The sequence below is a fragment of the Papaver somniferum genome, chromosome 5 (genome assembly GCF_003573695.1).
Source record: "Papaver somniferum cultivar HN1 chromosome 5, ASM357369v1, whole genome shotgun sequence".
In the NCBI taxonomy this organism is placed as follows: Eukaryota; Viridiplantae; Streptophyta; class Magnoliopsida; order Ranunculales; family Papaveraceae; genus Papaver; species Papaver somniferum.
In genome coordinates this window covers 164234672-164306760 of record NC_039362.1, presented here as the reverse complement: position 1 = coordinate 164306760, position 72089 = coordinate 164234672, and the positions used below count along the sequence as shown (strand labels likewise).

Below are 72089 nucleotides of genomic sequence, written 5' to 3'. Positions count from 1 at the left end.
CCTAATTATTCTACCACAAGAACAACTAGAATAAATCTAGAGATATCTTGTTTAAAACTTCTTAAGGATTTTTACGAGATGCCTTAATCGAAGTTTTTCTTTCTAGCTTCCGATTTCGACTAACATGTGTTGGTATACGATCGGAAACTAAAATCTATCAAAACCTAGGGTTTATGATCAACAACTCTTGAATGGTCTTATATTAACAGAGAAGACTTTAGAATAGACAAGAGGTGAAAAACCTAGATTACAAGTTGTATGATCAATCACGAAGATTAAATCCAACTCGGCTTTGTGATCCCCAATAAAAATACTTTTATCTCACTCTTGTTAACGAAGAACATAATACATGGAAAACAACCTTATGAGCTTACACCAATTTTCCAAAGGGGATAAAAAACATGTAGCACTCACGAACATTTTATTTAGTGAATGTAGCTTTAAAGATAAGCAAAGCTATTTTACTTTTTCAAGACTCTCTTAATTTTGGGAGTCTTTCCTAAGTTACAATTCTTGTCAAAATAATTAAATAAATAATTAATTTAGCAAATATTGTATTTATATGAATAAATCACAAATTAAATTAGGAAGGAATCACAAACACTTTAATATAGTAATCAAAGATGTTTGGAGTAATAGCTAACTTGCCTAGATAAGGAAACACCACCAACTTGACTAAAAAAGACTTCTAATCAAGTAATTGAACTCAAGTCCGTGAACCGTTACAAACGATTCATAGATAGTTTCCTACTAACGAACTGTAACAGTTTCAACAACACTTAAAACTGTTATTTTAATAAATCACTCATAACTTCATCGTTATAACTCGGAATTGAGTGATTCTTGGCTCATTGAATTCGTAAGCTCATTCACTATAACATGAGAACCTTTCCAGGGACAAATATTATTGACACAAGAGTCGTGGCTCAAATAACCTCGAGTATATATATATATACATAAATGTAAATTAACCGTCATAGGAATTGTTCCATAGAGTGAGCATTTATTTCGGTATAATTGAACAAGAATCCAAATGAAATCAATCACAACATACTTTTGTTGATGAAGTCCTTGTTGATGTCTTCTTGTAATCTTCAGTCTTCATCCTTCAAGAATAGCTCTTCTTAGACCTAATTTAGCCCGAAACTATCTTAAGTATACTAAATCAAGAATGCATTTTGGAAACTAAAATTGACAACTAACTTGACATACCAACGCTAGTGGGTTCAACCGAGCAGTACTCTAACAATCTCCCCCTTTGTCAATTTTAGTGACAAAACCGTTTTACATATGGATTGTACTTGTTAAAAGCATTACAACTCAATCCGACATGCTTGATTTCCTTGGTTCTTCAACTAAACGTATGCTCATCATGTACTTGTTGAAGACCCATCATAGTATTATTACACAACATCAAAGTTTAATTATATCACAACTTTGATAATAATACTACAGTGATATGTATCACTCCCCCTTAGTCAATACTTCATCTCACAATGAAAACCACTCCCTCTTACATAATGATCCGTAAATCATATGTATATGTAGTGTGAACTACAAAAAGAATCTCCCCCTTTTTGTCAATATAAATTGGCAAAGGTACGAAAACTAGTGGGATCCTAATGAAATTTTTATAGAGATACTTCTTGACCAAAAGAAAACATATCAACTTTACTTTAGATGATATCACAGAGTCAAAACTTAGTGACTTCATCAAGAGGTTTATTAAGATACAAGTTAACCCCTACATGTTCCACAACCGCTTCTCCCCTCAAAGATAAGGCAATTAAGCACAAGTTCAATTAGAACTCTCCCACATAAAATGTCATTCCCTAAAGAACAACAAGAGTGACCTTACTCCAGAGAGAAGGATTTATATATTGGATTTTAGACATCCCACAAGGAGATATGAGCTAAGGACCAATCATTGAAAGTTTCTCATGAGATCGTGTTACTAAAAAGATAATTGGAACAATCTCATGGTAAACAATACATAATATGTAATCATGAAGATCAAGTATTGTGATCATATTTTCCAAGATAAAAACTTGTAAAAACAAGAATTGATATTCTTAGAAGGAAGAATAACCTTTTCCTTAAGGATTTACACCAAGAATGGTTATCATAAGTGTATGAAAAAAGTTTCTTTGACAATAAAAACCAACATCCAATGGCTTTGATTATTGCTTCTAACCTGTTATATTTAAGAATTTCAATCACAAATCAAGTTAGTTAATTAAGAATCATACACGTGGTATTTAGCCATATTCATCTTAACCGTAACTAGTTCAAATGGCTCAAGTGAAACTAGTTAAAGAGTCGTTCAATTGCTATATTCTCATAGAAGTATACAAGAACACAATCGAAAAAGAAATCGGTTTGATTCACTCTAATCAATTCATGAACATTATATCCACGGTTTGCAAAGATTGCATTCCTTATAATATAAATGTTTAAGTTCATGTACACAACCGATTTTAGAAAGTAACCCACTCAAGTACGCAAACAGTTACACATACTTAAGTAGCCGGACTGAGTTTGGTTACGCTAGTATGCATACGGGTGCGCATACTGCTACGCTCTTCCAAAATCCAGAAGAATTTCACGTGCGTGAACTTTCCGCCAGTATGCGTACGGGTATGCATACTTGCCCAGACATCAGCAACCGCCAGTACGCGTAAGGGTACACATACTTCAGGCTCCCGGTTTTGGGCTTGCACACTAATGTGATTAACACACTATGTTTATATCCAAACATGGTTACTTGATTCTAAACTCTTTATTTCAATCATTGAAACTTTCTTAGAGGATGTTATATAGTTGTTATTCACAAACTATTTTTCATCAAAGCAATTTTCAAGTTATTGAAATAATCAACATGACTTTCGTCAAGAATATAAGATGAATCTAGATAAAGAAAAAATGCTCCCACATATAAAAAATACCCAACATAATATGTGTGCCCCGATTCTTTTACAATCCTCACCGCATTTACAAGGGATTCTCTGTGAGGATGCACTTCCAACACAATCAGGTTGTGTTGAGGTGAACAAAATCTTGCTCACCATAGGTATTCAAAACAAAATCATGCATGGAATCTAGGAATTTAACAACTTTCAATAACTGTTCCACCTTTTTAAGATGTTATCCCTTGTCGAACTCTTGTCTGGGAGATCATTCTTAATAGTACTCATTGCTTTATTGATCTTCTTTGGTACCCATTTATGAGTAGCTTTCGGAGCAACATATTTCTTTTTCTCCCCAATATAATTAGTAAATTTCTTGGAGGGAATACTAGAAGAACTGAAATTATGAGACTCAGTTTTTCTCCAGTTTGGAACATCAGATCTTGTCACCTTAACAAAATCAGATCTGGCTTTATCTCGTTTAAGATATCTGCAATTCCTTTGCAAGTGACCTGGTTTTCCACAATAAAAGCAATGTTTAGTAGAATGGAAAAAGTTATGTTTAGTGTTACTTGAATGTGTATGTGCTTGCTTTGGAACTTGACAGAATTTCCTCTTTTTGACATCGGCAGTTGGTAGAGATACTTCACTTTTATCAACCATGGATGGTTTTGGTTCAGAAGAATCTTTAGCTCTGACAAATTTACCTCTTTGCAAATACCAGCAGCGTCTATTCCTTCATAGCCCAATCCTCGTGTATCACGATGAATTCTACATGCTCCAAATATCGAGGTTAATTTTTCTGAGCTGCTATTTCTAGACAAGCTCTCTTTTAAGCTCGAGTTTTCTTCTTCCAACATTTTGACCTTTTCGAGTGCAATAACTAGATCATTCTTGGATGATTCGCATTGAACTTTAAGATTTTCTCGTTCCAAATCAAATGACAAGTTCATCTCAATGTTCTCCAAGTTATCTAGCTTTGCTTGAAGAATATTTTCCCGATCCCGACCTCCGAAAATTTCTTCTTTAAGCTTTCGTATTTCGTTGGGATAATCTCTTGCACCAGTAGAATCAAGTTGGTCTTTCAAGTCTTATTCCGTCTACGAAGTCTGTCATATTTAATTTTCTCACTGAAAATGGTGTTTTCAGCTTCCGAGAGTTTTTGATGACATTCCTTAAGAAGATTATTAGCAACTGGATCTTTATGGAACACTTCTTCATCAAAATCAGTATCCGAAAGAATATTTTCAGAATCTAATACAACCTCGCCTGCGTACTCTTGGTGATCATAATATTCGGGTCCATCATCAAGAGTAGGCAAAGAGCTGTTGCATATGCCGTTTGTCTATGGCTCCAGCTAGGACATACTGAAGAAAGGTGCCTGAATCCATGGCAGTTAAAGCATTGTTCATCATCACTAGGAGATGTTGCACCTTTAGAAAAACTCTTTTTCTTGTCTCTCAAGAATTTTCTAAATTGTCGTGGAGTAACATCCTTAGCATCTGGCGAACCAGATTTATCCTTAGAGGATTCAGAATTGTTTGCAGCTTTAAAAGAAATCACTTCTTTTCCAGACTGGTATTCATTATCAAAGATCTTTAACTTTCAATGGCATGTTTCTTAGACTCGTATCTTGATGGTAGAGACCTGAGAATTTTGCATACAATAACTTTCTCCGGAATAGTTCTTCCTAATGAATATGAGGAGTTAAATATTTGATAAAGTCTTTGGTTAAAGTCATCAAAGTTTTCATCATCAAACATGGGAAGGTTTTCATATCCAGAAGCTAGAATTTGAAGCCTTGCTTCTTTCTCTGCGGCATTCCCTTCGAATACAGTTTCTAAGATATCCCGAGCATCTTTATACTTCGTGCAAGTAGTCACATGATGTTGGAGATCTGGAGTAATGGCATGAATGATAGCATTTAATCCTTCAAAATTTTGCTTTGCAGCAAGAATCTCAAGATCATCATAATCACCAATATCCTTTGAAACAATTATACCGTCTACTGTAACTAATGAAGGATAATAGCCATTAACAATACGAACCCATGATTGAAAATATCGCGCTTGTATAAAAGCACGCATAGCAATTTTCCATCATAAATAGTTCGTGCCTTCGAAGGCTGGTGATACGTTTATAGAGATAACACTTCTGTCTATAGAATCAGATTGCTACAAACACAGACTTATGAGGTCTTAGCGTGTTTGCCTACTCTGATGCCAATTGAAAAAGCGGGGGTCTAACAACCACACAAAATATTTTGTTTGGAATTCTAATAGGACTTACAACAATATACTTTCAAGAGAATTAACTAGACAGTCAGACTCAATCTTATAGGAAAGTATATCAATGAACAATATCTTTATTTCAACACAATCATAGTTAAACAGAAACAAGTCTGTAAACCCGATTTCAGTGTGAAGCTCTTAAACCAAAATCTTTTGTGTTAATCACAACCTATTCAATATCCACTGTGTATAAACCTCTTTAAGATACAATCTTTACAGACACCAGAAATTTTGCTAACAAGGAAACTGCAAATGCATAAAAACCCCGGGACCTAGTCCAGAATAAACACACTGATTATAAGATGTTACACCAATTTTCTACTACCTATTCGGACTAGATGTTATACGTGCTTCAGCACTAATAAAACTCCTAGCAGAACACTGATTCTCTTTAGGAATTCTTCTCGTATAACATCTAGCAGAACATAAATTCTCTTTAGAAGTTATTCCCGAAAATCTTCTGGCAGAACAAATTTCTCTTCAAAAGATACAACAACACAGTTGATATTTTCGATATTTTGTTTTCACAAAACACCGAAACGATTTCCCTTTAGATGTAAATCAAGGTTTTGGAAATCTTGTGTTTGTTTTGAAAAAAACAATTACTAAGTAAAAGTAATATGTTGTTTAGCATACAAAAAATCCAAAATTTGCTGACATAAAAAGAGGGAAGAAAGTGGTGTTAATGGAGATATAAGAAATTGTTCAGACTTTTATATTTTTGATGCAATTTAAGGAATAAAATAATACAGAAAACCGAGACCACTTATGCCAAGCTGGACAAATAACAAAAGTCGGAATGTGCATCCCGATCTTGAAGGGGTGCACAAATTCGGACTCTTATCATAATTAAGTTTATAAATAAATGCAATAAAAATACATTTGCATAATATGTATTTCTTGGTAAATGTTGATACTTTTTGAAAATAATAACGTTGATTAATATGTACTAGATTGTTTATTATTAACAAAAAAATCAAGGAAGAATGCAATATATACACATCCTAGAAAAATTATCTATATTTTACCTGTCAACATGATATGAAAAAGACCAATAATTTCAACATGAACCAGACAAAATGTTGAAGTTATGAAAAGAACTCTGCAATCAATACGCATACGAATTTTTAAGCTTATAGTTAGAATTTTTATGAATATTATTTTTTAAGGTCTTACGAGGTAAAATAACAAATGGTATTTTATTTCTTTTGAATCTTGTTATTGATAATAGCATTACAAGAATGTACCATTTGGAAATTTAATGTGTTTTATCAGTCATGTCAAGATGATATTTTTCTTGGAATTTTTTTCTTTTCTTGAAAGCATTATTAAATTTTGGTAGATATTTGATATAGATTAGTGTCACAATGAACGTTGTTGAGAAGATATATAATGGAGGACTTAAAAAACACAGTGGAGATTAAGAAAAAAAAAAGAATTATAAAATATATCTTGATGATTACTGTTGCACAATGAATTCAAATATCTTAGGTATCTTATTAAGTATTTGGTTTAACTAAGATTCTACAACGATTAAAAAAAAAATCAAATTTTGTTAGTATGATTAAATATTGCAATATTTCTAAGAAATATAACACTATGCATATATATTTTTTCCCTCAATACTATTATTTCTTAAAACAAAACCAAATTCATATCTGAAAGCCCTCATAATTTTTTCTTTGAAACAAGATAGTGACACTGACATACCGTGTCATTGATATCTTGGAAGCAGTAAAAGGAGAAAGAAAAAATCTTGGAAGCAGTAAAATGGTAATTTTTTTTGCAGTCAATTATAATTAAGAAACTTTATTTACCAAAATGGATCATACTTTACTCAGTGTCACATTTATCACTTCCCTGCCATGTTTTCTTTGGGGATTTGGGAAATTGCGATGGATGGTTATCTTTTTCCTTCTGATTTTGGAACTCTTGTTGTGATGTTCATATTAACAACAACATAATAAATTCACCAACTTTTGCCGTGAGTTAAAAAATCATCATAATAAGAAACTTTAATTTACCTTATCTCTTTAATTTATCTCGTCTCCTTAATTTATTTTTCATTGTGTCCTTTTTTCTTTCTCTTACCTCATTCTTCGAGTCAAAACATTGTTGGCTACTAATTTGAATGGATGTAGAAAGATGAAACTGTTTGTTTACCCCAATTTCTATGAACTACGATGTGATTCACACTTCAGATCCAAGCATCTTGAAAGACTGGATTATTAAATATGGCGGCTTCAAATCTGTTGTTGGTATTAGTATCACCCAAGTCGTTGATGATGATATTGTTGTTGTAAAGATTTTGGTTGGCGAAGACTTCATCGCTTTTGATAACGAAAGATAGGTTTTTCCTGAAACCACGATCCATTGTTTCTTTGATGATGATAATCTTTTCTTTATTATTGATAGAAATAATGATATTAGGTATTTCTTATGATGTTGGTTTTCTACTAAACTTAAGGTTCAATTCAAGAAATCGAATACATAATATACTAGTTCAAACGCTATAAAAAACATGCGACGTGTCAAATAAACAACTTATATAAAAGCATAAATACTAGTTCAAGAAGCAGAAGTTGTTTTTAGAAGTCAAACGCAAAAGGGAAAATTACTTCACAAAAGTATACTTTTTTGCTTATAGAAATCATTTGGAAACATTTTCAACCAAACTTCTGATTATTCAATTCGAAAAGTTACTTTCTGAGGTTATCTAAATGCCACTTAAGGAACTCATTTTTCCCGTTATATCGAAATAAATTACATACAACTTTTTTTAACCTAATTTTCAAGTAAAAGTAATTTGGTGAGATAAAAAATGAAAAATAAATACTTATAAAATATATTGGTGGTTTAATAAAAAATAGATTTAAACTTTTGAAAGCATTAACAATTTAGCGGAAAAGACAAAGGTATAAACCTAACGCTCCTTACTCTTTTCAAAATGCCACCATGTGGTGACAACCCAAGAAGCTCATCCTCTGTACCTACTCTACTAACTAATATGTAAACTCCCCACCCCCGATTGTTTTTTTATGAATCATTGAAAATCTTAAGAAGTTGGACTACAACAAGTTACTGAAAATGAACCCAACTTTAAGGCAAAAGAAACTCAACGGTGTCTTTTCAGATTGGTACCGATAAATGGAGAAATTTGTGGTGTTTTGCTTCCAAAGATTGGAGTTTGGTATCCAAAGAATAATAATTAATTTGAAGATTTATAATAGCATGCTTTTAGTATTCCATCCGAGAAGCTAAAAACTTAAGCGGAGTATATTCTGTCTCTATTTGTATATGTTGGTCCTAATTGGGATTTTCAAGTAACCTAATCTAATAAGTTAGCGCATGCCGCTATATACTTTTTTTTGGCGGCACGTCTATTAGACCGTATAAACCAGTTGTCTATGGAGAATGATTAAGAAGGGGGTCTGTTGTACTAAATCATCTTTGTGATGAATTCAAACATGCATGGAGAATGATTAAGAAGGGGGTCTGTTGTCCCCTATCTGTTTATATTATGTACGGAGGTGTTTTCTAAACTCCCTGGAAAGTTAGAAATAGGTCCTAGGAATCAAACTAATAAAAAATTCAAAACAAATCTCACATCTTTTTATTTTTTACAGGTGATTGCGTACTTTTTACGAGAATCAATTAAGTCAGCTTCAAAACAAGTCATAAAGTTTCAAAATCTAGTATTTTTCGGTAGAAAAGCAAATAACAAGTATAAAAGAACTGTTTCTAGGATTTTGAAAATTAAAAAATAGACAATAAAAACATACATCTAGGGGACCTATTCTTCATTGATAGGTAAATATCTAAAACTTTTAACGCCATCATTAAGAAGATGGAACCAAAGGGGTGCACTGGAAAAAATACTTTCTAACCAAGCAAATTGGTGCTGAGTAAAACGAACTTGTCTAGTATGTGCATCTTCAATATGGGTTGCTTTATGCTTCGCAAAAATATTGCAAGAAAAAAATTAAGACAATACTGAAAAGACGAGGGTACCCAAATATACCTCAATCTAAAACTTTTCCTACCTATAAATCCTTTCTCCGAAAGTGATTGTAATGGACTGAGTCGAGACAATGCAACTAATCGGTTCACACTTCCTGTGATCGTCTATGGATACGAGATCGAGAAAATAAAACAACGAAGTATGTTTACTTGATAAAAGGATCGGACTTAACCAAACACAATAGGATTACTTATCAAGTAAACAGGAATTAACGTTTTGTGTAATTTACTTTAATTATAATAAAATAATTATAATGCAGAAATATAAAGTAAATGACATAGCAATATTTTGTTAACGAATAAACCGTAAATGGAGAAAAACCAGGGACCTTGTCCATAAATGAATACTCTCAGGATTAAGCCGCTATACAAAATAACCTAACTTCGTATAGTTGAGACCAAGCAACTAAACCTATAGTTCACCTAGTTCCGTTAGTATTCCCATGCCTCCAACTTATGAATAAGTCACGTACTTGGAACAATTTCTTTGGTTCGTATTCCAAACAGTACAGGAACAACAAATCTGTTTGGTATTAACTCTCTTCAACCAAGTGATATGAGTCGGACAAAGGCTCTTCTGTTTATCTTAACATAAACTCCTTCGTCAGGTCCTTAGATCTATCTTATGTTCAATTGCCGAAGTAATCGTTAATATTTTGCGATCAACAGTCTTAATCCAAAGAATTCTGTTGATGCCGATCTACTCAACTAATCAATCCAATTCTATCACAAGGATAAAACCGATTACTAGTTGGATCCTCTTTTTACCGAAACAAGTATTATGCACACCAAAGATTATGAACCCCAAATCTGAAATCTTCAATATCTTATTTGTCTTCAAATGTTCTTAGATCTTCAATAAATACCTGCGCACAACAACTTGAATCTCTTGTGATCAATCACGCACAGAACAGAGTCTATTAATAATGGATTATCACAAGATCGTCTTTAGAACTACAAACACTCTTAAGATCCCTGTCGAAACTCTGAACTAGTTTGAGTGAATCTTATATCAGAAGAGAAGATACTCAAGCATAAACAAACTAGGTTCAATCAAATTTCAACCACCGTTAGTCAATAAAATCAATCGAAAACAAAAGATAGACCGCAATTATCTAGTTTTCCATCAAAGGTACTAATAGAGATTCTCAATCCCAAAGAAGACTTTAAAACGAGCGGCCGTAAGAGATTTCACCTAATTAGGTTACTCTCCTCTCCGAATAGACAGCTTCACCAATAGCAGCACAACAAGAGGTAGTTGCTGTTACGAAGGATTAGTTTGCTAGAAATGCAAACTTCAAGTATTTATAAACTAGGAAGTTTGGACACTAAGGAATTTCCAAAACCGAAAATATTCTCAAGATATTCACTAAAGCACAAATTCAGTTTCCATAATTCCTGGAAATGCTTTGTCCAAAAATAATGATCGAAATCTCTCAGAAAATCTCTAACTAGTAAATGCACATTACTAATTATTATTTTTCTAAAAATGAAATTAAGAACGTTAATTAAAATATTATTAACTTATTTATGTTTCGATCCTGGGATTATCTTCCCTTAGCTATTAAGGAATAACTTTGAACGATTAAATATAAACATTCACAGCGCGTGTTCAAAGTATGTCGACATCCTTACTTTGTAAGTCCTCTTTCATACTTACAACCTTGAAACCGATTTGCCACACTTCCAAACAAATTTAGAATTGGTTCATCTGACTTTCAATAACTATGTGATTGATCAAATAATGTTCAATCATAAAACATGGGTGTAACGGTTCTACCAAAACAGGTTTCGGTTCTACCTCCATGTGAGTATTGTGCATAGTCACACTAGCTTTCCAAAATTCGGTTGACTAGGTACTATGATCGGTTCCCCACATATATATGGTATCTAATTTATATGTTTTGCACATGTCCAAGGATCGGTTCCCCTTTTCCTAAAAACGTGTTGCACATGTCCATAGGATTGGTTCCCCTTTCTGCTATAAACTTACTGCACCTCATACAAGGATCGATTCCCCTTTGGGATGTACTGCACCTCTTACTAGGATCGGTTCCCCTTTACCCAGATTTAGTCAGACATAAAATAACAAACTCGATCATACCATCTCAGGTGATTACTTAAGATCGGTTTCACTAATAAAAGTCATACAAATACATAAGTCAGGCCCTTCTGAATAGTTTTACCAAGAACACAAACAAGTCATAAACAGTTATACTAGACACACATATTGGTTGTTCACAAGATATGCAATGAATAACAATACCAATAACACCTGGCGATTTCCTTTTCGATTCACAAACCAAGTTCATGAATTTACTTCCTTAGAACACATGTAAAACATTGTTCCCCAGGATGAAATCCTCACCTCATACCCATACATAATCACAATAGCATTTAAACGATTATGTCAATGTTTTATCTACAAAGTTTAATGGTTAAGCAATAAAACTCGTATTGTATTCCTTAATACTATGTGTATCTAGAGTTCAATCATGCTTCGCAGTTTTGTTTTCAATATGCACGACTTGAAAGATACGTTAGGGAACGAAACATTTCAAGTCAAATATCACTAACCTCAAGTGGAAGGATGATGTTGTCGTTGTAGCTCCTTGATTCTTCACATCTTCAAGTCTTCGCAATTCTTGTAATGTCTCATATCCTAATACTTTCAAGCTAACCTATACGAAGTTGACTCTAGTACATAATCAAGCGACTCTTAATATGAGTTTTGATTCACTAAAATATGACAACCAAACTTTACATACCAACGCTTGGTGGGTTCAACCAAGCTATGCTCTAACAATCTCCCACTTTGTCAATTATAGTGAGAAAACTCTTACATCATGTGGATAAAAAAATTACAAGAATTCATTACACATACGCTTGATTTCCGAATTCAACAACACAATAATCTGCATACATTCAGTCCTTAAAAATGCCGTTGTTGACATTATAATAACAAAGATAATACTCCCCTTAAGGAAGATATGTATATTTTCAATCGGCACGTCTTTGTTATACCAATTAATATGATATGTTACTCCCCCTTAGTCTTTGCTTTCACTCTTTCGTTTAGATAAACGTTTAAGCACCAATGTGCTTTTCCTTAGTGATACCAATCAATATAAAATCAATGCCAGTATCACTTGTTTACTCCATATATTTCTCCCCCTTTTTGTCACAAAATGACAAAGAAACAAACAAATAAAGGACAAACCGAAAAGAATCTTACAAATCTCAAAATAGACTTGCAACCTGTAGAGTTAAGCACGAGGGTTCCGCACACCATGTTCTGATAACCAATATCAAAACCGAAACTGCAAGTAGTTTTATTTTGATATGTTACCAAGGAAAAAATTGTCCGAAACAATTTTCCCACTTTAGGTTAGCAAACCGAAATCAACTAAGCACCTTAGTTCTTTGCTAAACCGATTGTACAAAAACAATCGCTTATTCGATAAGACCAAAATAAAGATAACTCTATTTTTCTCACCAGGTTTTAATTATCCATAATCTTAGACCTTTCAATTTTAAACAAGACAAGTACTGGGTTAGTTAAGTAGCATTTCTTGTTAAGGCATTCGACTTGAATAACCGAAACCTCACTTCGATAAGTCTAACTAAGATCAGAATTAACTTAGTTCCTCTTATCTGGATTCGAATTGGACTAAAAAACTCAACCCGTAAAACTTTTCTTTCGTTAAGCCATAAATAATTCATACAAACCAATATAAATCAACTTGCATAATTATTCACCTCAACCAGAAGCAATTGAAACAACATAGATATTAAAGCACCGCAATTGCACCAAAATTTTGTAAGCCTAAACAATTGATACCATACAATAAAGCAAGATAACAACAGTTTTCTTAACCGAAAAAAATTGAATCACACATACATCCATACACACATAATGGAATAAACATCAATTGTACCGAAATTTTGTTAAGCAAAAGCAATAAATATATATGAAATAAACTCAGGCTTTTCATAAACAGGAAAACGATTAACTAACAAACTCGTTACCTCAAATTTCGCATCCACTTCTCCAATATGTTTGCATCTTCGTCCAGGGAGAATTGATATCGAAATATCATCATGTTGTCATCCTTATGCAAAACAAAAGAATAAAAACAACCAACCTTTATCAGAGAAAGGTTGAAAATCGGTTTTAACAATTGCAAGCAAAAGTTGAAAACCGTCGAAACACATATGCTTTTATGCTAAACCCAAACCGATTCAACATATTGTGACTTTTCACATATTGTTTCTAACAGAACCCCTCATGATTCTTTGATAAAGCCTACCAACATGTGCTAGAACTTAATCCTGCTAAATCAAAAAGTCACCCAAACCACAAGGGTTCACAATAATATAAAAGCATTCAAGCACATGCTATGTAAACCGAAAACTATCACAAGAAAAATATAAATCAAATAATTTTATTCATAATAGTTTTGTTCATAATAGACTAATACAATCATTGAAAGAAATCAAAATTTTATGTCCATTTCTCTCTTTCTCAGTTCTTGTGAAGATTTCTTTCAAAAACTAGATTCAAATTCTTCTGAGCACTTCCCTTTTCAGTAGTAGATTTGTTCATCTCCAACAGTTGAGAATGAAGATTAGCTAGTACTTATTTTGAATCCTTTATCATCAGCTCATGATATCTTATGCAACCTGTAACAGTGAGAATCTGTTTTCTTAGAGAACCTTGAGAGTTATCATGAAGAGAAACATTATGAGTTTCAATCATAACTGATGCACAAAGTGCTAAATCATCAAGAGATTACTATTCTTTTTCCGATTTCTCCATTGAAATAAGGTACTTCTTTCGGACAGGAAGAAGGTATATAAGATGGGAGAAAATCAAGGACAAATTTGGTTCATTGAAACCGAAACCATTTTTCCCCAAAATAAAAGATATCTAATATTTTTCACTTAAGAAATAGTCATGAACAACCTGCCCAGATTTATGCTTCCTCACAATCAGAATTTTGGGAAACAAGTGAGGATGCATTCTTTAACACAATCGGTTTTTGTTGAGGTGAGAATTACTCTCACTATAGGTAACAAAGACATCCTTTGGATGACTTATGAGCACAATAGTCTGTTCTTCCTTGCGTTCTTTCTTTCTCTTGTGATTGCAAGAGTTTGCAATTTCCTTTTGAGATCTAATAAACTTATCAGCCTTCAAAAACTGTATCCCCTTAAGAAGAGTCTTGATAAATTTATTTTGATGGAGGGTTTCACGAGAGATTGCGGCGTGATTATTTCTTCCATATAACGAATGTGGTGTCCTATTATCAGAAGAACTAGTTTCTGATTCTTTTGGTTTTTCATTAAATTTTTCTTTTTCAGATTCTACCATATTGGTTTTATCTGATAGGAGATTCAAAAGGTTTTCAAGTACCATGCTTAACTTTTCATTTTATTTAATTCCCAACTCAAGTTTTTATAGGAGTTCATTAGACTCACTGGAATCAGCACAGTTAGATTTGGCAAGAAGTACATTGCAATTAGATATTTCTTCATTGGATTCTTCCTCCGAAATATTAACAAGAGTGGAGACATACACCTTATTACACTTCTTAGTTCTTCTGCTGGGACAATGTTTTGCCATATATCCGAATCTACGGCACTTGAAGCATTGAACTTTATCATCACCCCTTTTATGGCAAACCAACAATGTACCAGGAACACATTTATCAATAGATAAAATGTTATTAATTTATTGCGCTAAAAGCATAATGGTTGAGTCGAGCTCTTTTTAAACGGATTCTTTATCCTTTTGGCAACGTTTCTCAGTTTGATTCTTCAGCAGGATTTCTCTATCAAAGATCTTTAGCATTCCTACAAGAGAGATTCGAGAAAGTGCATAAAGATCATTTCCTTCTATTAAGGCATGTTTCTTAGACTCGTATCTGGATGGTAACGATCTGAGAATTTTGCAAACTATTTCCTTTTCAGGTATGGTCTTTCCAAGAAAAAAAGATGCGTTAACAAACTCAGAAAGTTTAGAGTTAAACTCCTTAAAAGTATCGTTATCATCCATATTGAGATGTTCCCATTCAGATGAAAGGGAAAAAAGTCTAGCTTCTTTTTCAGATTCATCTCCCTCGAACACAGTCTCAAGAATATCCCATGCTTCTTTAGAAGTTCTACAAGCCATTACATGATGTAGAAGATCATGACTAACTGCGTGTATGATGGCATTCAAACCATCAGAATTTTGCTTTGCAAGAACTCTTTCTTCAAGAGTATAACACGCTAAGCGTTTAAACTTTGACTCCGAATAATCCATCAGACGTTGGTATCCGTCTTTGATTAATAACCACGTATTAAAATCTCGGGATTGAAGAAAGGATTTCATAGCCGATTTCCATAATGGGTAAATTTGTCCCATTAAATCTTGGTGGTACATTAATTGAGTCACTCATTAGATTCATTCTTATAGGTTGGATCGAACCGAACAAAGATTGTTAGATCTTTTCGTGTTTGCTGGCTCTGATACCAATTGAAAAGACGAAGGGTAGCCAAATATACCTCAATCTAAAACTTTTCCTACATATAAGTCCTTTCTCCGAAAGTGATCTATGGACTGAGTCGAGACAATGCAACTAATCGGTTCACACTTCGTGTGATCGTCAAATATAAAGTAAATGACACAACAAGATTTTGTTAACGATGAAACCGCAAATGCAGAAAAACCCCGCGACCTTGTCCAGAATTGAATACTCTCAGGATTAAGCCGCTATACAAAATAACCTAACATCGTATAGTTGAGACCAAGCAACTAAACCTATACTTCACCTAGTTCCGTTAGTAATCCCACGCCTCCAACTTCTGAATAAGTCACGTACTTGAAACAATTCCTTTGGTTCGTATTCCAAACAGTACAGGAACAACAAATCTGTTTGGTATCAACTCTCTTCAACCAAGTGATATGAGTCGGACAAAGGCTCTTCTGTTTATCTTAACATAAACTCCTTCGTCAGGTCCTTAGATCTATCTTATGTTCAATTGCCGAAGTAATCGTTAAGATTTTGAGATCAACACTCTTAATCCAAAGAATTGTGTTCATGCCGATCTACTCAACTAATCAATCCAATTCTATCACAAGGATAAAACCGATTACTAGTTGGATCCTATTTTTTCCGAAACAAGTATTATGCACACCAAAGATTATGAAACCCAAATCAGAAATCTTCAATATCTTATTTGTTTTCAAATCTTCTTAGATCTTCAATAAATACCTGCACACAACAACTTGAATCTCTTGTGATCAATCACGCACATAACAGAGTCTATTAACAATGGATTATCACAAGATCGTCTTTAGAACTACAAACAGTCTAAAGATCCATGTCGAAAATCTGAACTAGTTTGAGTGAATCTTATATCAGAAGAGAAGATCCTCAAGCATAAACAAACTAGGTGCAATCAACTTTCAACCACCTTTAGTCAATCAATCAATCGAAAACAAAAGATAAACCACAATTATCTAGTTTCCCACCAACGGTATTAATAGAGCTTCTCAATCCCAAAGAAAACTTTAAAACGAGCGGCTGATGTGATTTTCAATTGAGTTGTAGTAGTAATAGAGTTCTTTAAGACTTGTGAAGATTAAATTTAAAGGTTTAATGAAAATAATAAAGAAAAGAGAGATTTACTGGGACTTGGATTCCACCGAATTCATAACATGAGGTTCAATTATTTATTCTCAACAATTATCGCTCAATAAATAAAGTAACACAGACTCTTATTTTTGCCAAGGTAGATTCTCAAAATATTAGTTATAAATCGTAAGCATGGGACATCAAACATCTAGGCAAGCATGACCCATCAAATAAAATGGTAACTAATTAATCAAAATCATAATTCTAATTTTAATTAGTGCAAAAGTCAAATAAAGAATAAAATAAATTCACCCATTTATGATATTCGACTTCCTCCGTCGACCCAGTGTAGGGGTCTAGCTTCTCATGATAAAAACACACTCAAAAATATAATTCATAGCTCAAAAGGTGTTTTTATTAAAGAAAACTAATTTTACAACGAGTTTGCAATGTTTATTGGGTGTTACAGAGTCCACCGTTACAATGGAATTCAAATGTTGTTGCTGGCGCTGCTGTTACAGAAAACTATAAATGGAAACTGTCCTAGAAAAATTGTCGCTAAGTTGTGAACATGCGACAGTTCACAAACGACAGACCAGAAGTGTAGTCTGTTGTTCTTCGTCTTCTTCTTCTCTGCAGTAGGCAGAAAAGTTGCTCTGCAACTCTCTATTCTTCTCCCCAAACTCTCGATGCCTTCTTTGCTACAACATCAACATATTTATACTCAACAGGGCCACGAATAACACATCAGTACTCCAGAAAATCTCTCCATAACTCGGCAGTAAAAGAAAATAATCTTTGGATATTTTTCTTCCCTATTTTATCTTCTCACACGTATGCATCATTCAACCACCCTCCAACACGTTGACAACCTATTTCTGATAGAGTCAAACACACTAACTACTCAGCCAGCCACAAAAAATCCCATGAATGTCTCTAACCAACTATACGCTCCCTGTTTTCTTCTCTCCGACGATGCAGCCGAACTTCACCGGTTCTGAAGGACTTACAGTCCTGTTTAGACGAAACATGCCCAATCCAATCAACTGTATTGTTTTAATCTCCCAAAAAGTCGTCCAAAGCCAAAACAACAATATCGGGTTCTTTAAAATACGTACACTCCCTGAGTTATTCAAACTGAATTTCCAACCAATTCTAATCCAAACCATTGAGCATACGACGCCTGTTTGGTCCTACGGATTAATCCCAGACAAAATCATCCCTTTAATCTCGTTCAATCTCCTCCAAATTGTTAACCCTGATTTCTGCCCAATATTCCCGCCAAAAACTAGATTCAAATGGGGAAGATGATGGTCGCCCCTTAACAGAGATAGGGTGCAAATAGCCATGGGGTGTAAATAGCGAACAAGGTGCCTCTTAGTAACTGGACGCCCCTTAGTAATTGAGGTGTCCCTTATCCAAAACTGAGAGTCTGAATAACACGTGTCCTTCTGGTGCAAATAACATTTTTCGAGCCAATTCTCCACAAGAGCTTATTCTTCCAAAAACAATTAAAACAAGTTTATTAGTGATAAATGAGTCCCAGCTAATGCATTTATGGGTGAAAATGCGTTACACTTTTGTGCTTATCTAATTCCCCCACACTTACATTTTGCCAGTCCTCGAGCAAAACAGAAAACTGACCCGCTACACAACTAGTCATATAATATGAGAGAGAGATACCCGCTACACAGCTGGTCATATCAAATTTTTTTTCAGACCCGCTACACAGCTGGTCATAACATGCAAGAAAAATAAAAAGTCCCGCTACACAGCTGGTCATAATTTTTTTTTTAAGACCCGCTCAACAGCTGGTCATAAACTACCTACAAACCTTCAATAGACCCGCTCGACAGCTGATCATGATTTGCAATAAAACTCCTGAAACACTAAAGTAAAAAGTTAACCACTCCCCCACACTTAAACATTACATTGTCCTCAACGTAATTGAATCATCCAACGCAAAACTTAAGATGGAAAATTCATAATGCAAAAAGTAAACGAAAATATAAAAATAAATAAAATAAAAGTACACCTACTGGAATATACAAAAAGGATCCCCATAAACTAACAACCTGAAAATTTGGGGATCAATCCAAAATACAACATTTACAAATGACAGCTTCACACTTATGTCATGAAAACGTGGAGACGCTGAAACTATCAAAAACCAAAATTTACCCCTAAATCAAGTTTTTACTGCACAAGGAAGTGCGTAAAGAACAAAATATGGGATTCTATTGAGACTGGGGAATTATCAATCGGCTCATGCACTGTATCAGGAATAGGCAAGTCCTTTGGTTATTTAGATGCAAAGTACTCCAATAAAATTTTATAAGCACACAATTCTAACCCTAAATTAGGTAACTTTTGGAAGTCTAGGGGTCTAGAAACAACCTCTAAGTTCGGTGAATTATCTTGTGAGATAGATTTATCTATGGAATTAGGCAAATCATCTACACAATCATCCACATGATCATCTACAAATTTTGTCTGGAACGGGGAGTTACTACAAGACTGATCATCATCATCATTAAATAATTTTTGGCATTCCAGAATTCTCAATCTTAGTTCCAAGATAAGTGGCGTGTGCTTATAATACTTCTCATATATCTCTAGAGGAGATTCTTCACTTACCACATGTGGATCAAAAACTCCATACCGTTGCCTACGCTTATATTCAGCAAGCGTCATCTCAGATGAGGTTTCCTGATAATTTGACTTTCTACGCTTATATTCCGCCAGCGTCATCTTAGGTGACGTCTCCCCATAAGAAGTCATCATCCTCAAAAATTCTCTGGAAACTAATACAAAAAGAAACGCATAAAAAGGAAAAGAAAAAAATCTAGAATAAATTGAAAATACTGTACAAAATAAAAAAAAATAAACCTAAAAATTAATCTAAAAACAAATCCCCGGCAGCGACGCCAAAATGATGTGATTTTCAATTGAGTTGTAGTAGTAATAGAGTTCGTTAAGACTTCTAAAAATTAAATTTAAAGGTATAACGAAATAATAGAGAAAAGAGAGATTTACTGGGACTAGGATTCCACCGAATTCATATCATGAGGTTCAATTATTTATTCTCAACAATTATCGATCAATAAATAATGTAACACATACTCTTATTTTTGCCAAGGTAGATTCTCAAAATATTATTTATAAATCGTAAGCATGGGACATCAAACATCTAGGCAAGCATGACCCGTCAAATAAAATGATAACTAATTAATCAAAAACATAATTCTAATTTTAATTAGTGCAAAAGTCAAATAAAGAATAAAATAAATTCACCCATTTATGATATTCGGCTTCCTCCGTCGACCCAGAGTAGGGGTCTAGCTTCTCAGGATAAAAACACACTCAAAAATATAATTCATAGCTCAAATGGTTTTTTTATTAAAGAAAACTAATTTACAACGAGTTTGCAATGCTTATTGGGTGTTACAGAGTCCACCGTTACAATGGAATTCAAATGCTGTTGCTGGCGCTGCTGTTACAGAAAACTATAAATGGAAACTGTTCTAGAAAAACTGTCGCTAAGCTGTGAACATGCGACAGTTCATAAACGACAGACCAGAAGTTTAGTCTGTTGTTCTTCGTCTTCTTCTTCTCTGCAGCAGCATAGAAGTTGCTCTTCAACTCTCTGTTCTTATCCCCAAACTCTCGATGCCTTCTCTGCTACAAGAGCAACATATTTATACTCAACAGGGCCACGAATAACACATCATTACTCCAGAAAATCTCTCCATAACTAGGCAGTAAAAGAAAATAATCTTTGGATATTTTTCTTCCCTATTTTATCTTCTCACGCGTCTGCATCATTCAACCACCCTCCAACACGTTGATAACCTATTTCTGATAGAGTCAAACACACTAACTACTCATCCAGCCACAAAAAATCCCATGAATGTCTCTAACCAACTATACGCTCCTAGTTTTTTTCTCTCCGACGATGCAGCCCAACTTCACCGGTTCTGAAGGACTTACCAGTCTTGTTTAGACGAAACATCCCCAATCCAATCAATTGTATTGTTTTAATCTCCCACAAAATCGTCCAAAACCAAAACAACAATATCGGGTTCTTTAAAATACGTAAACTCCCCGAGTTATTCAAACTGAATTTCCAAACAATTCTAATCCAAACCATTGAGCATACCACGCCTGTTTGGTCCTACGGATTAATCCCAGACAAAATCATCCCTTTAATCTCGTTCAATCTCCTCCAAATTGTTAACCCTAATTTCTGCCCAATATTCCCGCCAAAAACAAGATTCAAATGGGGAAGATGATGGTCGCCCCTTAACAGAGATGGGGTGCAAATGGCCATCGGGTGTAAATAGCGAACAAGGTGCCTCTTAGTAACTGGACGCCCCTTAGTAATTGAGGTATCCCTTATCCAAAACTGAGAGTCCGAATAACACGTGTCCTTCGGGTGCAAATAACATTTTTCGAGCCAATTCTCCACAAGAGCTTATTCTTCCAAAAACAATTAAAACAAGTTTATTAGTGATAAAATGAGCCCCAACTAATGTATTTATGGTTGAAAATGCGTCACACTTTTGTGCTTATCAGCGGCCGTAAGAGATTTCGTCTAATTAGGTTACTCACCTCTCTGAATAGGCGGCTTCACCAGTAGCAGCACAACAAGTGGTAGGTTGCTGTTACGAAGGATTAGTTTGCTAGAAATGCAAACTTCAACTATTTATAGACTAGGAAGTTTGGACACCAAGGAATTTCCAAAACCGAAAATATTCTCAAGATATTCATTAAAGCACAAATTCGGTTTCCATAATTCCTGGAAATGCTCTGTCCAAAAATAATGATTAAAATCTCTCAGAAAATCTCTAATTAGTAAATGCACATTACTAATTATTATTTTCCAAAAAATGAAATTAATAACCTTAATTAAAAGATTCTTAACTTATTTATGTTTTGATCCTGGGATTCTCTTCCCTTAGCTCTTAAGGAATCACTTTGAACAATTAAATATAAACATTCACAGCACGTGTTCAAAGTATGTCGACATCCTTACTTTGTAAGTCCTCTTTCATACTTACAACCTTGAATCTGATTTGCCACACTTCCAAACAAGTTTAGAATTGGTTCATATGACTTTCAAGAACTATGTGATTGATCAATTAATATTCAATCACAAAACATGGGTGTAACGGTTCTACCAAAACAGGTTTCGGTTCTACCTCCATGTGAGTATTGTGCATAGAAACACTAGCTTTCCAAAATTCGGTTGACTAGGTACTAGGATCGGTTCCCCACATATATATGGTATCTAACTTATATGTGTTGCACATGTCCATAGAATCGGTTCCCTTTTGCCTAAAAACGTGTTGCACATGTCCATAGGATTGGTTCCCCTTTCTGCTATAAACTTACTGCACCTCGTACAAGGATCGATTACCCTTCAGGATGTACTGCACCTCTTACTAGGATCGGTTCCCCTTTGCCAGATTTAGTCAGGCATAAAATCACAAACTCGATCATACCATCTCAGGTGATTACTTAAGATCGATTTCACTATAAAGTCATACCAATACATAAATCGGGCCTTTGTGAATAGTTTTACCGAGAACACAAACAAGTCATGAACGGTTATACTAAACACACATATTGGTTGTTCACAAGATATGCAATGAATAACAATACCAATAACACCTGGCGATTTCCTTTTCGATTCACAAACCAAGTTCATGAATTTACTTCCTTATAACACATGTAAAACATTGTTCCCTAGAATGAAATCCTCACCTCATACCCATACATAATCACAATAGCATTTAAACGATTATGTCGGTGTCTTATCTACAAAGTTTAATGGTTAAGCAATAAACCTCGTATTGTATTCCTTAATACTATGTCTATCTAGAGTTTAATCATGCTTCGCAGTTTTGTTTGCAATATGCACGACTTGAAAGATACGTCAGGGAATGAAACAGTTCAAGTCAAATATCACTAACATTAAGTGGAAGGATGATGTTGTCGTTGTATCTCCTTGCTTCTTCACATCTTCAAGTCTTCGCAACACTTGTAATGTCTCATGTCATAATACTTTCAAGCTAACGTATACGAAGTTGACTCTAGTACATAATCAAGCGACTCTTAACATGATTTTTGATTCACTAAAATATGACAACCATACTTGACATACCAACGCTTGGTGGGTTCAACCGAGCTATGCTCTAACAAATACAAAGATATGTATGGTGGGGTGAGGACTCAAACACCAAAAGGGTATACATGAAATCTTGGAAATTCCAGTGTGAACCAATTGATATGGGAGGTTTTGATTTTAAAGAGGGATGGATGAGGGTGGCATGAAGATCAATCAACAACCCAAATGATTTATTCGGAAACAATTCTGAAAGAGGAGTATTTCAAGAAGTTATGTGATTTATTAGCTAAGTAAAATGATGAATCATCATGGACACAGAAGTGCATCAAAGAAATCACATATGGAATGACAAGTACATCCAGGTCATGAGGAAGTTTCTCCATCAAAGAAACAATAACATAACACTTGTGTTTAATTTAATATACAACTTAAAACAAAAAAGTGGAATAAGGTCACTTTAGATAGTCTATTCAGTGCAGAAGTTGTAACAAACATTTTCAAACATCAAGCTTTATATCACCGACAATGGGAATCTGAAAAAAGAATAAGGTGCAATAGAAATTAACAAGAAACTGAGAGTTTACAGTAAAGCCAATATATGCAAAGCTCAACAATCTCGCAATCATGCATCTCCTCATCCTCCAAAGTTCTGAAAAAATACTCTTGAACATGGATACCTCGTAGAGAATAAAATTGTTTGTTTGGAAATGCCTACATAATGCCTATTATACACAAATTAGAAACAATCTGAACTTGGAAACTCAATATGTCTTTTGTGAAAATAATGTGCACTATACTCATCATCTGTTCTTAAAATGTGATTTTAGAAATGAGGTTTGGCAGCTACCACCAATGGTTTGTAGGGAGTGAGCTCCAGTTCTTTTAGCTCCACTACTTTCTTTGATAATTACAATGCAAGAATGCAGGGAAGGAAAATGTTATTTATGAGACACTTGATGCACCTAAATGTTGGTTCATTTGGAACGAGAAGTGTCTGAGAATTTTTGGAAACAAAACAAATACTCATGATCAGGTTTCAATGAATATTTCCATACATTACAATTACTGGCGTCCAAACAAAGCACAAATCCATCATGATGAAAACCATACATACTTACTTTCTAACCTTAATTAGAAAGCACCCATTTTAAGTACTTGTAAAATTAATTGCAATGCTTCTTGGATATCGGAAAACACTAATGTAGGCTACGGAATCATTTGCCTAAATTGTACACGTACTTTACTGAAGCAAAATGTGGGAAATTCAAACAACTCTTGCTGAAGAAGCATAAGCAATAACTCTGCTACAAGCAGTGAGATGATCCAAAAGAAGAAGAAGATATCAAACTTGGTCACAAAAGGAGATTGTCTATCAAGAATTAACTACATCCAAGGAAAGAATACTATCAAATGGTTAATTTCAACCAATTTCGAATGAAGCAACGTAACTATCTGATCAAGTAGTTTTTTTGTTCTGGGATTTTAATATGATTATATGAAAGCAAATGGAACAACAGACTTGCTATCCAAGAAAGAAAGAAAACATGTTACCACAATGTTTTAGGATGAATCATCACCTTTTTTTATTCATGGATTTGTTAATGCTTTTTAAAAAAAGCAGAGGTCTAACAACCACACCCAATATTTCGTTCGACAATCTGTATGGACTAACTCCAATATAATTCCAAGAGAATCAACTAGACAGTCAAACTCAATCAAGGAAAATATATCCAAGAGTTATATATTTGTTTCTCAATGTAATAAGCAAATCAAATAAATAGGAATCTGTGAGCCTGATTATTATGAGAAACTACTTGAACGGTACCAAAGACGAACTTTCAAGTGTCAATCAATTTTAATCAACAACCAAAGGTTGGATTTACCAATTGATTGAACTACGCACAGCTTGTGATATTTCAATTATATAAACAAATATAATGCGAAAAAGAAATAACACAAACACTAGAAGTTTTGTTAACGAGGAAACCACAAATGCATAAAAACCCCGGGACCTAGTCCAGATTTTAACACCATACTGTATTAAGCCACTACAAACACTAGCCTACTACAAGTTAACTTCGGACTAGGATGTAGTTGAGCCCTAACAAGTCTCACACCGATTAAGGTACAGTCACGTTCCTTGCGTCTCTGAATCCCAGCAGGACTCTACGCACTTGATTCCTTTAGATGATCTCACCCACAACTAAGATTTTTTACAACCCAAAGTCGAACACTTCATAAACAAATATGTCTCCCATAGAAAAGTCTATTCTGATAGATAAATCTGTCTCTCATAGAAATACCTACGACATTTTTGTTCTGTCTTTTGATAAATCAAGGTAAACAGGAACCAATTGATAATCCGGTCTTATATTCCCGAAGAACAGCCTAGAAATATCAATAACCTCTCAATAACTTAACTATATGATAATAGAACAAGTTACTATGGAATCACAAAGAATGAGACGAAGAGCCTTATGATTACTTTTTATATCTTACCTATCGGAGATAAATCTGGATCAAATCTTAGAGAAGATATTACTCAATACGATAGAACAAGTTAGATAAGAACACGCAACTGCAGAGAAAATAGTTGGGTCTGGCTTCAGAATCCCAATGAAGTCTTCAAGTCGTTAACCTATAATGGTTTTAGGAAAACCTAGGTTAAAGGAGAATCGACTCTAGTCGCAACTAGTATCACACAGGAGGTGTGGGGATCAGGTTTTCCAGTTGTTATAGTTCTCCCTTATATAGTCTTTCAAATCAGGGTTTGCATTCTAAGTTAGATTACTAACAAAGTAATCAAGATTCATCGTTAGATGAAAACCTGATTTAAGATTCAAGCTAAGTTTGCTTAAAATCAAAGAAATATCTCTCCACCGTTAGATAGTCTTAGATTGTTACACACAAATGAAATATACCCTCATTTAGATATGGGTGACCATACCTAAACGCGTATATTGAGTTGGCTCAACAATAGTTAACCGAAGTTAGTCATATGAACACTTTTGTACTAACAACATTCATCTAAAACTTCTAGATCAATTGATAATCAAATGAATACTCATAAAGTTGTTCAACTGTTTATATTCTCATAGAAGTATACAAGACACATTTGAAGCAAAATCGGATTTGATTCAAAATGAACATTTAGCCACGGTTTGCAAAGATTGCATTCCTTTTTATATAAATGTATTTTTTTTCAGAGTATGAAATCATACTAAACCGATTTTAGAACTTTAACCAACTTAGTTTGGAAATGGGTATGCAAATTTAAGTTCCAGACTTTGGTCTTTTCTGACAGTTCGCAAACGGGAACGCATACTGTCGTTCCGGACCGAATTCAGGTGAAACCGTTCGCAAATGGTTATACAAACTTGGTTCCCGGACTTTGACAGTTAAAACTGTTTGCGTACGGGTACGCAAACTTGGTTCTCGGGCCTGAATCATACTACAACAGTTTGCATACTGGTATGCATACTATGCTATATCCAGACAATGGTTAATTGTTCTAAACTCCCATTTCAAACATCCTTAGAAGATGACAGTAGCTGTCTCACACAAACTATTAGCCTATAAGTAACTTTCAAGTGATCGAATGATCAATACGAAACATTCCGGTATGACATCAAATGACTGTATCACACAAATCATGTAAGATGTTTCAAGGCAATTTTCACATGATCATCTTTTGAGTTTCGTCAAGAATAATGATGAACGTAGCTAAAGCAAAAAAGATTTCCAACACATATTTCGAGAAATAGACGAGCGAGATAAACTCGTCCTGAAATACCAAATGTGTATAATGTAAAGTTCTATATAGCTATACGACTTAGTCTCAATAGGAGATAGAATATAATAGACTTTTGAGTGATAGATAGGTTTTAGTATCCACATACCTTTTGTTGATGAAGTTCCTCCAAGCTCTCCTCAGTAGATCTTCGTCTTCAATCGATGAACGTCGTGAAGTCTAAAGCTCAACTACGGATTCTATCCTAATCCGAGACATAGTTATAAGTAGACTAGAAATCAAGACTTGTAGTTTTGATCACCTAAAATTTTCAAATAAGCTTGAGATAGAAACGCTTGAGAGTTCGACTGAGAAGTGCTCTAACACTTTTCATGTAAATACCTTGAGTAAGTATGCTATTTCGACTTTAAACAATATTAGTCTTACCGATTCAGTAATCTCAAAGATAGTCACTATAGGCTCTGCCTCTAATGAGATTGTATCATATGATTAACTTGGTTTCTTCGTTATACCTCGGCTGAATAATATACACATTAGATATGATTCGTAATTTTATAGGTTCAAATTAATCTATTGTTACACTAAATTAGATTAGAATAAATAAATAAGTTAAAAATAAAAATGTATAAAACAACATGGGATTTTGAACTTTAGACGGACGGATAATATTTTGAGAGACAAGCGTTATGTCAGACCTTCCCAATCTCATCCAGGCCGAAGACATCCGGCGGATGTAAGAGTTGCAACCTATTTTCATTATGATTATATATATATGAAAAAGTGGGGGTACAACAACCACACCCAATAATTCGTTCGACAATCTGTATGGATTAAACTCCAATATAATTCCGAGAACACCTACTTCTCAATCAAGAAAGATATCAAAGAGATTTATCTCTATTTCTCAATACAATCAACACGTCAAACAGACATAAATATATTAGCCTGATTGATATGAGAAATTACTTGGACGGTACTAAAGACCAATGTCCAAGTACCAATCAAGTTATATCCAACAATCAAGGTCGGATTTATCGAGTGATTGAATTATGCACAACCTGTGTTATTTCAATTATATAAACAAATATAATGCGGAAAACAAATAACACAGACATCAGATATTTTGTTAACAAGGAAACCACAAATTTAGAAAAACCCCTGGACCTAGTCCATCTTCGAAAACCGCACTGTATTAAGCCGCTACAGACACTAGCCTACTACAAGTTAACTTCAGACCGGGATGTAGTTGATCCTAACCAAGTCTCATACCGATTAAGGTACGGTCACGTTCCTTACACCTCTTGAACCACACCGGATTCTGCGCACTTGATTCCCTTAGCTGATCTCACCCACAACTAAGAGTTGCCACGACCCAAAGTCGAATACTTATAAACAAATATGTCTCCCACAAATATGTCTATTATTTTATTCTTTTTATTTCATCTTTTGATAAAATCAAGGTGAACAAGAACCAATTGATAATCCGGTCTTATACTTCCAAAGAGCAGCCTAGAAATATCAATCACCTCACAATAACTTAACTATATGGTGGTAAAAGAAGTTACCGTGGAATCACATAGTCTGAGACGAAAAACCTTTGTGATTACTTTTATTATCTTACCTATAAGAGATAAATATCGAGCAAATCTTAGATAACATATTACTCAACACGATAGAACAAGTAAAATCGGAATATGCAACTACAAAGAAAATAGTTGAATATGGCTTCATGAATCCCAAATGAATTCTTCTAGTCGTTAGCCTAATAGGGTTTTGGAAAAACCTAGGTTAAAATAAAATCGACTCTAGTTTGCAACTAGGGAACATGCGAGATTAGATTTTCCAGTTGCTAGAGTTCTCCCTTATATAGTCTTTCAAATCAGGGTTTGCTTATAATCAAATCTAAGATAGATTAATAACAAAACATTCAATATTCACCGTTAGATGAAATCCTAATTCAAGATTCAAGCTAAGTTTTGCCAAAGTGGATTCTCAAAATATTAGTTATAAATCGTAAGCATGGGACATCAAACATTTACGCAAGCATGACCCATCAAATAAAATAATAACTAATTAATTCAAATCATAGTTCTATTTTAATTAGTGCAAAAGTCATATAGAAAATAAAATAAATTTACCCATGTATGAAGTTCGGCTTCCTCCGTCGTCCCAGTGTTAGGATTTAGCTCATTAGGTTGGAAACACGCTCAAAAATATAATTCACAGCTCAAAAGGTGTTTTTATTGAAGAAGAGTAATAATATAGTGAATCTACAATGCTGTATTGGCGTTACTGACGTCACCGTTACAAGAAATTGTTGCAAATTCAAGACAAGCGTGCCAAACTGACTGTCACGAGTACTGTTAATAAACAACAGTTCTCTGCGACAGTCTGTAGGCGTCAAATGTCCTTCTTCTTCTCTGCAACCCTCTGTTTTTCTCCTCAACTCTCGATATCTCCCGTCTATCACACCAGGTCCTCTTATATATTCCAACAAGTTATCCGACGACTCATTCAATTCTTTTCACAAATCGTTGAGAGAATCAAATTAAAATAAGAAACTTCCTCATCATGTCGACACTGTCTCGGACTCGTGAGATATCCATATATCCTTCTTACCATACTGTCCATCTTGGTCATAATGTAGTAATTATTTCCCATATAATCTTAACAACAATTAATGGTCGTAATATAATCATGAACGTCATGTATGAATCAAGGAAATGAAAGTTTCCTTTCCCACCAAAATACTCATGCATGTGACACCTATCCAGGAAGTTATATGCTAAGTCTACTCCTTAATGCGGGTCCAAGAACAAAATGAGTTAACTCCTTCATATCTCCTCTCAAAACCACAAAGTTAGTTACGCTCCAAATAAGATCCCGTCATATAAGGAAATAGTGATGGTGTTCCGGTGTTACATGTCTTAGCTTAAAAAAGTGCCTTTTGGAAATGATTCCTTTGACCCATCAAAATAGCCCACGAAAATCATTCATCTACGATCCAAGATAATTTCCCATAAGCCAAATGCTCTGACAGTTTTCCCACCGAAAATAATTTTTAAATCATGTGGAAGAAGGTTGCCCCTTAACCACTGACGGGATGTGAATAGCAGTTGGCGCCCTGTGGTGCCCCTTATCTAGAGTAGGATTCCGTTTAGTAATTGTCCTCCGAGGTGCCTTTAACAACTTTCCGAGCTGATTTTTCCGAAAATATTTATTTCTCAAAAATACCTATAAACAAGTTTATTAGTGATAAAATGAGTCGCAACTAATGTATTTATGGGTGAAAATGTGTTGCACTTTCGTGCATATCACTAAGTCTGCTTAGAAATTAAGCAATTAATCTCCACAGTTAGATGGTCTTAGCTTGTTACACACAAGTGAAATGTACTTATATTTAGATATGGGTAACCGTACCTAAACGTGTAAATTGAGTTGGCTCAATAACAGTTAACCGAAGTTAGCCACATGAACACTTTTGTCTTAGCCGCATTCATCTAACACTTCTAGATCAAATATGATGATCAATCAATCATGATAGATAATCAAATGAATCTAATTGTGTTTCAGATAGAGTAGTTCAATTGTTCATTATCTCATAAAAATATATATGAACAAATTGAAGCATAATCGGTTTGATTCGTAATCGTACAAAGTACCTATACAAGAATCAATTCATGAATATTAGGTCATGGTTTGAAAAGATAATTTGCATTCCTTTAATCATAAACATTTTAGTTCATGAGTATGAGAATCGTACAAAACCGATTCTAGAACTTAACCACTGTGTTCGCAAACCAGGTGCGCGAATAGCAGCTCCGGACCTTGGTCTAAACAAGACGTTTGCAAACCAGGTGCGCTGAAAAAGTTCCCGGACCTTTTCAAGTGAAACCGTTCGCATACTAGGTAAGCAAACAAGGTTCCCGGACCTGAATTACCACAATATTGTTCACATACTAGGTATGCATACCGTGTTGTATCCAGACATAGGTAATTGTTCTAAACTCTCATTTATATCATTGAAACATCCTTATAAGACGACAATGGTTGTCTCACACATACCGTTAGCTTATATGTAATTTTCAATTGATCGAATGATCAATACGAAACTTCTCAAGCTAACATCAAATGACTGTCTCACACAAATCATGTAAGATGTTCAAGATAATTTTCACATGACCATCTTTTGACTTAGTATTTAGTTTCCGACAAATAAATTGTCTCCAACTAAATTCGTCAAGAATATGATGAACGTAGCTAAAGCAAAAAGTTTCCAACGCATATTTCGAGAAATAGATAAACGAGATAAACTCGGATCGAAATATCAAATGTGTATAACGTAAAAGTCTATATAGCTATATGACTTAGCCTCATTAGAATATATAATATAATAGACTCCTGAGTGATAGATAAGTTTTAGTCTCCACATACCTTTTATTGATGAAGTTCCTCCAAGCTCCTCAGTAGATCTTCTTCTTCATTTGGTGAACGTCGTGAAGTATAAAGATCGACTACACTTCTATCATAATCCGAGACATAGCTATAAGTAGACTAGAAATCAAGTATATAGTTTTGATCAACTAAACTTGACAAACAAGCTTGAGATATCAACGCTTGCGAGTTCGAGCGAGCAGTGCTCTAACAATCTCCCCTTTTGTCAATTTTAGTGATAAAACTATAAATACATATGGATTGCAAATTAAATAAATTTTGTAGCTTCTCATCGATCATGCTTGATTTCCTTGGATCTTCAACATTCCTTGAATTCTTCGCTACTCCAAGTACTCCAGCGATTCTGAATGTGTTCAACTCATATCATTGTTGTTTAAGATCCGTAGCCATAACAATAAGAAAACATATGTTCTTAATCATTGTTATACATCATCATAGTATTATTATATAGAATCAAAGTCCAATTGCATTACAATTTTGAAATAATACTATGGTGATATGTTGTACCACTCCCCCTTAGTCAATACTTCCATCTCACAATGAAAACCACTCCCCCTTACATAATGATCCATAAACCATATGTATGTAGTGTGAACTACCAAATAAATCTCCCATTTTTTGTCAATATAAATTGGCAAAGGTATGAAAACTACGGGAACATAATGAAATTCTCAATGAAAAAATTCATGACTAAAAGAGAACATAACAACTTTGTTTCGATGACTTCACATAGTCGAAACTTATTGTATTCATCAAGGAGTTTATAAAGATACAAGATAACTCCTACAATATTCCGCAGCCGCACTCGCCACAAAGATATGGCAATTAATCACAAGTTCATTTAAGAACTCTCGCCCGTTTGATGTCATTCCCAAGAGAACAACATGAGCAACCTTACTTTTACGAGAAAAGAAGGATTTCTTTGGACATTAACAAATCACACAAATTTGTATCCAGTTAAACTCGAATAAATTAATCACAAGAAGACCTTATAGATTAATTTAATCGGAAACGCTCAACATAAGAAAACATACGGAGCCATACAGTCCTTTCACATAGAAGTGGATCAAGGAAAGATCATTAATGCAGAATTTTCAAAAGTTCATTCTATCTTCTATCAATATTTGCATATAAACCTAATATACTTAACTTTTGAGCATATATGAGATAAGCACAGTTCACGGACGTAAACACATATATGTCTTATAAAACTTTTGCAATATATAAAACCAATAAAGATTAAGTACTGCAAAGTCATCTTTCAAATAACTTAGAATTTAAATAAATAAATCCAAAAACATTGCAAGATGAAAATTGTTGGCAATAGCTATGTGTAATCACAATAATTGCTTTTTCAAACCTTAGTTATCCTTCTTAAACATAAAAATAAGTTCTTATATGAAGTTTTCTAGACATTAAGATTCTTGAAAAAATCTTTATCCTCCCCTAAATCCTTATCGTCAACAAACATTGGAACATAAGGTTCATGAAGAAAGGGGTCAATTTCAACAAACCTTCTTGATTGTTGTCGAACCAGGGGCTTCTGAATCTCAAGAGATCTTAGAACAATAGCCTTTATTTGTTGAATCTCTATCCTTGTTTCTTTTAACTCTTCAAGAACACCAAAATGTTTTTGAAGATTTGAGGGGTTAGCCCTTGGTTTCTTCATATTTTTATTGTTTCTCTTCAGAGTTGTAGAAGAATGGGATTTGTCTTTTTCCGTCATGATTGATGGCTTAACAATCATATTAACATCTTATCCATCAGAAGATATAATGCTTGGAGTCTTCATTAAAATATGGGTTTGCGAAAACACACATAACACGTCTCCACAAGCAGTCTTTTGATGAAGAGAGTTTCCGAGAAGGAACAATAACGAAGGGTTACGGAACCTATATACATAGTAAATAGGATTCACGTACGATCAACACAAGCAGCCCTAAGAAGGGTAGAAATATCGATTTTAACCCTCTTTTATTAATCAAATAAGGTAAAGTCTTTTCAGTGTCGTTTTAGGATATGAAATGAACAAACATAAACTCAGTATTCAAAATTCAAAAGATCACAAACAACATTTTAATTGCTATAAATCAACCCATTGAATTGATAAACGTAATCAAAAAATCACAATTACATGACGGGTTTTGCATGTTTTCTCTTCAACCAAGCATCACGAATCTAATATATGAAATTGCTGTCGCGATTTCCAAAAAAAAATTCAGTAGACATGATATGGAAATCAAAGAACGGATTTATTTCCTTCAGTTGATCAACGATTTCACTAAGTTATTTGGAGCGAATATCAAAGACATAGTGGGGATAAATGAAAATTTGTGGGAAGTTGTTATTTTCGAGAGAGTCAGTAATTTTAGGAAAATATAAATTGAGGCTCGGTAAATTTTGGGCTGAAATATCCTAGAAATGTTTATTTGTATTAATATTTTCTGCGTGAGACAAATACCGATCTTTTTGCCACTCTAAATTTTCACATATTAATTTTGGAACGATAAGAAAACAGATGTATGGTAATGCCATACACATGCACATGTACGTACCGTATAAATAATCCTAAGCAAATCATTAAGAACTAATACAAAATATGTAGGATTCAGGTTAGCCAGATTTTAACGATACATTAGAGGTCAACTATATTGATACTAAAGGCAATAATTAAATTAGATAAATATGTTAAATTATCTTTTTTCTCTTTTTATTAAACATTACTAGAACATCATATTATAGGTGATTTTAGTTAGGTTCACGTTTTACCATATTATCGGGTAAATATGACAACGGAGTGTCGTTACGACACGGATCGTTCCTAATAACAATACATAAAGGGATAATAGGAAATTATAAACTTTATCAAAGTATGATTCTTAGCAAAGATGTTGAAAAAATAAGGTTTTTAATTGATATACACTTTAAGTGGTCTGAAATCAAATTTTGCATGATTGTTGAATTGAAATTAAATAGGCTGAAAATAAACCTTCCTAGTTTGGGGCCTAAGACATTTATTTGAGGCATGTTATTAAAAGACAAAAAGGGTCATTAGAAATTAATTCCACACAACCCCTTAGCCAACTATTCTCCTAATACCCATTTTACCCTTGATTAATTAGTGTTAATTAATTGTTTATGTGCTAATTTACCGCGTTAAATGTGAGATCAACTAATGTAAATCGAACTCTAAAACATCAAACAAGTGAATTTTTTTGATTTTTTCTTTTCCCGAAACACAAACCAAAATCGGTTTTATGTTCATGCACTCGTAAACCGATTATGGTTTGATGTTTTGAAATTCACGAAGGATATCCACAATTGGTTCACATATGCATAACTAAAACCCGATTATAGCAATCGGGTTTTTCCTAGTCACATATAAACCAACCGTATTTCACATAATCTAAATCCGTACTCGAGTTAAGAATGAGTATGCTTTCACACTCAGTTGCAGACCGAGTATGAAATCATATTATATTCTATTTGAGTATTCATACTCATTTTCAGTTCGAGTATAAAATCATACGGAATTTCAAATTGGGTATTAAATCATACGCAATTTCAATCGGAGTACAAAATTATTTTCGTTTAGAGTATAAATTTCCCTCGAAATGAAATCAAGTGTACATAACTCTAGAATGAGTATGATTTCAAACTATCGAGTATTAACTGGAAAAAATGGGTTACCCAGAATCGGTTTTTATTACTTACTGCATAAACCGATTGTTAGAAACGGAAGTCACGATACACACATAGACCGATTCTCCACACTGCACTGAAAGAACCGGTCCATACAAGTGCTCATATAAAACCGATTCTAAGTTAAAATTATACTGAAAAGTTGCACATTTTCCCCCTTCAAAATCTATATAATCGGTTTATGTGAACATTCACATAATCTGAATTTAACAAAAAACAAATATAGAAAACTGGGCATCTCATCATACCATAATCATTTTATGTGGCATTAACTTTTGCCAATTCTGGTTAAATTTTCTTTGACCATAAAACATATTCAGGACAATCGACTGACGTGGTCATGAACATAGACCGATTATAGGAATCGGTCAACATGGACATGGACGTTGACTGATTATGGTTCAACACAAAAACCCAAGATTATTTGTAATTTTCAATTTTGAATGGATAAACCAATCACAAATATAATTAAGAATAACGGGTTGCAATCAACTATGTTTATTTTGAATATCTTTTTTTTTTTTGAAGATGATGAAATTTTCTTTAGATCAATCAATGTAGTGAGGATCGATTTATGATGTTTTAATTTTAGTTTGTGAGGGAAATGATTTGAATATGTTTTAATTTTAAAAGGATTTGAATAGGTTTCAAATTCGCAAGGATAATGCTTAAATTGAATTTTAATAGTGAGAGTAATTTAGTACTTTATCTAGTTTAGACACTCCTTATCCCCTTACTTAAGGTGGGTGAAGAAATCTATAGGCCTCAGATAAATGCCCTAGGCCCCAAAGAAATGCCCTAAGCCCCAGAATAGGAAGGAAAAGTGAACGATTTTTTTGGGAACCATGAGTTTTTTTAGGGGACCATGATTTTATTAGGCCAACTTCCCTATATTTATATAAGAGGTGTCCTAAAGATAGAAAGATACACATTTTCCCTTTACTCTAATTTAAATTAAAAATAACCTAATAACTATGTAAATCTAAACATATGTTTATATGTCTAATCTAAATGAACTATATGTCTAATCTAAATGAATCATTAATCAAAATCAAAAACAAAAACACATGAAATTTTTAGTTTTTGAAAAAAGAAACTCTTCTCTTCTTCTTCTCTTTTTCCTTGAAGTTCCTTGTTCAACTGAAAAAGCCATCATTTTTAATTCGTTTTTGATCGAGAAAATTGAGCAGAAATCATCGAAATATGGTTTAAATGGAAGTTACAGTGGCATGTTCGGTTAGGAATTGGTTAAAGAAAACCTAGTTCGCTAACCGAACATTCTGAAACCAAGAACACGAAGAACACTTCGGTTATCACGAATATACTTTTTCGTCACCGAATTCCGAGTTCGGTTGGTTCGCAAAAAAACAAAATCGAACTCCTCTTTGAAAACCAATATGTTGTGTTCAGTTGGTTATGTTAATTGGAAAATTTTGTCCTTTAACCGAACACTTGTATTAGAACAAAAAATGCTGAGTTCGGCTGGTTCACAAAAAAAAAAATACTAACCAAATCCTTCTCTGAAAATCAATATGTTAATTTCGGTTGGTTCGCAAAAAAAAATTGCTAACCGAACTCTACTATGCAAACACATATGTTGAGTTCAGTGATTTGAGATTTTTTTCTCCTAACCGAAATTCACCCTGATATTGAGTTCGGTTTAGTCGAAAATTAATGTTGGAAACCGAACATTACTTTGTATACTATATAATATTAGTTCAGTTACCTGTCCCAGAACCTGTTAGCCGAACTCATCCAAACCTCCACTAAAAGCGAGTTCGGCTACCTGTGTCTTAGGAAAAACTAGTCGTAACTACACTTCCAAATAAGTTCGGCTACCTGTTCTAAAGATCTTGTGGCCGAACTTGTTTGACTTAACCCAATCCAAGCTATAAAAAAATTTATTTTCAGAAAATTTTGGCCAATTCAAACAACAAAAAACTAAATTTGAAGTATGCTTGGGTGGTTTGAAGGTTCGGATTCAAAAAATAAAAAAATAATTGAGTTTTTCCAACTCTTATAATCTCCGTCTTCTTCCCTTCCAATAACTTGATTTTAAGAAAAATAATATTGATTTTATCTTACACCAATCACTAGTTGACCGAATTTAATTATACTAACTAATGATTACACAAACTTAATTAGAAAGAATAATTTTGGTATTAACATAAATATTTGGGTAAGGAGTTTCTTCACTTTACTTCTAAATCTCTTACTAAAAACAGAACCATGGTCTCAAAAAAACACCATGGTCCCACAAAATCGTTCAAAATAAAATGGCGTATTACATATTTACATGGGCTAATAACAAGTAAAATTGGGATAAAATTATTTAGTACAGATCCCCTCTACCAAAAACTATTTGGGTTAAATCAACGGACGGGCTAGAGCCTCAGTTAAGTTAGCCCCCTTGCCCGTCCCTGCTACCAGTAGTCTTTACATGAATAACTACCACCACTGAAATGATGGTACCTTTTGGTGTCTCGCACTATGATATCCCTCTCCATTACTTTTGACACAAACTTGATTGCAGAATGACAATCTCCACATACTCTGATGTTCTTTAGTATCAGAATCCTTGTACCAGGAGGTGTACTAAGAAGAGCAAACGCTAAAGCTAACTTCTCGCTATGAACCTGCAACCTAGCTTCCCTCTCCTGTTGATCAGTAAATGCTAGAACATGGCTCGTATCTGGAACATACCCAGCCTGCTTAATCTTCCCACTCACCTTAACCCACATTTTACGAATTTCCTCATTCAGTGGGTGAGCATCATCATTAGCTACAAACACATGATCTGTATTCCCTATCTTCACCCAGCTATTACCAGGTTCTTTCTCGAACCCCATCTCTCTCATCCTTTTTCTGACTCTTGCAACATCATTCAATCTACCAATAGAATGCATAAATATTCAAAAGAATAATGTGAGGACCTGAATCAGTATGATCGAGCTCAATACAACGTTCACCGGCAAAAATCCCCAATTCAGTATTCTTATGCATTCTACAGGCACCCAACAAAGCTCCCCAAATAGCGGATGTGGGTTCGATTGGCATATTTTTTTATAAAATCTAAGGCTTGATTAAGAGGCCCCGTTCTTCCAAGAAGATTAACTTTTGTTACATAATGATCGACATGTGGTTCCACGTTGTATTTCTTCATCAATTCAAAATAATATAGCACTTCATTCACTAATCCGCCATGACTGCAAGCCGTAAGAACACAAAGGAAGGTTATATAATTTGGTTCAGTTCCGATCTCAAGTATTTCTTCAATTCGTTCAACGGTTTCCCTCGCTTTCCCATGTTGAGCATGTTAGAGCATTGATCGGTCGAACTCGCATGCGTTGCTATCTCAAACATGTTTGTCAATGTTAGTGATCAAAACTATAAGTCTTGATTTCTAGTCTACTATAGCTAAGGTCTCGGACTAGGATAAAAAGTGTAGTTGAGCTTAAGAACTCCATGAAAATCATCATACAAGATGAAGGACTACTCAAGGAACTGGTAGATCTCCATCCACTAAAAGGTATGTGGAGACTTGAACTTATCAATCACTCAAAAGTATATTTATCTCTTATCTTGAGACAAAAGTCGTTTTGCTATATAGACTTAGATTATACACATTTGGTATTTCGAGCCGAGTTTACCTCGCCTATCTATTTCTCGAAATATGTGTTGGTAAAGCTTTCGCTTTAGCCAAGTTCATCTTTACCTAGTGACAAAATTCATGTTATGTTTCAATCACTTTGAAAATTGCTCTGACAAAAAATGGTTTGTGAATAACAACTATATAACATTCTCTGAGAATTTTTCAATGATTGAAATGAGAGTTTAGACTATATAACCATTTGGAGGATATAAGCACTGTTGTGGAAACACATATATGTATAAGTCCTTATTGCTTGAACCGAAGTTTGTGAACTTTGTTGATCAAGTGAAGCGGAAAAGTGCGTGAGCTAAGTCCGCAAACTCAGTCCACGAACTGACGAAGTTCTCAAACCCGAGAATTTCTGCTGGAGTTTGTGAACTCCATCCGAGAACTTAAGTCCGCGAACCCAGACCGCGAACTTGAGTAGGTTATGTATAAAAACAATATTTAGTGAACTTATCTTTATAAACTAAGGAATGCAATCGCAAACCGTGGCTATAGAGTTCATAAACCGATTCATGTGAATCAAATTGTTTTTGCTTCAATTGTGTCTTGTGTAGTACATAAGATTTCCTTACAATTGAACAAATCTCTAACTAGTTCATTTGAGTCATTTGAACTAGTTATGGTGAATAAGAATATGGTTGATATGAAAGTGATCATATGGCTAACCATTTGGTTAACTATTGTTGAACCAACTAATGTACAAGTTTGGGTACGGTTATACAAGCCCAGGAACGTGCATTTCATTTGTGTATAACAAGTTATTTTTTCGATCTAACGGTTGATAAATATTAGCTTGAATCTAAATCAGGTTTTCATCTAACGGTGAATATTGAATGCTTTGTTACCAAGCTAACATTGATTGCAAACCCTGATTTGAAAGACTATATAAGAGAGAACTCTAGCAACTGGGAAACCTAATCCCCACACATTCTGTGTGATAATAGTTGTGCTAATCTAGAGTCGATTCTCCTTTAACCTTTGGTTTATTCTTCTAAACCAGGTTAACGACTTAAATACTTCATTGGGATTGTGAAGCCAGATCGATACTACTTTTCTTGTAGTTCTGTGATCTGATCTTGCTGTTTATATCGTACGAGTACAATTGTAATAATTGGCTTGAGATTTCTATTTCCGATAGGCAAGATAAAATGTAATCACAAACATCTCCGTCTCATCGTTTGTGGTTCCACAATATCTTTTTTCGCAACGTCGATTAAGACTATTGTGAGGTGATTGATAATACTAGGTTGTTCTTCGGGAATATAAGTCTGGATTATCAATTGGTTCCTGTTCACCTTGATTTATCAAAAGACGGAACAAAACTCATAGGTACATTCGTGGGAGACGGATTTATCTATTATCGTATACTTTTCTGTGTGATACAGATTTGTTTATTAAAGTCTTCGACTTTGGGTCGTAGCAACTCTTAGTTGTGGGTGAGATCAGTTAAGGGAATCAAGTACGTAGCATCCTGCTGGGATCAGAAACGTAGGAGCATAATTGTACCTTGGATCAGTGTGAGATTGGTTGGGGTTCAACTACAATCCAGACCGAAGTTAGTTTGGAGTAGGCTAGTGTCTGTAACGGCTTAATACAATGTATATTCAATCTGGACTAGGTCCCGGGGTTTTTCTTCACTTGTGGTTTCCTCGTTAACAAAATTCTGGTGTCTGTGTTATTTCTTTTCTGCATTATATTTGTTTATATAATTGAAATAATGCAGATTGTGCGTTGTTCAACCAATTAGAATATCCGACCTTTTTGGTATTGATTTAAATTGGTTGACACTTGGATATTAGTGTTTGGTACCATCCAAGTTATCTCTATTTGATAAAGACTCGCAGATTTCTATTTGCTTGAGTATATATCAAATCGAGAGATTGAGATATAAACTCTTTGATATACTTTTTATCTGGATTGAGTCTGACTGTATAGTTGATTCTTTAGAAAGTATATTGGAGTTTGTCCATAAAGATTGCTAAGTGAAATATTGGGTGTGGTTGTTAGACCCCCGCTTTTTCAATTGGTATCAGAGCAGGCAAACACGTTAAAGACCTTATAAGTCTGTGTTTGTAGCGATCTGATTATGGACGAGTCTATCTCTCATAACGTAGCAGTTCAGAAATTACCAGATGATTCTAAAAGCTTGGATTCACCTGAGAGAGCTGTCACATCTAAGTCAATATCTAAACATTCTCTTGATGTAAAAACTGTTGATTGGGAAACTCTCCTAGAAGAACAGTTGGATGGACTTTCTGATAAAGGTGATTCAGATATTGATAGAAATGTTGATGAGGAAGTCTCATAGTATGTTAAGTTTTTGGATTCGTGGAATATGAAGAAGATTACAACTTATCATGTCTCACCTCTTCTGACTCCTCTCTGTCGAGAAAACAAGAAATTGATAAGATGTTACGTAGGTGTTTATTTTTCGAATCTTTCTAACGAATCAATCTTCAAGGATTCTGAGGAAAACCTACGTATGAAGTCACTAGAATGTGATAATATTTATCAAAAGTACTTTTTGTTGGAAGAGAAACTTGAAGAATCTGAAGCAAGGTTTAACTGTCAACAAATTAGTTTTGATGACAGAGAAAGTGCTTGTCTCTCTCGAGAAAAACGCCTTGAGGCTGATTTAGCTGCTGCTCTTGATAAAATCAAGATGTTGGAAGATGACTTGATAAAGTTCATTACTAGGTCAAGCAAATTAACCACTATGCTAGGAGCAAGTAAAAATCATCGTGATACACAAGGATTGGGCTATAAGGGAATAGATGCTCCAAGTATTAGCAAAGAGGTAAAATTTTTCAAGGATAGTGATTATTCTCAACAAAAGGTTTCCACTGATGGCAAAAGTGAAATACCTAAACCGGCAGTTAAGGTTCAAAAGAGCAAGTATAAACCTCCAAATTCAGCACACATGGATCGAGGTAAGTACATTCCTTATGTTTGACACTATTGGGGAAATAAAGGTCACCTGGAAAGGAGATGTCGTTTTCTTATAAGGAATGAGAAACTTCATAATGTTCTTGTTTGGGAATCACAAGAAGTTGTGAAACCAAGATCATATGTTAAGACTAATCCCCTTAACGCTACAGGTTGTAAATGTCCAACCTTTAGGTAAATGAATCAGTGTTGTGATAAATATAGATTTGCCTATAAACGTCATACGAATCCTTTCCACAATCGTAATGGTTATCAAAAGTATAACTTCGTAAAGACAAAGACAAGATCCGATGCTCCCAGTTGGAGAAAGACTAACTTGCAAAAGAATAGTCAATCCAATTCTCTTCCGAAAAATCTTGAAGAGAATAATGGGAAGAAGGTTCCGGTTGTTCCTAAACGCACTCAAAAGTGGGTACCAAAGAGATTCAATAATGCTTTGAGTGCAAAAAGGAATGATCTTCCAGAAAATTCCATGACTATGGAGAAGGCAGTATCCATGATGTTGGAACTTAACAAGTTTTTTGGAAAAATGGAATTGGATGTGAAAGGTTATAAATCAATCAGTTTCATGATAATCCAAAGGTCACTTGTGGTGAGCAAGACATTGTTCACCCCAACACAATTTGATTGTGTTGTAAGTGCATCCTCACCAAGGAATGCCCTGCTATGTATACGATGAGGGAAGCACGAGAGTTGGGGCACACAAATTATGTTCTGGATGTTTGGACTTCATAGTACACCTACCATGTATGTATAACATAATTTAAAAGCAAAATTGAGGGGTTTAAGTACGCATACCCGTTTGAAAATTGCTCCAGGTCATGAAAATTCGTTTGCAAACCCGTATGCAAACTTGCCTGTAGACATCGATATTCGATAAACTTGTTTTGGCCGTAACTTCTTCGTCCGAACTCAGAATGACTTCATTCTTTTTGCACTCTCTTTCAATTTGAATTCTCTTCAAATAGGAGACGAGAATTCCTAAATTTGAATGAATTAAGGTTGGTATTTGTCCTGTATCTTGTTTTTGAGTGTTTTGCTCTGTTTCGTCGCACTTGTTCCATTTCTCTTGTGCTTGGGCACTTGTATTATTGGAGTACTACTCTTCTAAGATCATTTGTAGATTTTACAAGAATGTTGTTGATGAATCAAAAAGAAGGAAGTTCAAGAATGGATAGTAGCTCGCTTTACTATGGGATTCTTGAATGTTCACAATCATTTTTTTGTGAACTATGGTGCATGGTTGTGATGACTTTGTATGTTCTTCTTTGTTAAGAAAATATTTTTATACGCCTTTGGTAGATATTCTTGGTGTAAATCCGGGTGAGAAAGATTGATTCTGCCCTCTAGGGACAAATCATCTTATATGTGCACTACGAGTTTGTCTTGATTCCTAGGAAACTTCTTATGAGAATGTATTCTTGTTTTTGAGAAGGATTACTAGAGTTTGGAATAGCCATTATTGTGATTACACATAGATATGTCCAACGTTTTCATCTTCATGTTTTTAGGTTTATTTGTTTAAATTCAAAAATCGTTTGAAAGATGATTTTTGCAGTATTAATCTTTATGGTTTTATATATTGCAATTTGTTATGGGATACGTATGTTTGCATCCGTGAACTATGATTGTCCCATACCTTGCCAAAAGTAAAGTCTTTCGTAATTCGATATGCATATATTGATAAAATAATGAATGGACTTTTGACAAATACAGAAGTTAAGCCTATTATGTCAATTATTGATGGAATATAGGTTAAAATCTTTTGTTTGTAAGGATTATGTCTGTTGTATGACGTTATGCGAATAGTGGTGGAAAATAGAATAAATCCTTGTGTATTCCGCAGTATTGATATTCCCTGATCCATAATTTATGTATTACTGTCAGGCTCCGTAAGTTATCTTATGTTGAGCACTATTGACTGAGTTGATTATTTTTTTATGATTAACTTAGTTATTGCTCCATAGATTCTCTTATGTCGAGCATGATCAATTAAATTCATCATTTTTTGTGGTAAATTTGGTTGTATATTTTCGATTAGATTAATTATGGGTTCTCTTGTGGTTAATCTAATTGAGTATTTTTGGATTCAAATTCATATTCGTATGCGATTTGTTATGTCCAAAGAAATCCTTCTTTTCTGTTTGAAATTAAGGTAGCTCTTGTTGTTCTTTCGGGAATGACATATTATGGGGGAGAGTTCTTTTGAACTTGTGCTTAATTTCCAAATCTTTGTGGGGAGTGCGACTGTGGAATATTTTAGGGGTTATCTTGTATCTTAATAAACTCCTTGATGAATGCATTTAGCTTCGGCTTTATGATTTCATCTAAATAAGATGATATATGCTTTCTTTTGGTCATGAAATGTCTCTTTCGGAAATTTCATTAGGATCCCGTTCTTGTACTTTTGCCAATTTTATTGACAAAAGGGGGAGAATTAATATGTAGTTCACACTACAAATACATATGGTTTTCGGATCATTATGTAAGGGGGAGTGGTTTCCATGTGAGATGGAGTATTGACTAGGGGGAGTGACATATCACCATAGTATTGTTGTTAAAGTTGTGATACAATTGAACTTTGATGTTGTGTAATGATACTATGACACTGTATAACAATGATTGAGAACTCTTGTTTTATCGTTGTTATAGCTACGGATTTTCAACAACGATGATGCTAAACTTACAACCTTTGGGATCATTAGAGTACTTGGGAGTGACGAAGATTTCAAGTAATTTTGAAGATTAGGCATGTGGAATAGGAGCTACAAAAGTTTATTTATATATTTTTTGTATTCCATATGTATTGATAGTTTTGTCACTAAAATTGACAAAGGGGGAGATTGTTAGAGCATTGCTCGGTCGAACTCGCATGCGTTGCTATCTCAAGCATGTTTGTCAATGTTAGTGATCAAACCTATAAGTCTTGATTTCTAGTCTACTATAGCTAAGGTCTCGGACTAGGATAAAAAGTGTAGTTGAGCTCAAGAACTCCATGGAAATCATCATACAAGACGAAGGACTACTCAAGGAACTGGTGGATCTTCATCGACTAAAAGGTATGTGGAGACTCGAACTTATCTATCACTCAAAAGTCTATTTTTCTCCTATCTTGAGACAAAAGTCGTTTTGCTATATAGACTTAGATTATACACATTTGGTATTTCGAGCCGAGTTTACCTCGCCTATCTATTGCTCGAAATATGTGTTGGCAAAGTTTTCGCTTTAGCCAAGTTCATCTTTACCTAGTGACGAAATTCATGTTATGTTTCAATCACTTTGAAAATTGCTCTGACGAAAAATGGTTTGTGAATAACAACTATATAACGTTCTCTGAGAATGTTTCAATGATTGAAATGAGAGTTTAGACTATATAAACAGGGCCGGCTTTGAAGCCCGTCAAGGTGTGCGACTGCACAAGGTGGACAATCTGTTAATCTACTTTGGGTTGGCCCAAAATAAATTTTGGTCATTTCAAATTCTATTTTATTGCAAACATGTCCCTGATTCAATTGATAGTTATCCTCGTTCTAGATCTTCTCCTAAGTTCCTAACTACACAAACAGAACGTATATACAAAAATCAAGATCGAATGTATCGTTTATCACATAAGATCTAACCCTAGACGACTCAAAATACTACTGAAGTAGGCGAGAGCGAGAAAAGAAAAAAAAATCAGTCCTAGCATTGTGTTTCCATTCACTCATTCATTTTTCATAGGGTTAGTTCTATTCCTATTCAGCGGCTTTTTATTTGTATGGTTTAAAGAATTGAATGATTTGAATACTAAATTTTCTTGTATTTATTTGATTTTTTTTTTTGAAACATAATTGTTTGATTGTTCATACTTTAATGCAATTTTTAATAAGAAAATTTTCTGGTTTTTGCATTATTTTTCTTCCTTTAACTAGAAAATCACTTTTCAATTCCACCATACCTACATTGTATTAGTGCCCAACTTAGTGGCGTGACATTTGTATGCAGTAATGCAAAAGTCCCTTAATGGGTTTACTGGGAGGTCACTTCTTAGACAATAACATTTAGTTCACTTGCATCCATATCAACAGTATGGTTTAAATTTTACTGCATGATACATTGACGCTGGAATAGAAAAACGATAGCAGAAACTTGAGTTGTGTATATCTTTGGCGATGGATCATGCGACTCCTTATAAAAGGCGTTGTGAACTCTTTCGCACAAGGTCATCTAATTATCAGAGACGTCCCTGCATATAACCATTTGAAGGATATAAGCATTGTTGTGGAAACACATATATGTATAAATCCTTATTGCTTGAACCGAAGTTTGCGAACTTTGTTGATCAAGTGAACCGGAGAAGTGCGTGAGCTAAGTCCGCGAACTGGCGAAGTTATCAAACCCTAGAATTTCTGTTGGAGTTTGTGAACTCCCTCCGAGAACCTAAGTCCGCGAACTATAGTAGGTTATGTCTAAAAACAATATTTAGTGAACTTATCTTTATAAACTAAGGAATGCAATCGCAAACCGTGGCTATAGAGTTCATAAACCGATTCATGTGAATCAAATTGTTTTTGCTTCAATTGTGTCTTGTGTAGTACATAAGATTTCCTTACAATTGAACAAATCTCTAACTAGTTCATTTGAGTCATTTGAACTAGTTATGGTGAAGAAGAATATGGTTGATATGAAAGTGATCATATGGCTAACCATTTGGTTAACTATTGTTGAACCAACTAATGTACAAGTTTGGGTACGGTTATACAAGCCCAGGAACGTGCATTTCATTTGTGTATAACAAGTTATTTTTTCGATCTAACGGTTGATAAATATTAGCTTGAATCTAAATCAGGTTTTCATCTAACGGTGAATATTGAATGCTTTGTTACCAAGCTAACATTGATTGCAAACCCTGATTTGAAAGACTATATAAGAGAGAACTCTAGCAACTGGGAAACCTAATCCCCACACATTCTGTGTGATAATAGTTGTGCTAATCTAGAGTCGATTCTCCTTTAACCTTTGGTTTCTTCTTCTAAACCAGGTTAACGACTTAAATACTTCATTGGGATTGTGAAGCCAGATCGATACTACTTTTCTTGTAGTTCTGTGATCTGATCTTGCTGTTTATATCGTACGAGTACAATTGTAATAATTGGCTTGAGATTTCTATTTCCGATAGGAAAGATAAAATGTAATCACAAACATCTCCGTCTCATCGTTTGTGGTTCCACAATATCTTTTTTCGCAACGTCGATTAAGACTATTGTGAGGTGATTGATAATACTAGGTTGTTCTTCGGGAATATAAGTCTGGATTATCAATTGGTTCCTGTTCACCTTGATTTATCAAAAGACGGAACAAAACTCATAGGTACATTCGTGGGAGACGGATTTATCTATTATCGTATACTTTTCTGTGTGATACAGATTTGTTTATTAAAGTCTTCGACTTTGGGTCGTAGCAACTCTTAGTTGTGGGTGAGATCAGTTAAGGGAATCAAGTACGTAGCATCCTGCTGGGATCAGAAACGTAGGAGCATAATTGTACCTTGGATCAGTGTGAGATTGGTTGGGGTTCAACTACAGTCCAGACCGAAGTTAGTTTGGAGTAGGCTAGTGTCTGTAACGGCTTAATACAATGTATATTCAATCTGGACTAGGTCCCGGGGTTTTTCTGCACTTGTGGTTTCCTCGTTAACAAAATTCTGGTGTCTGTGTTATTTCTTTTCTGCATTATATTTGTTTATATAATTGAAATAATGCAGGTTGTGCGTTGTTCAATCAATTAGAATATCCGACCTTTTTGGTATTGATTTAAATTGGTTGACACTTGGATATTAGTGTTTGGTACCATCCAAGTTATCTCTATTTGATAAAGACTCGCAGATTTATATTTGCTTGAGTATAGATCAAATCGAGAGATTGAGATATAAACTCTTTGATATACTTTTTATCTGGATTGAGTCTGACTGTCTAGTTGATTCTTTAGAAAGTATATTGGAGTTTGTCCATACAGATTGCTAAGTGAAATATTGGGTGTGGTCGTTAGACCCCCGCTTTTTCAATTGGTATCAGAGCAGGCAAACACGTTAAAGACCTTATAAGTCTGTGTTTGTAGCGATCTGATTATGGACGAGTCTATCTCTCATAACGTAGCAGTTCAGAAATCACCAGATGATTCTAAAAGCTTGGATTCACCTGAGAGAGCTGTCACATCTAAGTCAATATCTAAACATTCTCTTGATGTAAAAACTGTTGATTGGGAAACTCTCCTAGAAGAACAGTTGGATGGACTTTCTGATAAAGGTGATTCAGATATTGATAGAAATGTTGATGAGGAAGTCTCAGAGTATGTTAAGTTTTTGGATTCGTGGAATATGAAGAAGATTACAACTTCTCATGTCTCACCTCTTCTGACTCCTCTCTGTCGAGAAAACAAGAAATTGATAAGATGTTACGTAGGTGTTAATTTTTCGAATCTTTCTAACGAATCAATCTTCAAGGATTCTGAGGAAAACCTACGTATGAAGTCACTAGAATGTGATAATATTTATCAAAAGTACTTTTTTTTGGAAGAGAAACTTGAAGAATCTGAAGCAAGGTTTAACTGTCAACAAATTAGTTTTGATGACAGAGAAAGTGCTTGTCTCGCTCGAGAAAAACGCCTTGAGGCTGATTTACCTGCTGCTCTTGATAAAATCAAGATGTTGGAAGATGACTTGATAAAGTTCATTACTAGGTCAAGCAAATTAACCACTATGCTAGGAGCAAGTAAAAATCATCGTGATACACAAGGATTGGGATATAAGGGAATAGATGCTCCAAGTATTAGCAAAGAGGTAAAAAATTTCAAGGATAGTTATTCTTCTCAATAAAAGGTTTCCACTGATGGCAAAAGTGAAATACCTAAACCGGCAGTTAAGGTTCAAAAGAGCAAGTATAAACCTCCAAATTCAACACACATGGATCGAGGTAAGAACATTCCTTATGTTTTCCATTATTGTGGAAATAAAGGTCACCTGGAAAGGAGATGTCGTTTTCTTATAAGGAATGAGAAACTTCATAATGTTCTTGTTTGGGAATCACAAGAAGTTGTGAAACCAAGATCATATGTTAAGACTAATCCCCTTAACGCTACAGGTTGTAAATGTCCAACCTTTAGGTAAATGAATCAGTGTTGTGATAAATCCAGATTTACCTATAAACGTCATACGAATCCTTTCCACAATCATAATGGTTATCAAAAGGATAACTTCGTAAAGACAAAGACAAGATCCGATGCTCCCAGTTGGAGAAAGACTAACTTGCAAAAGAATAGTCAATCCAATTCTCTTCCGAGAAATCTTGAAGAGAATAATGGGAAGAAGGTTCCGGTTGTTCCTAAACGCACTCAAAAGTGGGTATCAAAGAGATTCAATAATGCTTTGAGTGCAAAAAGGAATGATCTTCCAGAAAATTCCATGACTATGGAGAAGGCAGTATCCATGATGTTGGAACTTAACAAGTTTTTTGGAAAAATGGAATTGGATGTGAAAGGTTATAAAATCAATCAGTTTCATGATAATCCAAAGGTCACTTGTGGTGAGCAAGACATTGTTCACCCCAACACAATTTGATTGTGTTGTAAGTGCATCCTCACCAAGGAATGCCCTGCTATGTATACGGTGAGGGAAGCACGAGAATTGGGGCACACAAATTATGTTCGGGATGTTTGGACTTCATGGTACACCTACCATGTATGTATAACATAATTTCAGTCAATTAGAATATCCGACCTTTTGGTTGTTGATTTAAATTGATTGACACTTGGATATTGGTCTTTGGTACCATCCAAGTTATCTCTCTTTGATAAAGACTCGCAGATTTCTATTTGCTTGAGTATAGATCAAATCGAGAGATTGAGATATAAACTCTTTGATATACTTTTTATCTAGATTGAGCCTGACTGTCTAGTTGATTCTCTAAAAAGTATATTGAAGTTTGTCCATACAGATTTCTAGGCAAAATATTGGGTGTGGTTGTTAGACTCCCCGCTTTTTCAGAGCAAGCCCGGTAAGCATAAAATTCCATGAGACAACATCTCTGCTTTCCAACCTATCAAAGATTTTCCTTGCATCCTCAATGCTACCTGCCTTTGCGTACATGTCAAAATAGTGTTTCCAATAAAAGAAATAGCTTTCCCCCCGACTTAAGCATATGAGCATGAATCCATTTTCCTTTCCCCCCGACTTAAGCATATGAGTGTGAATTCATTTTACTTGTTCTAAAGATTCAGTACTAGCACAAGCCTTAAACACACTTGCATACGTGAAATGGGTAAGTTTAAAACCTTCTCTTTGTATCCTCCAAAACAGTTTAAGAGCATCCTTTCCCTCACCCTTTCTGGTATGAAAAGTAATTAATGCATTCCAAGCGACTTCATTTTTACTTACCATTCCATCAAACACTATTTGAGCTTCTTTTATTCTATCAAACCTAGGATACATATCCACAAGGGAACTAGACACATAAACATCTGAACTGTAACCACAATTTACTACAAAAGCATGTACCTGCCTACCAGGTGTATCAGTAGTTGCTGATCTAGAAGCCTTCTGAAGGCTGCCGAAGGTAAACTGATTTGGTTTCAATCCAAGTGCAATTATATGAGGAAACAATGCAATATCTTCTTCAGGTCAGTCATTTTGAGAATATCCTGAAATTAGAGAAGGCCACGTAACCGTATCTTTGCAAGGCATCTCATCAAACATTTTCTTGGCATCATTCAAACTACCACATTTTGTATACATATTAACGATGGTATTAAGGGTGAAAAGATCATATTTGAATTTTGATTTAAGAAAATTCTCATGAATCATTCTGACTTCTCTTAGTTTTCCCAAATCGATGCATTTCTTAAGCAATTTATTATAAAGTGTATGATCAGGTACAATGGAACCTTGGTCGATGAGATCAAGAATGAAAAGACCTTCTTTTGAGTTGTGGCTTTTGCGAAGGTAGTATTTTTCTTGAATGATACAAGATGCATCACCCTCTTCATTGTCTTCGAAGAAAACTTCAAATGCAGAGGTACTTAGGCCTTTATTGGATGACATGGATATGGATGCAATGGTGCACGGAGAAGAAAGTCCTTTGAAAATAGTATTAAGGGATGTTTTAATGCAACAAGAAAATAAGTCACCGGTTTTTTCTTCAAAAAGGAGTATTGCTGATAATATTCTCCTGGCTAATGATGCTATATATGCAGTTAATCATCATGATAAAATTGAGGGCAGCTGCTATAAAACTTGATATGCTTAACGTATATGATAAGTTAGAATGGTATTTTCTTCAAGGTGTCTTAACAAAGATGGCACTTTCAGATCACTGGATTAAACTCATAAACCAGCGCATCTCCACGGTTTCCTACTCTGTTCACCTCAATGGTATCCCAACTGGGTTCTTTAAGCCTGAGAAAGGGTTAAGACAAGGGGGCCCTCTATCCCCTTACTTGTACATTATCTGATCTGAAGCTCTCTCTGCTTATATTGATAGCCTCTCTAAATAAGGTACTTTAGAGGGTATCTAAGTTTGTAAGAATGCGCAAGATATGATCCACCTTCTCTTTGTTGATGACTCTTTGTTATTTTCTAAATCTACTGTCCATAATTTTCAAACCATAAAAACTTATCTTCAAAAATACTGCTTGGCTTCTGGCCAAGAAATAAATTTTGAAAAATCTGGTATCTTGTTCAGTAGAAGAATCCCTGAACATAGGAAATCTATGCTTGCTAATATCCTGGAGATTGATAACATGTATTTAGGGGAAAATTACCTTGGTACTCCTACGGTTTTTCAAGCCTCTAAAATCCAAACCATATGGGCGTTCTCCAAGCTGTGGATGCTAGAATTTCAGTCTGGTTACACAAGCTTCTGTCTCAAGCAGCTAGAACTACTCTCATTAAGCATATTGGCCAAGCTATACCTTTGTTCCAAATGGGTGCTTTTCTCATTCATAAACACCTGTGTAGACAAATGGATTCTCACCTTTGCAAGTTCTGATGGGGGGAGACTCTTGACCCAAAAGACAGGAAACTTTATCTTTTGGGTTGGGATATCCTTTGTGCCCCCAAAGCTGAAGGTGGCCTAGGTTTTCAAAAAGCTTAACTAAACAATTTAGCTATGATAGCCAGAAATGCCTGGAGAATCCTTGAGAATCCCACACGTATGCTGGCTACTGTTCTAAAAGCTAAATATTTCCCCAATACTGATTTTCTAAATGGTAAGTGTACTGATAAGTGTTCTTGGACCTGGAAGTGTCTTCATGTTATCAAAGAGATCATCAAGCTTTTTATTTTCTGGATTGTGGGAGATGGTCAATTTATTGACCCCTGGTGTGATAAGTGGATCCCTACTTTGGGATCTGCTACCCCAAATACTCTTGTTCTACAAGACCCTAGCATTAAATTTTCTTATTTTATCCTGTCTTTAGATCTTGGAATATCTCCAGACTTAATACTCATTTCGATGATGCTTGTTTTAAGAAGATCATCACCATTCCCTTAAGCCAACTTTGCACTCCTGACAGGAGGGCTTGGGATCTTTCTAAAGATGGTAAGTTCTCTTCGAAATATGATTACATGGGTATCAGAGGCCTTAGGATATCCATGTAAAAATCTTTGGTTAAGAATTTGAAAATTAGGGTTCCTCATAGGATCCAAGTTTTTACCTGGAAAGCATCTAGAAATGCTTTGTCTGCTAGAGCTATTTTGCATACTAGAACGACAATACACAATACTGATTGTGCTAGATGTTTTCATCCCCAGGAGTCCATTATGCATGCTTTGGTCTTGTGTCCCTTTGCTAGTCGAGTTTGGTTTTTGTCTGATTTTTGCATTAATACTCAGTATTTTCAAAACAAATATTTCACTGATTGGCTCATGTTCTGGCTCACTGACACCGTTTCTAAACTTTCTGATGATAATCAATGTCTGTTAGTTGCCATACTCTGGTCTCAGTGGACTAGCAGGAATAACCTAGTCTTCCAAAACTTAAAGGAAAATCATTTTACTGTTATCCATACAGCTAAGGCCATGCTTTTAACTAGGAAAACCAAACCTGTTGTCTCCCCTTCTGCCTATATCAGATTAAGTGATAAGCGGATGCCTCTTTTCTTTGGCTGGATAAAATGTAATATTGATGGTGCTTATGATGAAACCATTGGAGCAAATGGTGCAGGATATGTGATGAGGGATTCTGTAAAGCCTCTTTCTGTGCCTCCCTGGTTTTTCAAGTGAAGTCGGTAAAAGAAGCTGAAGCAAGAGCAATCTGGGCAGTTATGAAGAAAGTGTTGGAGCAGAAGTTTACCCATGTTATCATAGAAAGTGATGCAAAAAATCTTATAGAAAAATTCTCTACAGGCTGTTTTTGAAAAGGCGAGGGTACCCAAATATACCTCAAGCTAAAACTTTTTCTACCTATAAGTCCTTTTTCCGAAAGTGATTGTCTATGGATTGAGTCGAGACAATACAACTAATCGGTTAACACTTCGTATGATCGTCTATAAATACGATATCGAGACAATACAACAACGAAGTATGTTTACTTGACATAAAGGTTCGGAATTAACCAAACACAATAGGATTGCTTATCAAGTAAATAGGAATTAACGTTTGTGTAATGTACTTTAATTATAATAAAACAATTATAATGCGGAAAATAAAAGTAAATGACACAACAAGATTTTGTTAACGAAGAAACCGCAAATGCAGAAAAACCTCGGGACCTAATCCAGAATTGAATACTCTTATGATTAAGCCGCTACACAAAATTACACTTAACTTCGTATAATTGAGACCAAGTAACTAACCCTATAGTTCACCTAGTTCCGCCTGTATTCCCACGCATCCGACTTATGAATAAGTTAGTACTTGGAACAATCCCTTTGGTTCGTAAGCCAAACAGTAAAGGAACAAGAAATCTGTTTGGTATCAACTCTATTCAACCAAGTGATTTGAGTCGGACAAAGTCTTTTCCGTTTATCTCAACATAAACTCCTTCGTCGGGTCTAGATCTATCTTTTGTTCAATCACCCAAAGGTAATCGATTAAGATTAAGCCAACAACATCTTTAATCCGAAGAACCGTGTTGATGCCGATCTACTCAGTTAATCAATCCAATCTACCACAAGGATAAACCGATTATTAATTGGATCCTCTTTTACCCAAACAAGTATTGTGCACACCAAAGATTATAAAACCCAAGTCAGATCTTCAATATCTTTTTTGTCTTCAAATCTTCTTAAATCTTAAATAAATACTTGCACACAATCACTTGAATCTCTTGTGATCAATCACGTACAAAACGGAGTCTGTTAACAATGGATTATCACAAGATCGTCTATAGAACTAACAACAGTCTAAAGATCCCTGTCGAAACTCTGAACTAGTTTGAGTGAATCTTATATCAGAAGAGAAGATTCTCAAGAATAAACAAACTAGGTGCAATCATATTTCAACCACCGTTAGTCAATCAAATCAATCGAAAACAAAGATAAACCGCAATTATCTAGTTTCCCACCAGCGGGTCGCGCTAGAGCTTCTCAATCCCAAAGAAGACTTTAAAACGAGCGGTCGTAAGAGATTTAACCTAATTAGATTACTCTCCTCTCCGATAAGAGGCTACACCAGTAACAAAGACAAAAGAGGAAGTCTGTTGTTACGAAAGACTGGTTTGCAAGAAACGAAAACTTCGTGTATTTATAGACAAGGAAGTTTGGACACCAAGGAATTTCCAAAACCGAAAATATTCTCAAGATATTCATAAATGCACAGATTCGGTTTTCATAATTCCTGGAAATGATCTGTCCAAAAATAACAATCGAAATCTCTTAGAAAATCTAATTAGTAAATGCACATTACTAATTCTATAATTTCCCTACAAAGATAAATTAATAATCTTAATTAAAATATTCTTAACTTACTTATGTTTCGATCCTGGGATTCTCTTCCCTTAGCCGTTAAGTAATATCTTTAAACAATTATAGAAATAAACATTCACAACACGTGTTCGAAGTTTGTCGACATCTTTACTTTGTAAGTTCTCTTTCACACTTACTACCTTGAAACCGATTTGCCACACTTCCAAACAAGTTTAGAATTGGTTCATATGACTTTCAAGAACTATGTGATTGATCAAACCAACATTCAATCACAGTCATAGGTTTATGGTTCTACCAAAACAAGTTTCGGTTCTACCTCCATGTGAGTACTACGCATTGTCACACTAGCTTCCCAAAGATTCGGTTGACTAGGTACTAGGATCGGTTTCCCACATATATATGGTATCTAACTTATATGTGTTTCACATGTCCATAGGATTGGTTCCCCTTTTTGCTATAAACCTTGTTGCACCCCTTACAAGGATCGGTTCCCTTTCCCTTACTAGGATCGGTTCCCTTTCCCTTACTAGAATCGGTTCCTTTTTCCCAAGGCAGACATAATCCGATCATACCACAGGTGATTACTTAAGATTGGTTTTACTAATAAAAGTTATACCAATACAAAAGTCAGGACTTTGTAAATAGTTCTACCAAGAACACAACAAATTGTGAGCGGTTATACTCTATCACACATATTGGTTGTTCATAATATATGCAATGAATAACAAAACCAATAACTTCTGGAAATTTCCTTTTCGGTTCACAAACAAGTTTATGAACTTACTTCCTTAGAACACATGTAAACATTGTTCCCTAGGATGAAATCCTCACCTCATACCCATACATAATCACAATAGCATTCAAATGATTATGGCGATGTCTTATCTACAAAGTTTAATGGTTAAGCAATAAACCTCGTACTGTATTCCTTAATACTATGTCTATCTAGTGTTCATATATGCTTCAAAATTATGTTTTCAATATGCATGACTTGAAAGATACGTTAGGGAACGAAACAGTTCAAGTCAAATATCATTAACTTCAAGTGGAAGGATGATTGTTGTCTTTTTAGATTCTTTCTTCTTTACATATTCAAGACTTCACAATACTTGTAATGTCTCATATCCTAATGCTTTCAAGCTAACCTATACGAAGTTTAACTCTACTACATAATCAAGCGACTCTTAACATGAGTTTTGATTCACTAAAATATGACAACCAAACTTGACATACCAACGCTTGGTGAGCTTGGTGGGTTCAACCGAGCAATGCTCTAATAATCTCCCCCTTTGTCAATTTTAGTGACAAAACTCTTACATCATATGGATAAACAAATTACAAGAATTCATTACACTCCGCTTGATTCCCGATTCAACAGCACAGTAAAACTGCTTACACTCAATCCTTGACAATGTCGTTGTTGACATTATAATAACAAAGAAAATACTCCCCCTAAGGAAGATAGGTAGATATTCAATCCGCACGTCTTTGTTATACCAATCTATATGACATGTTACTCTTCCCTAGTCTGTGCTTTCACTCTTTCGTTAGATAAAACATTCAAGTACCAATGTTCATTTCCTTAGTGATACCAATTAATATAAAACCAATCCAATATCACTTGTTTACTCCATATTTTTCTCCCCCTTTTTGTCACAAAAATGACAAAGAAACAAAAAAATAAAGGACAACACGAAAAGAATCTTACAAATCTCAGAATAGACTTGCAAACCTGTAGAATTAGGCACGAGGGTTCCACACATCACGTTCTGATAACCAATATCAAAACCGAAACTACAAGTAGTCTTATTTTGATATGTTACCAAGGAAACAATTGCCCGAAACAATTTTTCCCATTTAGTTTAGCAAACCAAAAACAACTAATCACATTAGTTCCTTTGCTAAACCGATTGTTCAAAAACAATCGCTTAATTCGATAAGACCAAAATAAAGATTAACTCCATTTTCTCATCAGGTTCTAATTATCCATAAACTTAGACCTTTCAATTTTAAACAAACCAAATACTAGGTTAGTTAACTAGCATTTCCTTGTTTAGGCATTCGATTAAACTTGAATAACCGAAACCTTACTTCGATAAGACAAACTAAGATCATAATTAACTTAGTTTCTTTTCCGGAATCGAATTGGACTAAACAACTCATCCCGTACACATATTATTTCGTTAAGCCATAAATAATTCATACAAACCAACATAAATCAACTTGCATAATTATTCACCTCAACCGGAAGCAATTGAAACAACATAGACATTAAAAGCACCGCAATTGCACCGTAATTTTGTAAGCCTAAACCATTGAAACTATACAAAATCAAGATAACAATAGTTTTTCTTAACCGGAACCAATTGAATCGCACACACATCAATTGTACCGAAATTTTGTAAGCCTAAACGATTGATACCACACAATAAAGCAAGATAACAATAGTTTTTCTTAACATGAACCAATTGAAACACACATCCACACACACATCATGGAATAAATATCAATTGAACCTAAATTTTGTTAAGAAAAAGCAACAAATATATATAATATAAACTCAGGCTTTTCTTAAACAGGAAAACAATTAACTAACAAGATTGTTACCTCAAATTTCACATCCACTTCTCCAATATGATAACATCTTTGTCTAGGGAGAATTGATATCGAAAGATCACCACGTTGTCATCCTTATGCGTAAATAAAAGAATAACAACACACCTCAACCTTTACCAGAGAAAGGTTGAAAACCGGTTTTAACAATTGCAAGCAAAAGTTGAAAACCGTCGAAACACATACACTTTTATGCTAAACCAAAAACCGATTCAACATATTGTGACTTTTTCACATACTGTTTCTCTTAGAACCCCTCATAATCCTTTGATAAATCCTACCTACTGGGGATAGAACTTAATCCCGCTAAATCAAAAATTCACCCAAACCATGAGGGTTCACAATATATGAGATTGAATATTAAGGTAGTAAAACCGAAACCAAACATCCCATAAACATACATAAAAATAAGATAAAAACAATTAAGCACAGGCTATGTAAACCGAAAACTATCACAAGAAAAATTACTAAACAAATAGTTTTATTCATAATAGACCAATACAATCAATGAAAGAAATCAAAAATTGATGTCTATTATACTAGATTAAGTAACACAACACATCACTTAATCTTCAGTGGTGTTCTTGTTGTTCACCGAGGTCTCTTCAGTGTTCAAACTCTTAAATCATGTCTCAATAGACTTGTCCGCAACCACTTTAAATTTTATAAGATCTTCCAATCGAATATTTAAGTTAGCAAGATCACTCTTTGCCTCTTCTAAACTTTCTTTTAGTACATCTCGTTCTTGCATTAAGGAGAAAAGACTTCTTATGAGTTCATCAAACCCATGCATAGCTTCATGCATACCATCAGTGGAGAACCACTTGGTAGATTCTGAATCATCGATCACAAAGAGACTGATTTCTTCTCGAGATATATCAGAGTTATTATCAGACACGCTTCTTGAGACAATTTTCTTGATTCTTCGATATGTGAGAAACTCTAGACAGTTTCTTACTTTTCGTGCTTCCCTTCTATCACTCCTTGTAACGCTGCGAGTTATAGGAGACATTTTATCAATGAAGGATAATATTCTTCAGAGAGAATTTATTATTTTTGAACCAGGTTTTTTTCGAAAATATATACATATATGTTTTTCGAACTTCTTCTTTTGGTAAAATGAAAAGATATTTCAGAATATCTCTTATTACTAAAAACTTCCTTTAACATGTGCCCTTTTCCTTTTATGTACTTTTCTCATCCAATATTAGGAGCACATAAGGGATGAGAATGCACAATTTCGATACAACTAAGTTGCATCGGAATAAGCTTTTTCAAGCTTACAGTGAATATCAAAAACATAGTCCATGTTTCTTTTAGGGAATTTCTGCCCAAGATATTTTCTCCCAAGACAATGATCTTTTATAACTCTAGAGATATGATTATGTGGAGAAAAAGTACTAATGTGAGAATTCTCAGAGATAGCTAGATCTCTCTTAATTCTTTTAATGAGATTTTCATAAGATTTTCTCATTCTAAGGACTTCCTTATTATTCACATTAGTGTGATCATCTGAAACAACTATTGGAAATTCCTGATTGTTTCTTTTGGCAGAGATTCGCTCTTTCCCTTCCTTCTGAAGTCGTTTCTCATCAAAACCAGAACCGTTTCGATATGGGTGCGGAGGAACCTTTTTCCAGAAGCGATTATCAACTCTTTCTCTGACTCCTTTGAGTTGATCTTATTGGGATGTAGTATAATTTGTCTTTCTACTGAGGAATAATCTTTCAGTTTTTTAAGACAATAAACTTCTTTCAAAAATTTTACCACTGTATGTTGAAGAAGTATAAGTTTCCTGTCAAGTGACTGAAAGTCGTATTCCTTAGAGTCAACACGGAATCGGTTCAAAGTTTCCTTTGGACAAGATTTCGTTTGATCATCAGTAGATCTAGAAGCTGGTTTCTCATCCTCTTCTAACTTGATGTAGTTAGGAAAACTACCATCATCTTGATCTGTTTCAGATGTGATTAACCCAGTTTTGTCACAATCTGTAAAAGTCGAGCAAGGACTTTTATTTTCCTCATCAGAAGAAATCACAACAGCATCATTAGTCAGAATCATAGGATGTGTCTCTTTATCTGTAAGAGATTTACCAAGAGCTTCTAGTTTGACAGCGAGATCCATTTTCTCTTTGGCTAGACAGTTCAGTTGAATGTCTTTTTCTCTGATCTCCTACTTAAGAAGATTCGACTCTGCCTTTAAAATAACCACTTTATAAGACATAGATTGTATTGGCTTTAGGAGTTTTACCTACTCTTTATCAGCATCTTCTTTTTCCTCAGAAAAAGACATAGATGTTTTCGTTACTCCTGGATCATGAGTCAAAAAAGTATTAACATCTTCAACTTTTGAGCATTCACGTTAACTGAATTGGACATAGATTCAATTCTTATAGGTTGGATCGCACTAAACACAGATTGTTAGATCTTTTCGTGTCTGCCTTCTCTGATACCAATTGAAAAGGTGAGGGTACCCAAATATACCTCAAGCTAAAACTTTTCCTACCTATAAGTCCTTTCTCCGAAAGTGATTGTCTATGGACTGAGTCGAGACAATACAACTAATAGGTTCACACTTCGTGTGATCGTCCATGGGTACGAGATCGAGACAATACAACAACGAAGTATGTTTGCTTGATATAAAGGTTCGGACTTAACCAAACATAATGGGATTGCTTATCAAGTAAATAAGAATTAACGTTTGTGTAATTTACTTTAATTATAATAAAACAATTATAATGCGGAAAATAAAAGTAAATGACACAGCAAGATTTTGTTAACGAGGAAACCGCAAATGCAGAAAAACCTCGGGACCTAGTCCATAATTGAATACTCTCAGGATTAAGCCGCTACACAAAATTACACTTAACTTCATATAGTTGAGACTAAGTAACTAACCCTATAGTTCACCTGGTTCCGCCTGTATTCCCACGCTTCCGACTTATGAGTAAGTCACGTACTTGGAACAATCCCTTTGGTTCGTATTACAAACAGTAAAGGAAAAAGAAATCTGTTTGGTATCAACTCTATTCAACCAAGTGATATTAGTCGGACAAAGTCTTTTCCGTTTATCTCAACATAAAATCCTTCGTCGGGTCTAGATCTATCTTATGTTCAATCACCCAAAGGTAATCGATTAAGATTAAGCCAACAACACCTTTAATCCGAAAAACCGTGTTGATGTCGATCTAATCAATTAATCAATCCAATCTACCACAAGGATAAACCGATTATTAATTGGATCCTCTTTTACCAAAACAAGTATTGTGCACACCAAAGATAATAAAACCCAAGTCAGATCTTCAATATCTTCTTTGTCTTCAAATCTTATTAAATTTTCAATAAACACCTGCACACAATCACTTGAATCTCTTGTGATCAATCACGCACAGAACGAAGTCTGTTAACAAAGGATTATCACAAGATCGTCTTTAGAACTAATAACAGTCTAAAGATCCCTATCGAAACTCTGAACTAGTTTGAGTGAATCTTATATCAGAATAGAAGATTCTCAAGAATAAACAAACTAGGTGCAATCAGATTTCAACCACCGTTAGTCAATCAAATCAATCGAAAACAAAGATAAACCGCAATTATCTAGTTTCCCACCAACGGGTCGCGCTAGAGCTTCTCAATCCCAAAGAAGACTTTAAAACGAGCGGCCTTAAGATATTTCACCTAATTAGATTACTCTCCTCTGCGATAGGCAGCTACACCAGTAACAAAGACAAAAGAGGAAGTCTGTTGTTACGGAGGATTGGTTTGCAAGAAAGGCAAACTTCGTATATTTATAGACAAGGAAGTTTGGACACCAAGGAATTTACAAAACCGAAAATATTCTCAAGATATTCATAAATGCACATATTCGGTTTTCATAATTCCTGGAAATGCTCTGTCCAAAAATAACAATTGAAATCTCTCGGAAAATCTAACTAGTAAATGCACATTACTAATTCTGTAATTTCCCTACAAAGATAAATTAATAATCTTAATTAAAAGATCTTAACTTACTTATGTTTCGATCCTGGGATTATCTTCCCTTAGACGTTAAGGAATATCTTTCAACAATTATAGAAATAAACATTCACAGCACGTGTTCAAAGTTTGTCGACATCTTTACTTTGTAAGTTCTATTTCACACTTACAACCTTGAAACCGATTTGCCACACTTCCAAACAAGTTTAGAATTTATTCATCTGACTTTCAAGAACTTTGTGATTGATCAAACCAACATTCAATCACAATCGCGGGTTTACGGTTATACCAAAACAAGTTTCGGTTCTACCTCCATGTGAGTACTACGCATAGTCACTCTAGATTCCCAAAGATTCGGTTGACTAGGTACTAGGATCGGTTCCCCACATATATATGGTATCTAACTTATATTGTTTCACATGTCCATAGGATCGGTTCCGCTTTCTGCTATAAACCTTGCTGCACCCCATACAAGGATCGGTTCCCCTTGATGCACTGCATCCCTTACAAGGATTGGTTCCCTTTCCCTTACTAGGATCGGTTCCCTTTCCCTTACAAGGATCGGTTCCCTTTTCCTTACTAGGATCCGTTCCCTTTCCCCAAGGAAGACATAATCCGATCATACCACAGGTTATTACTTAAGATTGGTTTTACTAATAAAACTTATGCCAATACAAAAGTCAGGACTTTGTGAATAGTTTTACCAAGACCACAACAAGTTGTGAACGATTATACTTTATCACACATATTGGTTGTTCATAAGATATGCAATGAATAACAAAACCAATAAATTCTGGCAATTTCCTTTTCGGTTCACAAACAAGTTTATGAAATTACTTCCTTAGAAGACATGTAAACATTTTTCCCTAGGATGAAATCCTCACCTCATACCCATACATAATCAAAATAGCATTCAAATGATTATGGCGATGTATTATCTACAAAGTTTAATGGTTAAGCAATAAACTTCGTATTGTATTCCTTAATACTATGTCTATCTAGAGTTCATATATGCTTCGCAGTTATTTTTTCAATATGCACGACTTGAAAGATACGTTAGATAATTAAACAGTTCAAGTCAAATATCACTAACCTCAAGTGGAAGGATGATTATTGTCATTGTAGCTTCTTGCTTCATCACATCTTCAAGACTTCGCAATACTTGTAATGTCTCATATCCCAATGCTTTCAAGATAACCTATACAAAGTTTAACTCTAGTACATAATCAAGCGACTCTTAACATGAGTTTTGATTCACTAAAATATGACAACCAAACTTGACATACCAAGCGCTTGGTGGGTTCAACCGAGCAATGCTCTAACAGTTTTGAAGGTGACACTAGTACTGATGCCATCTTTAAAAACATCCAGTTTCTTTTCTTTAAAGTTTGTAGACTGTATTTTTAGTTTTCAACCTCGTCTCTGTAATTCTGTGGCACATGAGCTTGCTCAATGGGCCAAAAAAAAACAATGTCTCTATGTACTGGTCTGTGCCTCCTGTTTGGTTAATCCCAACAGTTGAGGGGGATCATTAGCCTTTTTGAAGGCCGTTATCCATTAAAAAAAAACAAAAAAATCAGTAGAAATGTCAAATACATTAAAAAGTATATAGGTGCATAATTTCGATGTTCACGCAACCAAGTTATACATTCATCTCTCAGTAAACATGGTAACTTTCCCAACATATATTACCCTGTTAATATATATATATATATATATATATATATATTAGATGTATATTAGATAAAGAGTATTATATTAACTACTTGGAAGCCTAACAAGCTAAGCTCCAACAACATACTACTATATTAATTAAAAAGGTTGTCGTGCTAGCCTACCAGCGAGCCTCATGGGTAACCTAGTCAAGGGAGACGAAGTGGATGGAGGGGGCTGAGATTGTGTCATAAGGGGGGCAAGCTAACTCTACCTTCCATGTTAATTCCTGGAATACGTCATTGGGGGCTCGAACCTGGGACCTCCTGGAGCGCATGAATCTTTGGGAAACGGGGATGACCAGCTGAGCTCGGTGCCTTGTTAATTGTTTCATGTTTTCGTTTTTTATTGGTTTAAATTATGAAACTTACTAGGATATAAATCAATCATGCTATATGACCAGCGGTGCCTTGTTAATTGTTTCATGTTTTCGTTTTTTATTGGTTTAAATTATGAAACTTACTAGGATATAAATCAATCATGCTATATGACCAGCTGAATAACAGCTAGTTGACAACTATTCTGATGTGGACATGGCACGTATGTGAGAGAGGAAATTTTACATTCTCCACGTCATCGTCTCAAAAGAAGAAAAGGAATAAAAGAAAGAAAAAAAATGAAGAGTCTGGAGAGATGATATCAAACGCATCAAAACTCTTGTAAGATTTCTCAGTAACGTTAAATCAAATTAAGTTTGACCATTATCACTTAATAAATAAAGTAAAATCAGATCAAGTCCATTCTTCTAAAAAGAGAAATCTACACACAAAAAAAATCATCTCAAGAATACTAAAATCATATCCGGAATGGATAAAATTCAACCGAAAGTAAGACTTAACGTACGATTTCAAAACTCTCATCATACCGAAAATAAGACTTCGAGTTTAAAATCAAATATACAGTATTTCGTATGTCTAGGTTTGATACTTAAAATTATCCAAAATATAGTTTCAATATTTTGATGCAATTTTGATCAATCAAAATATACGAATTTCTCATAATTCTAAAGATCGAATTTAGAAGGAAGAATGGGTTTTGATGCAATTTTGACCCATCCAAATAGAAGAATTTTTCATCAATCTAAAGATCGAATTTAAAAGGAGTATGATCTATGATCTAACTAATCTTATTATTTTTAATGATTTTTTTATACTTTTTTTAATGCTTTTTGGTTTGTGTTATTCGGATCTATATAAAACTACTTCTTGATTGCTTACAGAAAAAAACAAAATCAAGTACCAACCTAAATCCATAAAAAGATGACAAACAGGGAAAGGAGAAAATGTGGAAATTTCTGAAATGGTATATATGTGTAGCACAAAGTACAATATAAGTATTAGATTACATTCAAATTTTCACATTTACCGATGGACTAAATTAACCTCAAATAATTATGTATTATTAACAAAATAATTTTCAAAAAATTCAAAAAAAAAATACCTTGATAATCGGTCAGTTAATGAGCGTTTTTTGTGGACGGTTTTTGTGGACAATTTCTCTTTTCTCTTTCCTTTTCTATAATTTCTTCTTCCGAGTCGTCCACAAGTATCTCTCACTCTATCCAATATTGTTGCCCTTTCATAAAAGAAAAAACAAGAACTCTATTTGAAACATCCGTTCTCAGTAAAATCCCCATCATCCCAATTATCAAATCAAATTCAAGGAGGTCATCCTTCTTTCTCCACCTCCTCATGGAAAACTCATAGCTAGACTAATGAAAAGAATGAAAACAGCAGAAGAACCTATTGATTTGATTGGACCTATCTACGGATGAAGCATTTTGTATGACTAATAAACAAAACCTTGCATCTCCAAGAGTTTAAGATGATGAATGAATCAAGAGGCCGATATGATGGCGTTCTGGCAGTAGATGAGATGGTTAAACAAAGAAAAAGAAACCAAATAGTAACAGATTTCCTAAATATTTTTCTGATGCTACTAGCAACTTATGACAGAATATCATGTCATGTACAGTTTTATCTTTTTAATTATATTGTACTCAGTCATTCGATTTTCGTTGTTATTGTTCGTATATGCTAGTATGAAACCGCAAAAAATACTACTCCTTGTGGAAATTTGATTTAAGATTCATTTCACTAGTGTCTCACTTTCATTTTCCAATCATGATGCAAATAATTCATAGTTGATATAAACTTGATTGAAAAACTGATGTCCTCATATCCACAACTCACTATCCATTGTTCATTTATATTTGTATCACTGAAATAATGATATCAAGACTCAAGAGTATTAAATGTGAAAGTGTGTCCATTGGAGGTGAAAAATCAATTCTTCGCTTTTATCCCATGTGAAAACTCAAACTATCACATAATATTCAGGTGAAAAATCAAATTATCATTTTAATTTTAAATTGAAAGATTAAATTTTCACTTTCATCTTGTATGAAAACTCCAACTATCACCTAAGATCCATGTGAAAAATCATATTTGAAAAGGCGGGGGTATAATATACTTTTTAAAGAATCAACTAGACAGTCAGACTCAATCTAGAGAAAAGTATATCGATTAGTTAATATATCTTTCACTTGATTTGATCTTTACTCAAGCAAATAGAAATCTGCGAGTCTTTATCAAATACAAGGATAATAACTTGGATAGTACCAAAGACCAATATCCAAGTGTCAATCAATTTAAATCAATTACCAAAGGTTGGATATTCTAATCGATTGATCTTAACGCACAACCTGTGATATTTCAATTATATAACAAAATATAATGCGGAATAGAAATAACACAGATACCAGAATTTTGTTAACGAGGAAACCGCAAATGCAGAAAAGCCCCGGGACCTAGTCCAGATTAAATACCACACTGTATTAAGCCGCTACAGACACTAGCCTACTACAAACTAACTTCGTTCTGGACTGTAGTTGAACCCTAATCAATCTCACACTGATTCAAGGTACAGTTGCGCTCCTCACGTCTCTGATCCCAGCAGGATACTACGACCCAAAGTCGAAGACTTTAATAAACAAATCTGTATCACACAGAAAAGTCTATGATAGGTAAATCTGTCTCCCACAGATAGACCTAAGAGTTTTTGTTATGTCTTTTGATAAATCAAGGTGAACATGAACCAATTGATAATCCGGACTTATATTCCCGAAGAACAACCTAGTATTATCAATCACCTCACAACAATCTTAATCGTATGGTAGCGAAACAAGATGTTGCGGAATTACAAATGATGAGACGAAGATGTTTGTGATTTCTTTTTATCTTGCCCTATCGGAGATATAATCTCAAGTAAATTATTCAATTGAACTCGTACGATAAAAAATGGCAAGATCAGATCGCTCAACTACAAGAGAAGTAGTTTCGTATGGCTTCACAATCCCAATGAAGTCTTTCACTCGTTAACCTACATGGTCTCGAGAAAAAACCTAAGGTTAAAGGAGAATCGACTCTAGCAAACTAACTAGTATCACACAAGAGGTGTGGGGATTAGTTTTTCCAGTTGCTAGATGTCTCCTTTATATAGTTTTCAAATCAGGGTTTGCAATCTAAGTTACCTTGGTAACAAAGCATTCAATATCCACCGTTAGATGAAAAACCTGATTTCTCCAAGTTAATATCTTTCAAACGTTAGATCGAAACTTAGCTTGTCATACACAAATGAAATGTGTTTTATTTAGGTTTGAGTAACCGTGCCTAAAAGTGTACACTTGGTTGGTTCACAAATAATTAACCGAGGTTAGCCATATGGGTACTTTCATATCAACCATATTCATCTTTCTCATAACTAGTTCAAATGACTCATAACAACTAGTTGATAGAGTTGTTCAATTGCTTATGTCTTTATTGATAGACGCAATTGAAACAAAATCGGTTTGATTCACTTAAATAAATTCATGAACAATATAGACATGGTTTGCAAAGATTGCATTCCTTATTGATTTATTGTTTTAAGTTCATGAACTTCTGATTTGAGAAATAACCAGCTTGGGTACGCGTACGGGTACGTGTACCTTAGCTAACCGGATTTGAGTTTGGAAACTCAGCAGAAATTTTCGGTTCGAAAAATTATGTGAGTACGCGTTCCTAAGGAGACGGGTTTTCCAGTTTGTAAACTACAAACTCCAGCAGAAATTTCCAGTTAGAAAACTTCCTCCAGTACGCGTACCCAACCTGTATCCTTTACCAATATCGCATGCACAAGTGCACACAATTGGTTTCCGGCACGTGGATTTATACACTAATGTGCGAACACACTATATATGCTTATATCCATAGTTGGTTACATAATCTCAACTCTACATTTCAATCATTGAAACATTCTTCTATAATGTAATAACAATCGTTATTCACGACTATCGTCATCAAAGCTATTTTCAAGATTGAAACGTCATCATGACATTCGTCAAGGATAAAGATGAAAAGTGGTTAAAGAGAAAGCTTACTAACACGTATTTCGAGAAAAAGATAAGCGAGTAAACTCGGCTCGAAATAGCAAATGTTTATGTATGAAAACTATCATACTTATACGACTTTGTCTCAAGAGTAGGAGATAGAGAGATAGACTTTTGAGTGATAGATAAGTTCAAGTCTCCACATACCTTTTAGTCGAATGAAGTTCCACTGGTTCCTCGAGTAGTTCTTCGTCTTCGTAAGATGATCGCCATGGAGTCTGGAACTCAACTACACTAATGTGCCCTAAACCGAGACTTAGCCATAAGTAGTCTGGAAATCAAGACATATAGTTTTGAAAACTAAACTTGACAAACATGCTTGAGATAGAAACGCATGCGAGTTCGACCGAGCAGTGCTCTAACAATCTCCTCCTTTGTCAATAATAGTGGAAAAACTATCAATACATATGGATTACAAAATAAATAAAACTTTGTAGCTTCTCGTTCACATGCTTGATCTCCTTGGTGCTTCAACAGTACTTGAAAACTTCGTCTTTTCCAAGTACTCCCATGATGCCATAGATGTTCAATTCAGCATCATAATTGTTGAAGTTCCGTAGCCATAACAATGAGAAAACAAAAGCTCTCGATCATTGTTATAGAGTGTCATAGTATTATTACACAGTATCAAAGTTCTCATATCAAAACTTCGACAACAATCCTATGGTGATATGTATCACTCCCCCTTAATCAATACTTCGTCTCAACACGAAAACCACTCCCCCTTACATAATGATCCGAAAACCATATGTATTTGTAGTGCTAACTACATATTAATTCTCCCCTTTTTTGTCAATAAAATTGTCAAAGGTACGAAAACGGGATCTTAATGAAATTTTCATCGAGACACTTCAAGACCAAAGAAAAGTACATATCAACTTGTTTAGATGCAATCACATAGCCGAAGCTAAATGCATTCATCGTGGAGTTTATAAAGATACAAGATAACTCCTCAAAATTCCACAGCCGCACTCCCCATAAAGATATGGAAATTAAGCGCAAGTTCAAAAGAACTCTCCCCCATTTGATGTCATTCCCGAAATAACAACAAGAGCGACCTTACTTTTACAAGAAAAGAAGGATTTCTTTGGACACCAAAAACCACAAAATGATTTTGTTATCCAAAAATTCTCAATTAAACTAACCACAAGAGAACCCATGATTAATTTAATCGGAATACACAACCAAAATAACCACAAAGGAATCTATGATTAGTTTAGTTGGAAATGCTCATACAAGAACACTTATGGAGACGCACAATATACACATAAAATATGGATCAGGGAAAGATCAATACTGTGGAATATACAATGATTCCTTATATCTTCATCACTATTTGCATAACGACATACAATAGACATAATCCTCGTAAAATAATAGGCTTAACTTTTGTTTGTCAAAAGTTCATCGATCTTGTATCAATATTTGCATATCGACATCTAAACGAGATAACTTTTGACATAGTATGGGACAATAATAGTTCAGGACGCAAATAAACATATCCCATAACATATTGTAATATATAAAACCATAAAGATTAATACTGCAAAAATCATCTTCCAAACCAACTTTAGAATTTAAACAAATATCACATATCACATGTTTGGAGTGTGGTGGATATGATGCAAGATAGATTGGCTGGTTGGAAAGAGAAGGTGTTATCTTTTCAAGAAATACTCATTCTGGTAAAAAAATTTCTGAGTAGTTTTCCAATATATTCAATGTCAGTGTACAAGTGGCCTAAGAGGGTGATAAGGGAGTGTGAAAGAATAATTAGAAATTTTTTATGGTCAGGGGACCCTGCAACAAAAAAAATGATAACCCTGGAATGGAATAAGACTTGTTCTCCAATAAGTGAAGGTGGTCTTGGTTTGAGAAGACTTGAGATCATCAATAAAGCTCTTTTAATGAAGCTACTGTAGAGAATTCAAAATGGTAATGAAGATTGGTCAAAAAAAAATCAAGCTAAGTACAAAAATAAAAAAGGTGAATGGATTACTTATTACAAGAAGTCATCAATTTGGCCAGGAATAAAGTGGATAATAGGGAAAGTGGAGGAAAACACTAGATGGATTGTTGGTGATGGAAGTAATATTTATTCTTGGAAATATAAATGGGTGATGGAGAAAACACTGTAAGAATTATACCCTGACAATTCCTATATGCTGCAGTTTCCAGATATGAAAGTGTCAGACTTTATACTTGATGGTGAATGGATTGTGCCAACAGAGCTCATGGAAATGATTAATATAAGTGATTTACCAGTAGCGAGTGAAAGGGGAGACAAGAGAATATGGACTGGAACTATCACAGGACATTTTATAGTAGATTCAGCAGTGGAACTCATGAGACATAAATTTCCTCCTCTACATTGGACAAAAAAGGTATGGCACAAATTTATCCATCCTAGTATTTCTAGTAATATTTGGAAACTAGGTAGAAATATTTGTGCAACTGATGGTGATATGAAGAAGATAAAGTTCCATATAGTATCAAGATGCATATTATGCAGAAAATGGGAGGAAACAAAATACCATATGCTTTGGTATTGTAATTACAGTGAGATCATTTGGAGCTGGCTTGGTGGCATTTTTAACTTTAAAAATCCAAGGTCTTTTGAGGATATATTTCAGCTGGCAAAAAACAAGAGTCCAATTATCAAAGAAATATGGTTGTTGAGTGCATTTGTCACTATGAAGGAACTCTGGTTCTTGAGAAATGAATGCACTTATGGTAAAGGGAAATGTAATCTCAATACCACTAAAGTCATATCTGACTATGATATAAGTATGATATCACATATGTGGAATAGTCAATATGATCTGCAAGTACTCAAAAGTTTTGGATTAAAGACCAGAAGGGTGAAGAGCTTGATAATCAGAGAAGTCTACTTCCAATTACCAAGTCAGGGTAAATTATTACTATACTGTGATGGTGCAGAAATCCAGGTCTGGCTGGTTATGGGATAGTTGGGAGAACTCACACATGTGAATTTGTGGTTGCAATTTCAGGAGGAATAGGCATATCTACAAATTTTTATGCAGAAGTATTTGCTATTCCAATTTCAGGGGATGGGAAGTACATAATGGATTCCAAGAACTTGTCTTCAGAACAGATTCTCAAGCAGTAAAGAATGCCTTCTAGAGTGAGAGACTGCCTTGGTTTGCAATAACAAGATGGGAAAAGATATGTGTTGTTGTGGTATCCTAGAGCTTCACTCATAGTTACAGAGAAGTTATCTTCTCAGCTGACAACATGGCAAAAAGGGGTGCTGCTCTTGGTAGATGGGAAAAAAGATTATATGGTAGTAAACCATCATTCTTGGCGGTCTGTAAAGCCCAGACCAAGTTTATTTTAGATTTTGTTAAAAGGCATATAATGGGCTTCTTTTTGACCCTGTTTGCTTTACATTTCTTGAGTTGTAAGTTTTGAACTCCTTTGGTATTAATAAAATTTTATTGTTAAGCAAAAAAAAAAAGAATTTAAACAAACAAATCTAAAAACAAGAAGATGAAAACGTTGGACATAGCTATGTGTACTCACAATAATGGCTATTCCAAACCCTAGTTGTCCTTCTTAAATAAAAACAAGAATAAAATTCTCTTAAGAAGTTTCAATAGAATTTTTTTTTTAACACCAATATAAAGAAGCACAAGAAAAGCTACTCATCATCTTCATCTTCGGAGGCCATGAAGGTGGAATGAACTTTGTTCATGTCTTCTTTAATCTCGGGATACTTGGTAGCAATCACAAGTAATTGTTCTTGGACACAATCTACTTTGGTATTCAACTTACAAACACCTTTGTAAATTTGGCGAAGAAGCTTCAAGGAAGAATCGCTCGAGCCATCAATTGTGTCACACCATTGCCAATTAGTCATGAACACAGATTTGGGGAACGACTAGGTTTAATTTCTAGCAGGGTAGGAACAGTTAGTCAAATGTGCAAAGGAATTGGCTCTTTTGATTTCATACCAAGAGTCTTAGTTTGGGTAAACATCGAAAAACCGCTTTTCATGAAGCTGCTAATCAAGGTGGATAACTACCCAGTTAGAAAACTTGTTTTCACCTATCATAACCTCCCTTCTAGATTTTGCTCCTATTGCTTTCGATTCGGGCATAAGATTAATCAATGTGACGTTCTTAAAAGCAAACCTTTGGGGGATATTTATGATATCTCTATGCCATCGCCGGTTCCGGGGGATGACATTTTTTGGCTAGACAACACTCCTATTAAGATATGGACCCTAAGGACAACACAGATTCTCATGGAAATATGGAATCAGTAGAGAAGTACTTACTACTTAGCTATACCAGGAAATAGGGAGACTTTGTATGAACTATTTAGAGAATAACATCCTATGGTTGCGTAGCCTAGTCCTATTACTCATGATGTTGATCGTCCATATGAGGCGCTGGGACTGGTCTTTCATGATGAAGATATGCCGTGAGCTTCCAAATCCATTATAGGAAAAAGAACGTTTCCTTTTAACTTACCTGAAAATTTTATCCCTTTGCATGTTTCGAGTAATGAGTCGTTCCGCTCGGCTAACTCAGAGACTCACTGAGTTATCAACTCTATGGAACCGATTGAAGCTAACCCAGAACCAGATAGTGAGCGAGTCTGTGTTCTAGTTTCTTCGAATAGTCTTAAATTAGCACCGGATCTTCATTTGGTTAATAGAAGATTGTCTTTCTCTTCTTCTACTTTCGAAGATGCTCAGAAAAATTTGGCCTCTCCATGTTCTACCGAATCAATCTCTTCGTCTGTCTTTGCATATCATGATAACATTAATCATCCTAGTCTGCATCAATTACTTGCATCATTTGCATCTCCCAAAACTCAGCCCAAATCTGCATTTAAATTCTCTGTCCCGGATTTTCCCTCTTCTTCTTCTTCTAAAGGTCTTCGTATCTTGGATTCAGATACGGATGATTTACTTCAAATTGATCAATACGGCTCAAATCTTAAGGACCACACAC

At 34.6% G+C, this 72089-nt stretch overlaps 1 pseudogene; it reads right to left on the bottom strand.

Moving 5' to 3' along the window:
• Positions 1–37300: 37300 nt before the first annotated feature.
• Positions 37301–50554, bottom strand: LOC113279977 (annotated as a pseudogene).
• Positions 50555–72089: the final 21535 nt, after the last annotated feature.